Source organism: Onychostoma macrolepis, chromosome 14, assembly GCF_012432095.1.
Source record: "Onychostoma macrolepis isolate SWU-2019 chromosome 14, ASM1243209v1, whole genome shotgun sequence".
Classification (NCBI taxonomy): Eukaryota; Metazoa; Chordata; class Actinopteri; order Cypriniformes; family Cyprinidae; genus Onychostoma; species Onychostoma macrolepis.
In genome coordinates, this window is record NC_081168.1 from 42,489 (window position 1) to 114,577 (window position 72,089).

Here is a 72,089-nt window from a genome sequence, read left to right on the forward strand (position 1 = left end):
ATAGGCTTTATGGACAGATAAGTTGAGAGTGACTCTTGAAGGACCAGCACCACATCCTCTTGTACCACTGTTTGAAGAATTTATCTTCCAGAATCTGACAGTAAGTTTTAGGAGCTCATTTTTATTCTATCTCCTATCCTAAAAAAGTCTGTCTTGCAGAGATTGACTAAAATGAGCTCCTAAAACTTAAGTTAACACTGAGATCAGTTATTCTAGACTAATGTGGCGTTTGTCACTTGAGACCTGTTAGAATAATTTCGGGAAAAGGAGCTAGGTGAGTTTTTGTATTAAACTTTATTTCTTCTCTTGTTAGTTTCAGGTAAGGAGTGAGGGCCACCTATGTATTTTTGTTATTAATTAGGATAGTTTATGTTGGGCGTCGGATACACTGAAGTCTACAGTTTTATTTCTACATTTTCTTTATGGTCGTTATATTAGTTGGGTTGGGGTTTAGTTATTGGGATTTTTTGCTTTTGATTGTTTCTTTGTTTTGGTGTCACTCAGTTTTTTCCTTTCTCCCATAATTTATTTTCTTTAACGATTATTAATATGCACCTCTCAAAATAAATTGAAACTCTTGTTAAACATGTTTGCTCGTTTCCTGGTCATTTCCTTTCATGGTTTGCCCCAGTGACAGTTGTCTCACTTAAATGTTATGAAACATCCCCAAAAATATCAAGCACGTAACATGCACAATCTGACTTTGCTGCAGTTGGAATTGAGTTGTTGTTTCATCTGGCCAGAGGTGAACTGGCCTCCCGACTGAGCCTGGTTTCTCCCAAGGTTTTTTTTCTCCATTCTGTCACCGATGGAGTTTTGGTTCCTTGCCGCTGTTGCCTCTAGCTTGCTTAGCTGGGGACACTTCATTTCCAGCGATATCATTGACTTGATTGCACAGATACTATTTAAACTGAACTGAGCTGGACGATGACATCACTGAATTCAATAATGAAATGCCTTTAACTGAAAATTGTGTTTAATCTTGTCATTTTACATTATTGACACACTATTTTCCAAAATATTGATAATGGAAAGTTGCTTTGACGCAATCTGTATTGTTAAAAGCACTATATAAATAAAGGTGACTTGACTTGACTGTGTGTTGCAATTTTCCTACCTTTTTTCACCACAGCCGTTTTTCTCTGTTTTCCCCAGTCGTGTAGCTGGGAAAAATAATAAAATAAAATTGTTTCTACTGCATGGACAGGCAACCCTATCTTGCCAGCGGTGAATTACCCCTTTAATCCTGCGATCAGAAACAGGGTGGTTTAATAATTTTGTCCTTGTTATACTAAAATGGAATGTTCTTAAAGATCAAACTGATACTTCCAGGATCAATAATTCAGCCATCAATGTACCGATTCCTTTATACAGTAATATATCAAACACATATAATCGTATCGTTCTAACCACCTTCACATGAGCGAGGATCAAGGTTTTCAGGTTTTGAGGGTGAAAGAATACTGCATGTAGGTCGTGGCTACTATGAACCAAAACAACTCTCCAAAAACACGAGCACATCTGGAGGAACCTTTTTAATCATGTTTAAGCATTATGCTACTGCTAATCTCCAAACAACTACAACAAAAACAAACAGAACTTCTGCTCGTCCGTCTCTACACATTCATCTGTCTCATTCAGAACACCTAGAGCGTTTCTGTCAGGAAAAATCACTTGTGCTCACACATACACACTTAAATTACACACACACTGAACATAAGGCAAAATAAATAAATACATGTCAATAAAATCAACAATTGAAATGGATAAACCTCAACATTCAACAGTACATTCAATATTATACAAACATCATAATAGGAAGTAATAAAAATCAGTCAAAAGATTGAACTAACGCTCCTCGTGATTACAGGAGCGGCGTCGAATCAGTCCGAACGGTTTGATTGTACGAGATCAGCTGTCCACAGTCCACAAACCAATCAGAGAGAACTACAAAACGCACAGTGTTGCTTTGTAAAAATGGACAAATGAAAAAGGAAACTTTCTATAGGACGTTGACTTGCAGCGGTGCGGATCTGCTGCTGGTGTTTGTGCTCATTCAGGCAGAGGAGAGTTTGATCTCCATTAAAGGCTGCAAGATGGAGAGAGTGAAGAAGAGACAGTAAGAAGGAGAAGAAAGGGCAGCAAAGGAAGAGGAGGGGATGGTCTTCCAGCATCCGATCGCGCTCGTGCATTCAGCCTGTTCCTCTTATTGGTGGGCATGTCCCGGGGGCGGGGCCTGTCCCGGGGGCGGGGCGGCTCGTCAACTGGGAGAGCATTGCGAGGAGGAGAGAATGAGCTGTAAGCCGGCCAATCATCACTGAACCGCTCGCCAGCTTCAGCTCCGACTCCAGAGCCACTGCCGGCCTCCACGTCACCTAAACACACACACACACACACACACACAGACACAGAGAGAGAGACAGACACACACACAGAGAGACACAGAGACACACAGACACAGAGAGAGACACACACACACACACACAGAGACACACACAGACAGAGAGACAGACACACACACACACACAGAGACACACACACACGTTTATCACAGCTGTCATAGTGGGAACTTTTCATTCTCCTCTGTTTTTTATATTACAGTTTCAATAATATGGGTATATCAAAATACAATCTGACAACAGAAAGACAATCTCATTGCTGTCGCTACTTTAGGAAGATTCCCACAGAAAGACATGTTAAAAGAGATTAGAAAGTTATTACCAACCCAAAAACAGACCTGGGTGAGAATTTAGAGAGAGCAAGTAAGGGAATAATCCACAGGACACTGATCAGCAATTTAGCTAAGCAAAACCCAAACGTGTGTTGTCAATTTCACAGTACAAAAGCTAAAAATGAAAAAGTTTTGCAATCTTTTACAAGCAGAAAAAATTTAACGTAATAGATAATGAGCATTTGACAATTAGCATAATTAACATCCGGATGGCACTTTCAAATCTACACACATACTTGTGGTTGTTTTGGAATTAGCTGGATTTCTGCCTGGATCGGTCACGTGTCATTCTATTTGGACTTTGTTTTCCTTTGACACTGTTTCCGTTCATTGAGTTGATTGTATCGTTCCATTCAGGTGTGTGCCATTAATTAGTCTAGTCTGCTTGTGTATTTAAGTTGCTCGCTTTCTGTTCATTGTTGTCAGGTCTCGTGTTGCAAATGTTTCCTCTATGTGGATTTATTACAGACTGCTTACCTTCATCATCGTGTTCATGTGTATCAAGACAATAGTATGACAGGATCAGTGTCATTCAGTTTTATATATATATATATATATATATATATATATATATATATATATATATATATATATATATATATATATAATGTTGATTAATGTACACTGTCCCTTTTTGTGAAAAAATAAATAAAAATAAATGTAAAAAATGTGAAATGTTCTCTTGGCAACTGACTGAAATTAAAGTTTTTTTTTAAATTAGTAAAATAAATGTTTTGTGCATTCAATTTATGTAAATTATCTAAGATGTCAATAAATAAATAGTAAGCTCTGGCTGATTTTAAATGGGTCACGACATGTATTTTTATTCTTTTTAAATATTTTTCTAATGTTAATAAAAAATATATATATATATATATATATATATATAGGCAAAAAAATATTTTCAGCACTCATTCTTACCTGATTTAATTGCACAAAGACCTTTTATGCATTCAAGGGAAATTTGAACAGCTGAAATAAATATGCTAGAAAACTCCACACATTTACACGTTCATTGTATCATTCATGAGCAAGAGTCTAAACTGCATGTGCACACTTCAGCTGATTGATAACCCTGTCTTAACACATTTGGTTTCAGAACAGACAGACAGCAAGTTAAAAGCACAGAGACACTCACTGTCGATGAGATCGGCATCTCGTCCGTTCTGAGCGTGTCTCAGCCTGTTCACAGCCACTCGCAGCTCCATGATTAGCTGCCGTGTTTTGACGTCTGGCCGGGCGACGTCCACCTCCATCTCTGGATTATTAATCTGATTCACCAAACCATCAGCGGTAACAGACGGCAGGTATCTGAAAAACACAGACACGCACTTAAACCTGACTCACCACACACGCTTCAGCCTTCAGGAGGGTCAGCATTCACACCTGCCGCGCGTCTGTCCGTTCCAGCAGCGGTCCTCATCGGTCACGTCAGCCGCATTGTGTTCATCATTACAGATGGTGTGAGGCAGTGCTACCCAGAATCCCCTCATGGGCCGCAGACGCTCCTGTAGCTCCTCCACCTGATCACAGCCACCCGTCAGTTATCAAAATCAACACAACACTGACAGCCAGAGACACCCAAACTACACATAACATATTCATCAAATCAATATGAATGATTCAGTTGGCCATTAAATGAAAAAAGTACCTTCTGTTGTGATTATAACAAACAAACATCATAAGTATCTTCCACATTATTTATTTATATACACGTCTACATATTTGCTAAAGTAATGCTAGAAATCCGAGGCATTCACTTTTTCTGAATTTGAAGGGCAATGTGGAAAGAAATTTGAGTGTTTCAAACTCAAGCTCCTGGATGAAGCTTTGCTTTGAAACATTTGCTATTTTTGTACATTATTATATTATTATTATTATTAAATACTTTATTAATCTTTCACAGGAAATTATATTGGTACAGCAGCAACCACAATTCAGTCCATGCACACAGACATATTGTCAGTCCTTTGTCGTGTGTCGTGTGTTCCCCTTCTGTCATTCACTTCGCCGTTGTATCGACACTAGGGGTCGCTCTTGGGAGCCCAAACACCTCTGACATCTTTGAGAAAGGCCCAATGAAATTGGGTGTGCAGAATTTGCATAGCTGGCCACACCTGGATATCCGGGTATAAATAGGCTAGCGTAGCATCTGCTCACTCATTCTGTTTTTCGGAGCCGATGCAGCGTCTCTTCGTGAGAAGCAGCACTCATTACCTCTTGATCTCCTCGTCATTGGATCTACGGCACTGGCAGCAGTCTCTCCCTCTTATACACAGATAAGTGTCGTGAGAGTACCCCTGGGTGCTTCAGCGGCGATCTATAAGAGCAAATTTCTTCTAAAAGAGCAATTTCTCTAAAAGAGCTTCACGGGCAGAACTGTGTGTGTCGACAAACATACCTTTCCGTCCGTGTTCTTCTGGTGCGGGTTCATATCTCTCCTAAACAACCGGCGTGAGTGCTGTGTTAAGTGTTGGGTCATGCTCCCACTGAAACAGTGCTTGTAGATGGTTTATGTCCCGCTTGCTTAATCTCTCATTTGGCGCTTGCAAAGAAGATAAGCTGTCTCTCGCAGCATCGGAGTGCGGGCTTGAGCCATCAGAAAATCCTGGGTCTGAGGGTGTTGAACTGGGCCCTTCACAAACTCCCATTCAAAATATTGACCCTCAAACACATGCTAACATGTGTCAGAAACCGAGATTGGTTTGCGGCAATAGACCTGAAGAACACGTACATTCATGTCTTGATCCTTCCGAGGCTCAGGCCGTTCTACGGGTTGCCTTCGAAGGGCGGGCATATAAGTATGAGGTTCCTCCCTTTCGGGCTGTCCCTGTCTCATCGCATCTTTACGAAGATCGCAGAGGCTGCCCTTGCCCCTCTCAGGGAAGTGGGTATTCGCATTCTCAATAACCTCGACGACTGACTGTTCCTGGCTCACTCACAAGAATTGGTTTGTGCACACAGGGACATGATCCTCGACCACCTAGCCCGATTGGGACTTCAGGTCAACTGGGAAAAGAGCAAAACTCTCCCTTGTACAGAGTATCTCTTTTCTCAGAGTGGATTCGGTTACGATGACTGCACGCCTCTCAGGATCGTGCTTAGTCGGTGCTGAAATGCTTGGCGGCTCTCAAGCAGAGAACAGTGGTCCCTCTCAAAAACTTCAGAGGCTCCTGGGGCGTCTGGCGTCCTCAGCCGTGGTCACGCCGCTGGGGCTGATGCATATGACACCACTTCAGCACTGGCTTTGAACCCGTGTTCTGAAATGGGCATGGCGTCAAAGCTCACACCGTGTGAACATCACACCATTGTGTCACCGTACCTTCAGTCCTGGGGAGGACATCTCTCTTCTACAGGCAGGAATGCCCTTAGAACAGGTGTCCAGATGCATTGTTATTACAACAGATGCTTCCAAGATAGGTTGGAGCGCCGTGTGCAACGGGCATGCAGCATCAGGGGTCTGGACAGGCCTCCTCGACTGCATTGGCATATCAATTGCCTCGAGTTGTTGACAGTGCTTTTTCGACCCTTGATCCAAGGCAAACACGTGTTGGTCCGTACGGACAACACAGCGACGGTTGCATACATCAACCACCAGGCTGGTGTTCGCTCCTATTGCATGTCATAACTCGCCCGCCATCTCTTACTTTGGAGCCAGCACAGACCCAGGTCTCTGCATGCCACTCATATCCCAGGCGACCTCAATCGTGTAGCGGATCTCCTCTCGCAACAGGTCTTGCTCAGGGACAAATGGAGGCTTCACCCCCAAACGGTTCAGCTGATTTGGAATTGGTTTGGCCAGGCACAGGTAGACCTGTTGCCTCGTCGGAATCGACCCATTGCCAGTCGTGGTACTCCCTGACCAAGGCTCCCCTCAGCACGGATACACTGGCTCACAGCTGGCCCAGGGGTCTACTCAAGTATGCGTTTCCCCCAGTCAAGTCAAGTCATCTTTATTTATATAGCGCTTTTAACAATACAGATTGTGTCAAAGCACTTAACAGTATCAAATTGGAGGATAGAGTGTCAGTAATGTATATTGATAAGATTAAACACTCAATTTTCATTACTGTGCAATGAAGTGAGCCTCATTGCACAGAAAATGTGCAAAGTCAGGGAGGATGGAGAGCAGCTCCTGCTTGTGGCCCCTCATTGGCCCAACCGGACCTGGTTCTTGGAACTCGTGCTTATGGCATTAACTCCTCCCTGGCAAATCCCCCTGAGGAGGAACCTTCTTTCTCAGGGAAGGGGCACAATTTGGCATCCACGCCCGGATCTCTGGAACCTTTATGTTTGGTCCCTGGATGCGACCAGGAGGAACTCAGACACCTGTCACCAGCAATGGTGAATACCATTACTCAGCCCAGGGCCTCCTCGACGAGGCAGTTGTATGACCGCATTTTCGTAAATTGGTGTTCTTCCCAGGGGATGAACCCTCAGAGATGTGGTATTGGGTCTGTGCTCTCCTTCCTCCAGGGAGGCCTGGACAGGCACCTGTCTGCCTCAACACTTAAGGTGTATGTGGCTGCTGTTGCGGTTAACCATGACATGGTGGAAGGCAAATCGGTGGGGAAGCACGATCTGATTATCAGATTCCTCAGAGGCGCCCGTAGGTTGAACCCTCCGAGGCCACGCCTCATTCCCTCTTGGGATCTCACTATCGCCTTACAGGACTTATAGGAAGATCCGTTTGAGCCCCTTCAGTCAGTTGAGTTCAGTGCCCTCTCTATGAAGACGGCCCTCCTGACTGCACTCATTTCTGTCAAGAGGGTGGGGGATCTCCAAGCCCTCTCCGTTAATGAATCATGCCTGGAGTTCAGGCCGGCAGACTCTCATGTTGTCCTGAGACCTCGGCCTGGATATGTGCCAAGGTTCCCACCACTCCTTTCAGGGACCAGGTGGTAACATTGCAAGCTATTCCCTTTTAAGAAGGGGACCCCGACCTGTCTTTGTTGTGCCCAGTGCGAGCCCTACGCACATACTAGAGCACGCTCACAAAATGGCGGTCACAACAACACCCCGTCATGTCATTGCTGCCATTCATGAGCCAAGTCAAGTCGCCGTTGATCGTCACGAATCATGGCAAGTCACAGCTGATCTTCACAAGCTAAGTCAAGCCACCGTTGATCGTCACGAGTCAAGCCAAGTCAAAGCTGATCTTCACGACTCAAACCAAGTCAAAGCTGATCTTCACAAGCTAAGTCAAGTCACCGTTGATTGTCACGAATCAAGCCAAGTCAAAGCTGATCTTCACGAGTCAAACCAAGTCAAAGCTGATCTTCACAAGCTAAGTCAAGTCACCGTTGATCTTCATGAATCAAGACAAGTCACAGCTGATCTTCACAAGCTAAGTCAAGTCACCGTTGATCGTCACGAATCAAGCCAAGTCACAGCTGATCTTCACAAGCTAAGTCAAGTCACCGTTGATCGTCACGAATCAAGCCAAGTCACAGCTGATCTTCACAAGCTAAGTCAAGTCACCGTTGATCATCACGAATCAAGTCAAGTCACCGTTGATCTTCACGAATCAAGCCAAGTCAAAGCTGATCTTCACAAGCTAAGTCAAGTCACCGTTGATCGTCACGAATCAAGCCAAGTCACAGCTGATCTTCACAAGCTAAGTCAAGTCACCGTTGATCTTCATGAATCAAGCCAAGTCACAGCTGATCTTCACAAGCTAAGTCAAGTCACCGTTGATCGTCACGAATCAAGCCAAGTCACAGCTGATCTTCACAAGCTAAGTCAAGTCACCGTTGATCATCACGAATCAAGTCAAGTCACCGTTGATCTTCACGAATCAAGCCAAGTCAAAGCTGATCTTCAAGAACTAAGTCAAGTCACGGTTGATGTCAGAGAGTCGAGCCAAGTCACAGTTGGTTGTCATCAACCGAGTCACGTCTCAGCTGATAATCCAGAGTCCCTTCACGTCTCAGCTGATCTCCCAAAGTCAAGTCATGTCACGGCTGTCCGTCCAGAGTCACAGCACGTCACGGCTGTCCGTCCAGAGTCACAGCACGTCACGGCTGTCCGTCCAGAGTCACGTCATGTCACGGCTGTCCGTCCAGAGTCACGTCACATCACAGCTGTCCGTCCAGAGTCACGTCACGTCTCAGCTGCCCGTCCAGAGTCACGTCACGTCTCAGCTGACCCCCTAAGGTCAAGTCACGTCTCAGCTGTTCGTCCAGAGTCACAGCAGCACGTCTCAGCTGTTCGTCTAGAGTCACAGCAGCACGTCTCAGCTGTTCGTCCAGAGTCACAGCGTCACGTCTCCGCTGACCTTCCAGAGTCACAGCGTCACGTCTCCGCTGACCTTCCAGAGTCGGGTCACGTCCAGGCTGACACACCCAGATCATCAAGGTCAGTCTTTCATTATCCCAGTCTGATATCCAGTGTGAGGGATTCACCGCTGGTGTCTGCACGCACAGCTGGTATCCCCAAACCCAATCACTCTAGCCCTCCTGTTCCTGAACTAATACAATACAATACAATACAATTTTATTTATATAGCACAGTTTAAAAACAACCAAAGTTGACCAAAGTGCTTTACAACACTATACAGACTATAGGCAGAATTAAATACAGCTATAAAACTCAGATATTCACAGAATATACACAGGCTATAAGAATGTGTGGCACTCCAAACACAAGGACAGAGACAATTTATCATGGAATATCAAACGCCAATGAGAAAAAATAGGTCTTTAATGTGGATTTAAAAACCGACAAGGTTGGAGCAGTTCTGATATGAAAGGGGAGACTATTCCAAAGTTTTGGGCCGACAACAAAAAAGGCACGGTCACCTCTCGTTTTTAGTCTTGTCCTAGGAACATGCAATAGATCAGAATTAGTGGATCTGAGAGATCTCGACAAAGTATGAGGCTGTAACAACTCAGTTAAGTACAATGGGGCCAGATTGTGAAGAGATTTAAAGACAAACAATAGAATTTTAAAATCAATTCTGTACTTTACTGGAAGCCAATGAAGTTAAATTAAAACCGGTGTAATACTATCGTATTTGTGCTTTCCAGTAAGAAGCCGAGCTGCTGCGTTCTGGACTAACTGCAGACGAGAGACACAGGACTGAGAAACACCAATGTACAGAGAATTACAGTAGTCAAGCCTAGATGTAACAAATGCGTGCATTATGATTTCAAACATCCGTGATGATAGAAATGATTTCATTTTGGAGAGAAGCCGGATATGATAAAAACAGGACTTAACAACAGAACTTATCTGCTTATCAAATTTGAGGTTATTGTCAAACCAAACACCCAAGCTTCTGACACAAGTAGTACTGTATGGTGACAGAGAAGTAGTTTCAAGATCATATACAGTGAGGAAAATAAGTATTTGAACACCCTGCTATTTTGCAAGTTCTCCCACTTAGAAATCATGGAGGGGTCTGAAATTGTCATCGTAGGTGCATGTCCACTGTGAGAGACATAATCTAAAAAAATCCAGAAATCACAATGTATGATTTTTAACTATTTATTTGTATGATACAGCTGCAAATAAGTATTTGAACACCTGTCTATCAGCTAGAATTCTGACCCTCAAAGACCTGTTAGTCTGCCTTTAAAATGTCCACCTCCACTCCATTTATTATCCTAAATTAGATGCACCTGTTTGAGGTCGTTAGCTGCATAAAGACACCTGTCCACCCCATACAATCAGTAAGAATCCAACTACTAACATGGCCAAGACCAAAGAGCTGTCCAAAGACACTAGAGACAAAATTGTACACCTCCACAAGGCTGGAAAGGGCTAAGGGAAATTGTCAAGCAGCTTGGTGAAAAAGGTCCACTGTTGGAGCAATCATTAGAAAATGGAAGAAGCTAAACATGACTGTCAATCTCCCTCGGACTGGGGCTCCATGCAAGATCTCACCTCGTGGGGTCTCAATGATCCTAAGAAAGGTGAGAAATCAGCCCAGAACTACACGGGAGGAGCTGGTCAATGACCTGAAAAGAGCTGGGACCACCGTTTCCAAGGTTACTGTTGGTAATACACTAAGACGTCATGGTTTGAAATCATGCATGGCACGGAAGGTTCCCCTGCTTAAACCAGCACATGTCCAGGCCCGACTTAAGTTTGCCAATGACCATTTGGATGATCCAGAGGAGTCATGGGAGAAAGTCATGTGGTCAGATGAGACCAAAATAGAACTTTTTGGTCATAATTCCACTAAACGTGTTTGGAGGAAGAAGAATGATGAGTACCATCCCAAGAACACCATCCCTACTGTGTAGCATCATGCTTTGGGGGTGTTTTTCTGCACATGGGACAGGGCGACTGCACTGTATTAAGGAGAGGATGACCGGTATGTATTGCGAGATTTTGGGGAACAACCTCCTTCCTTCAGTTAGAGCATTGAAGATGGGTCGAGGCTGGGTCTTCCAACATGACAATGACCCGAAGCACACAGCCAGGATAACCAAGGAGTGGCTCTGTAAGAAGCATATCAAGGTTCTGGCGTTGCCTAGCCAGTCTCCAGACCTAAACCCAATAGAGAATCTTTGGAAGGAGCTCAAACTCCGTGTTTCTCAGCGACAGGCCAGAAACCTGACTGATCTAGAGAAGATCTGTGTGGAGGAGTGGGCCAAAATCCCTCCTGCAGTGTGTGCAAACCTGGTGAAAAACTACAGGAAACGTTTGACCTCAGTAATTGCAAACAAAGGCTGCTGTACCAAATATTAACATTGATTTTCTCAGGTGTTCAAATACTTATTTGCAGCTGTATCATACAAATAAATAGTTAAAAAATCATACATTGTGATTTCTGGATTTTTTTTTAGATTATGTCTCTCACAGTGGACATGCACCTCGATGACAATTTCAGACCCCTCCATGATTTCTAAGTGGGAGAACTTGCAAAATAGCAGGGTGTACAAATACTTATTTTCCTCACTGTACACTTTTATCATTGGGACCAAACATGATGAATTCAGTTTTACTCTCATTGAGACAAAAAAAAATTGTTGCAAGCCAAAGTTTCAGTTCTTCCAGGCAATCCAAATTGGGCTTAATGCCATGTTTATTGCCACGCTTTAAGGGGATGTAGATTTGGGTGTCATCTGCATATAGATGGAAAGAGACCCCGTGCTTGTTAAAAATAAGCCCTAAAGGAAGCATATAAAGTGAGAACAATACTGGACCAAGAATCGATCCTTGAGGTACACCAGATTTTAAATGCATCTCAGAGGAGAAATGGTGCCCAATGTTGACGACATATCTCCTATTGGTAAGATATGACCTAAGCCACTGTAATTCCCCTGTCTGAAACGCTTCCCCTGATGGGGATCGCATTTTGGTGTGTTTGGGCTGCATACACCACCACAGAACTCCCAGAGGTGGCGGCGTCCACTATGATGTCTCTAGAGGTGGCGGCTGACGCTGCAGAACCTCCTGAGGTAGTGGCGCTCACTGCTGTGTTCCCTGAAGTGATGGTGCCAGCTGCAGTTTCTCCAGAGGTGACGGTACATGCTGCAGAACCTCCCGATGCGGTGGTGCTCACTTCAGCTCCTCGTATGGTGGTGGCGCCCAGCAATGAACTCTCAGCCTGTTGTGTTGCGGTCGAAGAGACCATTACTGAACTCTCCCTGTGTCCTGTGTTGACCACTGTAGAACCTCCAGAGGTGGCGGCAACCACCGCAGAACCTCCAGAGGTGTCAGCGGTATCTGTCAATGAACTCTCATTCTGTTGTGTTACGGTCGAAGAGACCATTACTGAACACTCCCTGTGTCTACCACTGTAGAACCTCCAGAGGTGTCGGCAACCGCCGCAGAACCTCCAGAGGTGTCAGCGGTATCAGGCTCAAGCCCCGTCTGGTCCGCCCTGGTGGGCTCAAGCCCCGTCTGGTCCGCCCTGGTGGGCTCAAGTCCCGTCTGCTTCGTCCTGGTGGGCTCCGGTCTCGTCTGCCCCATCGGCTCCGCCCTGGTGGGCTCCGGTCTCGTCTGCTCCACCCTGGTGGACTCCAGTCCCGCCGGCTCCGCCCAGGTTTCCTGCTGTGCTGGCTCTACCTCGATCCCAGACCACTTCACTTCCACATGGACCTGGCCCTCCATCCCTCCCCTCCGCTCCACCTCCCTCCTGAATTATAGACTGTGTGGAGCGTCTGGAAGCCGCTCTTTGGGGGTCTCTGTCACGAATCCAGTATATGCACTTCCGTTCGTTCACCACCAGAGGTCACTCGCTCATCATATTGACTTTCACACCACACATCACATGGACTGCATTTCCCATCAGCCATCTCACCAATCACACGCACACAGCTGTCACCAATCACTCATTGCACTAATCACACGCACACCTGATCACACAGCATCACTAATCACACACACTATTTCAACCCTGGACATTCTCTCCCTCGTGGCCGAGTATTGTATGCATTATCGCTGCTCTACAGAGCCCCGATAGTTTTCCTTGCCTTGCCTTGCCTTGCCTCGCCTTTGTTGGATTGTGTTTTCCCCTTCCTGGACTGTCGCTGACGTTTTGGTTTACCTCTCCTGTCTCACCCCTTTGGATACTGTTCGCTGATCGCCGACCCACGCTTGCCTCTGTTTACTCTTTGTCGCGCCCACGTTATACCTGTTTGCCCCTGTTTGACCCTGCCTGTTATTACCATGTCTCTTGCCAATAAAAGTCTGCAAATGGATCCGCACGCCTCTCGTCTCGTCAGCCCTGTTACAGTTACGGAGTCAGTAACAGCACATGAGTGAAACGCAGCGCGGCGGTCCGAGTCCAGCTCCAGCACGAGATCCAGCACCGCTACCGAGGAAACAGGAGACCGGTTGAGTACACTTGAATTGCTTTTAAATGTTTAACTTTTGATTATAAAATGTTTGTTAAATTAGTTTAAATGTTGGCAGTATACATGTTAAAACGGAATAAAATATGCTGTATTAAGAAATGTTCTCATCTGAAATAAAGATCGTAAACAAGTTGTTGTGTATTAATTTTAGTGCTGCAATAAAAAGCCTTAAATCCACCATTGAGAAATGGAAGCTTTTGCCTTTATCTTTAATCGGCCGTGTTAATGCTATAAAGATGGTGGTCCTTCCAAGGTTTTTATATCTCTTTCAGAATCTACCCATTTATCTTACGAAATCATTTTTTAAAAATCTAGATTCTATTATTTTCCCTTTTATTTGGAGTTTTAAGACTCATCGTATCTCTAAGGCACACTTACAAAAATCTAAAGAGATGGGGGGGCTGGCAATGCCAGTTTTTCAACATTATTATTGGGCCGCAAACATAAGGGCTTTGATGTACTGGAGTATTGATTCGCCCAGTTTGAATGGGAATTCAGATTTTCCTACATGGATTCACATGGAATCTCATTCTGTAAACAAGAGCTCTCTCCCTGCCTTATTACTTGCCAGTTTAAACGCCCCTTTAAAGAGCATTTCTAAAAATTTTGTAGTACATAGCTCTTTAAGAATATTGAAACAAATTATGAAATTTCTTGGTATTACACAGCCTTCTCTATACTCCCCCATCTGTAATAATCACAATTTTACACCTGCTCTGAGCGATAGAATCTTTCAATTGTGGAATAATAAGGGTCTTTCTTCATTTAACAAACTATATACTGATGGTCGCTTTGCCTCTTTCGATCACCTTCTAAGTAAATTTGGTCTTTCTCACTCTCATTTTTATCGCTACTTGCAGACTCGGCATTATGTTCAGCAAGCTTTTTCCGATTACAGGATCCAGCAGGAAGAACAGGTTCTATAAACTAGTGCAACAAGCACCGGATACTAGGCATAAGGTTTAGCAATTTGTTTCCCTCTTCTCATCGCAGTTAAACATTTCTTCTGATTATCTTAAGGTAGCATGGGAAAGGGATGCTGGCATCAACTTATCTAGCGACTTCTGGTCTGAAATCCTGCAGAGAATTCATAGCTGCTCTATCAATGCAAGACTTCAATTAATTCAGTTTAAAATTGTACACAGGCTGCACTATTCTAAAGTCAAACTCCACAATATATACCCAGCAGTGTCTCCAGTTTGTGATCGATGTCAGGGCGCAGAGGGAACGTTGTCTCATTCTTTTTGGTTCTGCCCTAAACTTCATAGGTATTGGCAGGATATATTTTCTTGGTACTCTGCGGCATATAACCAGGCTTTCTTGCCTGAAGTGGAATTGGCCATCTTTGGTTACTCTGACACAGTTTCATCTTTGTCTTATTATTTGCAGTTGGCACTAATGTTGGGCATGGTGGTGGCCAAGAGAATCATATTGAGGGAGTGGAAATCCACTGCTCCCCCATGTTTTCAGAGGTGGCTTGCGGAGATGGCCTCTGTCATACACCTTGAGAAATTACGGTTTAATGAATCAAAGTCTCTTATAAAGTTTTCTAAGATCTGGGGTCCCTTCCTCCAACAGCTAAATAACAGTAGTACTTAATTTTTTGTAATTTTTTTTTTTTATATATATATATATATATTTGTGATATAGTGGTTTCCATGCGGATTTCATCTCCCCTTTTGTTTTTTTCCCCTCTGTGTTTTATCTTTCTCCTTTGTAACTATTCTAGGCACTTATGTCATTTGTAATGTAGCCTGCCCTTTTTTATTTTTTATTTTTTATTTTTTTTTTTATTATTATTATAATTATTATTTTTTTTATGTGCTTTGTTTTGTGTTCTTGGTATGTTGTTGTTAAATGTTGTTGTTATAAAACTAATAAAAAGCAATATGAAAAAAAAAAACAAGTTGTCGTGTATTTTACAAAGTTTATGATTACTTTTATAGGTTTTTTTAGAGTGTAAGTTTGATTTGAGTCAAAATGATGTAGTAATTATTATATACTAATAGGTTCACTTTAGAATACTGTTTCAGGTTCTAAGTAATTCCTGTGGAATTATCTGATAATTTTTTATTAATTACTAAAGGGTTCACTATATTCTCACTTTAGAATAGGCCTACTGTTTCAGGTTCGAAATAAGTCCTGCAGAATTATTTGATAATTCTTTATTAATGTCACAGATCAGTCAGGCCCTTCACTCCACCAATCACAGCGTTCCACATCTCCGGAGTTCTAATCACGCACACCTGCACCTGATCACAGCCTCATTATCACTCACTACAAAGGATCCTCACACACTCACTTCACTGTCCGATCTCGTCTTGCAACGTGGACTCAGACATCGCAGTATCCTGAAATCAACGAGCATATCCTTCCAAGAAACTAATTACTTACCTTGTTTGACTTACCTCCTGTATTCTTCCTCATTGTGTCGTCCCCTCTCTGTAGAAGCTCCGTATTTGAAGTGTGTGTGTGCATCCCTGGATTCCCACGTCTCGTCTGCCAGTATCCCTGGAGAAAAGAGAAGCGATCACCAGTGTGTCACGACTACCAGTATTGTTCACCACAAGATATCTACTCACCTCTCAAGATTGCTATACTCACCTGTTGTGCTTCACCTGTGTAAATAAACCACTTGTTATTCACCTCTCACCTTCGTGTCCGAGTCTATCATAACAGAAGATCGGACCGACACCGTCACACAGGATGAGCACGCCGGACCCCTTTCAGGAGCTGGTAGATTCCCTCAAGAAGCTGTTATTGCAACCACCTACACCAACGGCACCACCAGCTCCACCACCACCACCACAACCGAACACCACCATGAGCACTCCTTCACCGATCGTTTTCGCCAGTCCTATAGCCCGACCAGCGCCCTTCTCTGGTTCGGCGGAGGAATGCGCTGGCTTCATTCTCTAATGTACCCTAACAATAAATCTCCATCCCCATGTCTTCACCACAGACCAATCGAAAATTGCATATGTGGTCACCTCTCTCACCGGTCCTGCTCTGAAATGGGCAGAAACAATCCTGAACCAGGTTGGACCCGCCACTCATACCTTTGCCAACTTCATTCATCACTGTCGCCTGGGGATTCAACGGTTGGAGAACAGTTGTATCGACTCCGTCAGGGTCCCAACACCATTCACCAATATGCCTTACAATTCCGAACCCTGGCGGCCGCCAGTGGTTGGAACGAGCCCTCGCTCATCACGGTCTTCAGACAGGGACTCAATCCTCGCCTACGTCTGCATCTCAGTGCGTATGACGATAATTATGGCTTGGAGAAATTTATCCAACTCGCTATCCGTTGTTCAAATCACATACAGTCCTGCCCTCCGGATCCATCTGTTGCCATCGCAAATCCTCCTCTTCCTCGCCGACCAGAGACAGATGACCCTCCAGAACCCATGCAAACAAATTCCACCCGTTTACCACTGACAGAACGGCAACGACGAATCTCCCAAAGATTGTGCCTCTACTGCGGAGATGATGGACACCGAGTGCTTGAGTGCCCCTTACGACCATCACGGCTCTTGGTGAGTTCAGTCCTCACTCACTTGCCTAAACTCAAACCTCTTTCCACACAAGCCCTGCTTATTGCCTGCTCCAATGTGCTTACAGTCACCGTCCTCCTCGACTCTGGCTCCGCGGGGAACTTCATCTCGGGGAAGCTCATCCAGCAGCTCCGCATCCCTACCTCCGACACCCCGAAAAGTTATGAGGCATAATCCATAACTGGTCAATCTCTCACAAGGAATACCATTCATCTCTGCACCGAGCCGTTACAACTTCAGATTGGCCAACTACACAGGGAGACTCTTCAATTGCTGGTTCTGGAGGGTTCAACAGTGGACATCATTTTGGGTCGACCGTGGCTGGTGCAGCACGATCCACATCTGTCTTGGAGGACAGGAGAGGTCCTAAAGTGGGGTGATAAGTGTTTCCCTCAGTTTTTCCCCAACCTGCCTCAACCAGAGCAACGAGAGACACCGCAGATAACTATTGGCACCACCTCCATTGAAAGTCCGCAAGAAAACCTATCCGTCGACATCCCTTCATGTTATTCCCACTTTAGTGACGTCTTCTGTCCGAAGAGGGCTGCCCAGCTACCTCCACACCGGCCATGGGACTGCGCGATCGATCTCGTTCCGGGTGAGCCAGTACCACAAGGAAAGATTTACCCCCTTTCACCACCGGAACAAAAGGCCATGGAGGAGTATATTGCGGAGGCTCTACACCAAGGATACATCGTACCATCTACCTCCCCTGCTGCTTCCAGCTTCTTCTTCGTGGCAAAGAAGGACGGCAGCCTACGCCCTTGCATTGATTACCGGAAACTCAATGAAATCACCGTCAAGTACCAGTATCCCCTTCCCCTTGTCCCAGCAGCCCTAGAACAACTGCGCGGCGCCACCATCTTCACTAAGTTGGACCTCCGCAGCGCTTACAACCTCATCCGCATAAGAAAAGGAGATGAATGGAAGACTGCCTTCATTACCCCTACCGGCCATTACGAATACCGGGTGATGCCGTATGGGCTTGTCAACGCCCCTTCAGTCTTCCAGGGGTTTATGCATGAGGTGCTCCGGAAGTTCCTGAATCGCTTCATGGTAGTATACATAGATGACATCCTCATCTACTCCCGGAGCCTGGCCGACCATCGCCATCACGTTGCGGAGGTCCTTCAGAAACTCCGCCAATACCAACTATATCTCAAAGCCGAAAAATGCACCTTCCACCAATCCTCTGTACACTTCCTCGGTTATATCATAGACCACCGTGGCGTCCGCATGGACAAGGGGAAGGTGGGAGCAGTCACCTCCTAGCCAGTCCCCATCAATATCAAAGAACTCCAAGGATTCCTCGGATTTTCTAATTTCTATCGTCGATTCATCCCCAACTACAGTACCACCACTAGCCCACTCACAGACCTGCTGAAAGGGAAGACCAAGACTCTCACATGGAACCTGTAAGCCCAAAGGGCTTTTGAAGACCTCAAACTAGCCTTCACAAACGCACCACTCCTTACTCACCCAGACCCTGAAGTACCTTTCATTGTGGAAGTGGACGCATCCACCACGGGTGTAGGAGCCGTCCTATCGCAGCAGCAGGGGAAGCCTCCCAGACTCCATCCATGCGCCTACTTCTCCAAAAAGCTCAGCCCAGCGGAAAGGAATTATGATATCAGGAATCGGGAACTATTGGCGGTGAAGCTAGCCCTTGAGGAGTGGAGGCACTGGCTGGAGGGGGCAAAACATCCCTTCCTAGTCCTTACTGATCACAAAAACCTACAGTACATTCGTGAAGCCAAACGACTCAACCCAAGGCAGGCCAGATGGGCTTTATTCTTTACCCGCTTCCATTTCAAGATCTCCTACTGACCCGGAACAAAGAATATCAAAGCAGACGCTTTATCTAGAATCCATACTCCCGAGAACAACAATCCAGAACCTGAAAACATCCTACCCCCAACCATCATCACCAGCCCAATACAGTGGACCTCTCCACCAGTCGCCTCCTCCACACCTCCCGCAAATCCGCCGGGCTGTCCCCCAAACCTCCAGTATGTACCTAGGACCCAACGGACTCCACTAATCCACTCCACCCACACATCACTTGGTACTGGCCACCCAGGGGCCAACGCAACTCTCTCGCTGCTGAGAAATCGCTTCTGGTGGCCCAACATGGCCAGGGACGTCAGAAGGTTTGTGCGAGGCTGCCCGGACTGTGCCATCTCCAAAAGCTCCCGTCATCTACCAGCAGGCAAACTTCACCCATTACCCATACCTCAACGTCCGTGGTCACACCTAGGAGTGGACTTCATAACTGATCTACCGGCATCCAACGGAAACACATGCATATTTGTCATCATTGACCGATTCTCCAAATCCTGTCGCCTCATCCCTCTCACCGGCCTTCCAACTGCTCTTCAAACAGCCGAACTCTTGTTCAACCACGTATTTCGATTATGGCATCCCCGAAGACATTGTATCCGATAGAGGACCCCAATTCATCTCCCGAGTCTGGAAAGCCTTCTTCTTCCTCCTAGGTGTGACCGTCAGTCTCTCATCCGGATACCACCCACAGTCCAATGGGCAGACCAAGCGCAAAATCCAGGAGATAGGGCATTTCGTGAGAACCTTCTGCCATAGCCGCCAGAACTCCTGGAACCAGTACCTAGGCTGGGCCGAGTACGCCCAAAATTCGCTACGACAACAATCCACTGGACTTACCCCCTTTCAGTGCGTACTCGGTTTCCAGCCTCCCCTGTTTCCCTGGTCAGGTGAACCATCCAACGTCCCCGCCATCGATCACTGGTTCCGGGAGAGCGAGAGAGTCTGGGACGCAGCACACCATCAGCTCCAACAGGCAGTGCGCAGACAAAGAGTGACAGCCGACACCCGAAGATCAGACAACCCAAACTACCAACCAGGGGAAAAGGTCTGGCTGTCAACCAGGGACATCAGGCTGCGCCTGCCTTGTAAGAAACTCAGTCCCAGATTCGTTGGCCCCTTCACCATATTGGAAGGTATCAACCCTGTCACCTACAAACTCCAACTACCACCTCACTACAAGATTCACCCTACGTTCCATGTCTCACTACTTAAACCCTTCTCTCCACCTCTCTCCACAGGGCCTGACTTGGATGAAGAGACCCCTCTCCCACAAATCCTAGACGAAGGTGCAGTCTATCAGGTGAAGGAAGTCCTGGAATCCCGGCGTCGTGGTGGAAAGCTAGAATACCTTGTTGACTGGGAGGGCTACGGCCCCGAGGAACGCTCCTGGGTAGCCAGAGATGACATCTTAGACCCAACTCTACTCGAGGAGTTCCATGCAGCACACCCTGATCGCCCAGCACCCCGAGGCAGGGGCAGACCACCACGACGCCGAGGTGGAGAGGGGGGTACTGTCACAGATCAGTCAGGCCCTTCACTCCACCAATCGCAGCGTTCCACATCTCCGGAGTTCTAATCATGCACACCTGCACCTGATCACAGCCTCATTATCACTCACTACAAAGGATCCTCACACACTCACTTCACTGTCCGATCTCGTCTTGCAATGTGGACTCAGACATCGCAGTATCCTGAAATCAACGATCATATCCTTCCAAGAAACGAATTACTTACCTTGTTTGACTTACCTCCTGTATTCTTCCTCATTGTGTCGTCCCCTCTCTGTAGAAGCTCCGTATTTGAAGTGTGTGTGTGCATCCCTGGATTCCCACGTCTCGTCTGCCAGTATCCCTGGAGATACTGTGTGTCACGACTACCAGTATTGTTCACCACAAGATATCTACTCACCTCTCAAGATTGCTATACTCACCTGTTGTGCTTCACCTGTGTAAATAAACCACTTGTTATTCACCTCTCACCTTCGTGTCCGAGTCTATCATAACAATTAATTTCTAATAGGTCACCTGTATTTTCACTTTACCTCAGTCCTTGCCTGATTTCTTACAAAACACACTCACAAAACAATTCACTACACAGGCAAAGCCTCTATAAAATGTATTGCATTTATTAATATTGCATTTTCATACTACTACTACTACTGTTAATAACATATATATGAAAGGGTTACAGCTCAATGTAATTGTGTATGACTGTGCAGTAGTAGTTACTTAGTTATTTTTCTTGAACCTTAACTAGTAGATCATTAATAGTAGTTATTCAGGAGGTATGACAGAATACATTAGTTATTGATTAGCTAACTGTTACTTAACACAATCATAAAATTATATTACATACTGATTAGTTGGGGGGGGGTGCATTATTAATGCAACAAACTTAAAAGTTTAAGTGCATTTTTGTCACATAGAAAAGCACTTGAAAATCATTGATTTTGAGCTAGACTGCTGGAAAGTTACTGTTAATAAATTTGGTTATCATTTCCTCACCTTCATTTCGTTCCAAACCTGAATGACTTACTTTCTTCTGTTGTACACAAAAGAAGATTTTGTAGAATGTTAACAAACCATTTTGGTTACCCTTGATTTCTACTGTATGGACAAGAATTTCTTGAATTTCTCAAATTATGTTCCACAGAAGAAAGAAATTCATACAGGTTTGGAATAACATGATGAGTATATAATGACAATTTTCATTTTTGGGTGACTATCCGTTTAATAACTTCATTATTTGTAAATAATAAACACCTATTTTATGCTCTCTCTCGTTTTCGGTTTCGATCGGCCCACTACTCGAATGGAATGTCCCGGTGTTCCCGATGGCCAGGCGATCGCAGGCCCCCCAGACCTCTGGGCCCTATGCACTCTGTCACTCTTTTCCCCCCACTAGCGACGCCACGGCTTCAGTGTCACATGATCTTCAGAAATCATTCTAATATGCTGATTTATTATGAGTGTTGAAACTGTTATGCTGCTTCATATTGTTTTTTGGAACATGTGATACTTTTTTCTTTGATTCTTTGATGAATACAAAGTTCAAAAGAGTTGCATTTGCTCAGAATATAAATATAAATCAAACTACGTATTCATTTAACACATCCCTCCTGAATAAAAGTATTCATTTCTTTAAAAAAAAAAAAAAGAAAGAAGAAATTACTGACCAAAAACTTTTGAATAGCATTGTATATTGTAACACAAAATTATTTTTTAAATAAATGCTGTTCTTTTTAACTTTTTATTAATCAAAGAATCCTAAAAAAATATCACAGATCCCCCCAAAAAATATGAAGCAGCACAACGTTTTCCAATATTGATTATAAATCAGCATATTAGAATGATTTCTGAAGGATCATGTGACACTGAAGACTGGAGTAATGATGCTGAAAATTCAGCTTTGATCACAGAAATCTATTATATTTTAAAGTACATTAAATTAGAAAACTTGCAATAATATTTCACAAATAATAGTTTTTTTCTGTATTTTTGATCAGTTAGATACAGCCTTGATGAGCAGAAGAAACTTCTTTAAAAAAACATTAAAAATTTTACTGATCCCAAACTTTTGGCAGTGTATATTTGTTTGAAAAATAGGTTTGTTAAATCTCGGGTATTTAAGTCATTTTAAGATAAATAACATTCTGTGCTAACAAATTGGAATGAGGTGGTTGTTTTACAACAAGGTGGACACATTTCTGGTCATAACAGAAGACATGCTGGTGAAGAAGTGACAGGTACAGGAAAAAAGGGAGAGACAGAGATGTTGAGGAAAATGAAGAAAAGGGAAGTGAAGGTGCAGTTCAAGAGAGAACCTTTAATTATTTTCCACAGCCCCAGACTAAAGATTTAGACCTATTTATGCGATTCCATACAAATAATAGGGTTGTCTGTGGTTTCAGAATTTGTTCTGGGTGTATAGGACGGTCTGGATAAGTGTGAGATTTCCCGGCCTGAAGCTGTCTGTCCCAGTCTGGCGCTGCCCCTCACATCTCAGTCTTAGATGGCCATATTGTCATGATGATTTTTATTCAATGCCTTGCAGATTTTCCCAGTGGTGGTGTTTAGTTTGAGGTGCATCTCACCAGTCGGTCCAGGTTTGTTCCCGATGCGGTGGTGGGTTTCTCCTCAGCGCTGTAGGTCCTGAAGGCTCTCTTGCCATCTCTCTCTCTGGGTGAGCGTTTATTTCTGGCTGGAGTTGGCCGAGGGATCCCACAGCCCTGAAAGACCTGAAACCAACACAAGCACACAAAAACGTCACATTAGTTGAATGCATAACCAGTCTCATGGAAAGATAAATACACGTACTGTAGGAATGTTTTAACACACAGTCCAGCTGCATTCAACTTCAGTGCAACTCTGTTCTCAAGCTGGACATGCTTTAGCAAACAGGGCAGCAAATAAGATCGGATAAAAACTGATTTGAAACAGTCACTTTGTCATGTTCAGTGTAGACACACTGTTACTTTTAAATCCAGTTATACTGTATGTTGTTATCCCTTACAGATTGTGATGGCCCACGAGGTGGCCACACATTAGAGAATGGTAATGTGTGCTTACGGGCGTACACATACACGTACCCACACATGTCAGTGTATTTTTATTTCCATATTGATTGAGTTAAATCCGGCTGATAACAAAACCTTTAAATCATATTCTTAATTTTGTATTTCAGATAAGACGCAAATTCTGTTTATCTGTCATCTCAACACTTTATTAAATCACAGTACATGGTAGCTAATTGGAGTGCACACAATTTAGTTTGCTCTTCTGTGTATTTGTTTGTTAATACCGTTTCTTTGAGTTGAGGTTGCCGTGCAGTGGGCACTGTGGAAAGGTGTGGAGGTTCTCAAGCTTTCGGCATTGGGTCCCGGATATCTAAAGGACCGTCGTGCTGCTTCCACCTCTCTTTAGTTCTGCCGGCCGGCACCAACAGACAGATGAAGCAGGGGGAGAACCAATATGGTTTAAATTTAAGACTGCTGGTTTACTTCTTTCTTTAATAGTATTTTGTTTGGTTTTATTTAAGATTCATATTTAATCTTTGTTTCAAGTATTTAAGAAGTTTGTTATTGTACTCTGTAGTTTGTGGTTTCTTGTTTCCCTCCTTTTGTGAGTAATGTGGACTAGTCCAATTGTATAAATGTGGTTTTGTTGTGTCATTTGGCGTGAGTTCAGTTTGGTTAGCACAAGTCTTTGTTTAGTGTTGATTATTTCTTTAATAGGCCTAGTTATTTGATTTGTGAAAAGTTCGTTTATTTCCTTTCAAACGTGAACTTTTTATTTGATTGATTAAAATAATACATTTCTTGAAAACCTATTTTTCTATGCTCCCTTATGCTTTGGCTCGGTCCCTCACACAGATATAGCGGTAAGCGCATTACAAGTAACGCGAGTGAGGTATTCAGATTACCTTTTACAAGTAACTACTAAAGTAACACATTACTTTTAAATTTACAAGAAAACATCTGTGTTATTTTTCAAATAAATAATGCAAGTTACTTTGTTTTCCCGTTTGTAGCTCTCCTGTTGTTACGTGTAGTGGTCCTTAAAGGAGTACGAGGAGGCGACGGTTACAAATATGTTTCTTTAATGAAGACTAGTAGAATACAGGAACGAAATAACATCAACACATAACGTTACGTTAATCACGGACAACCAAAGAGGGAGAACTCAGGACTTTTAAAGGGACCGGAACAAAAGAGCAAACAACATAATCAAACTCAGGTGGGGACAATGAAACGATAATTAACTAATGAAGGCAGGAACCAAACCAAATAAGGAAAACGATGACTAAGACAGGCAGACATGTAACACCTGTCCCACGTTGAGAGAAATGAGGAGTAAATGCAGAGACAGAGACGCATGTTACTGTTTATTCACTTCACTTTTGGTGTGAAAGGTTCTTTACAGTTGCCAAAAATATAACTTGTGAGGTTTTTGTTATTAAAAATAAATAATCAAGCCGAGGTCAGATGAGCAAAAAGTAATGCAAAAGTAGCGTAATGCATTACTTTCCTAAATAAGTAATGCAATTAGTTACTTTTTTATGGAGTAGCACAATATTGTAATTACTTTTAAAAGTAACTTTTCCCAAAACTGGTTACTGCTTTCCTAAAATACCATTACTGGTAATACATGTAGAATTTTAAACTATCGAACTACAAATATTTCTGCAGTTTTCATTTTTGGTTTTAACACTAATTGTGCTCCGTCTTTCTGATGTTCTTTCTGTGAAGTCTGTGAAGTGAAATGAAATACTTGTAAATACTTGTATGTTTTACCTTTGCAGAGATGGTAATACTGTTCTCCTGCATGTGCATGATGCCTTCAGACACCTTCACTGCGATGGAGTCTGCGGCCAACTCAAAATGAAACGGCCCACCAAGTTTCTGCACCACCGCCATCAGAGCATCTGCAGAGTAATCAGATTCACACTGAAAAACGGACATCGTACTTCACATTCACACGAAGGAATTCTGTCATCATCCATTCCTCCTCGCGCCGTTCTGAACCCATAAGACACCGAGAGGAACCCATGAGGTTTCTGTTTTGTGCGCTCTATGTACATGTGTTGATCAATTTTCACATGTGAATAAAAGCCTAAATGAAATATGTTCATCATATAAAGCAATAGTGTTTCTTGATTCATATGGATTAATTTTACCATGTCTTTATGTATGTTTTTGAAGCTTGAAATACTGATTTCACAGACTTTTGATGGATGGACAAAAATGATAGATTATTACAAACTTGTTTGTTGGTGTATATGATATGAATCATGCAAGAAAATCAAGACAGAATAATAGTTTCTGGGTGAATTACATGGTTTTCTTTCTCACCAATGAAATTGTTCCATTCAGAGTCTAAGTCGGCCTGATTGGCAAGGCAGCCCTTCATGACGTTCAGGCACAGTGAATGACAGGGCTTGAGGGAAGGAAGTCCTCGACACAGAGGACAAAACCACTGCCGCATTAATGCTCGAACACACTCGGATCCCACCGTCAGCTAGACAGACACACACACACACACATACTCACACACACACACACACACACACACACACACACACACAGAGAAACAGAGACACACACACACACACACACACACAGAGAGAAACAGAGACAGACAAACAAACACACACACACACACACACACACACAGAGAGAGAGAGAGAGACACACACAGACGAAGAAGAGCCCCATCAGCAAACTCACCAACAGCACGATACATGTCCAAGAGAAGATACAAACATCATCGCAACCAAAAACATTTCTCTATTATGATGGGATGAGCATATTATTTTTAGGACTGCACTGCATCAGTTTCTCTTGATCAGTTTAGAATGATTGGGATTGATATTTTGTGTGTAAATAATAAAAAAATATTTATTATTTGCTTATTATATTATATTGCTTATTATTGCAAGTCAAGTCACACTTTATGTCTGTAGCATTTTATACAATACAGATTGTTTCAAAGCAGCTTCACAGAGATTCACAGGAATTAAAATCAATTATGGAAACTCAAATCAGTTCAAGAATAAATTTTTAACTGCATAGCTCCAAGACTCAGCACCCAAGGACGACTTTCTGGAAAACAGCCAGGGAAGCCAGGACAACACAGCCACCGGAAACACCAGAGCCAGAGCCCATCTCACCAGACACATTATCCCTCTCTCCAGCATCTCCACTTCTAAGCTTCTCACAGAAAATGGAGGAACTGGTGTATGCTGGGACCAAACTCTCCCACTCTTTCGCTGCAAGCCCCCAGATATCAACTATCGGCTGTAGGTGAACCAAAAGCAACTGATAACAGCTCTCAGTGATATGTGTCGTGTCCCCGCTATATTAGCAGCAACATTCACAAATGTTCACAGAGCAAGTGGGAACCCAGTGTGCCTGTAGCCTTCTATATTTCTGTTTTATCACGTGATAGAAAGTCTAAGGCCTTCTCAAGCCGTACGGCTGACCCATCTAATCTGCGGCCTGTAATGCGTCAATCTGAGATTGCTGTAGAGACAAAATGTAATTCCATCAAGTTAGCATTTTTAAACATTCGAAGGGAGTTTTATATGCACCCCCAGTTTTCTCTTCCTCTTCTCTAAAGCAGCACAGCATGGCCTCGCCCCCTTCCTTACATGTTCCCGAGGGCGGGGTTTATCTGAGTTCGTGACGTATCAAACCCTGGAAGTAGTTCGTTGCAGTCCCTTACCAGCCGTTTTTGTAGGCATTAAACCTCCAGAATTTTAAAAGATGATATCTCTGTTCGCAGTGAACTTTCAGGTGCTGCAACTTTGCAGATATTTTTTATGCTCAAACAGCAACATTACACACTAACTAATGTTAAAAAAGTGAAATTGCAATCAACCACCCCAGGTGTTAGCTTTCACTGTTATGCTGATGATACTCAGCTCTATATTTCTTCGCGACCCAATGAAACATACCAATTTGCAAAACTAACAGAATGTATAGTCGATATCAAAAACTGGATGACTAGCAATTTCTTACTGCTAAATTCTGAAAAAAAAGAGGTGTTAATTATTGGACCAAAAACTTTTGCATGTAATAACCTAGATCACTCTCTCATACTTGATGGCTGCTCTGTAAATTCTTTGTCATCAATTAGGAACCTAGGCGTACTGTTTGATAGCAATCTTTCCTTCGAATAAAATGTTTCTAGCATTTGTAAAACTGCATTTTTTCATCTTTAAAATACATCTAAATTATGATGTATGCTCTCAATGTCAAATGCAGAAACATTAATTCATCGTTCATGACCTCGAGGCTAGATTATTGCAATGCTTTATTGGGTGGTAGCTCTGCGCATTTAATAAACAAACTCCAGCTGGTTCAAAATGCAGCAGCTAGAGTTCTTACTAGAACCAGGAAGTATGACCACATTAGCCCGGTTCTGTCAAGTCAAGTCAAGTCACCTTTATTTATTATAGTGTTTTTAACAATACAGATTGTGTAAAAGCAACTTTCCAACATCAGAGTAGGAAAATAGTGTCAATAATGTAAAATGACAATTATGACAATTAAACACTCAATTTTCAGTTAAACGCATTTCATTATTGACTTCAGTGATGTCATCATCCAGCTCAGTTCAGTTTAAATAGTATCTGAGCAATCTTGTAGACGATATCGCTGGAAAATAAGTGTCCCCAACTTAGCAAGCCAGAAGCGACAGCGGCAAGGAACCAAAACTCCATCGGTGACAGAATGGAGAAAAAAACCTTGAGAAACCAGGCTTAGTCGGGGGGCCAGTTCTCCTCTGGCCAGATGAACCAGCAGTTCAATTCCAACTACAGCAAAGTGTAAAGGACTCATCTGGTTCCCGTGGTCTTGTCCCGATGGCTGTCTAGGTGACGAGGTCCTCACTGGGGATCTGTCTCTGGGGTTCATCTAGATGTCCTGATCTCCGCTGACATTCAGGGCTGTAGAGGTCGTCTCTAGGTGCTGATCCACCATCTGATCTGGATACGGACTGGATCGGGTGGCAACGGTGATCTCAGAATAAGAAAGAAACAGACTAATATTAGCGTAGATGCCATTCTTCTCACAATGTAACAAGTACGGGAAGTGTTCCCGGTTCTGGTTGACCTAATTAATGCAGCCTAACAATCCTTTAACGGGTTTGAATATTAGAAGCCTATTACTGTATTATGTGTAAGCCAGGTTAAAGAGATGGGTCTTTAATCTAGATTTAAACTGACAGAGTGTGTCTGCCTCCCGAACAGTGTTAGGTAGATTGTTCCAGAGTTTTGGTGCTAAATAGGAAAAGGTTCTGCCACCCGCAGATGATATTGATATTCTAGTTATTATCAAATGGCCAGAGTTTTGAGAACGTAGTGGACTTGGAGGACTATAATGTGATACGAGCTCGCTCAAGTACTGAGGATCTAAACCATTCAGGGCTTTATAAGTAATTAACAAGATTTTAAAATCTATACGATGTTTAGTAGGGAGCAAGTGCAGTGTTGATAGACCCGGGCTAATGTGGTCATACTTCCTGGTTCTAGTAAGAACTCTAGCTGCTGCACTTTGGGCCATCTGTAGTTTGTTTATTAAGTGTGCAGAACAACCACCCAGTCAACACTGCACTGGCTCCCTATTAAACATCGTATACATTTTAAGATCTTGCTAATTACCTATAAGGCCCTGAATGGTTTGGCACCTCAGTACTTGAGCAAGCTCTTATCACATTATAGTCCTTCACGTCCGCTGCGTTCTCAAAACTGTGGCCATTTGATAATACCTAGAATATCAAAATCAACTGCGTTTTCGTATTTAGCTCCCAAACTCTGGAACAATCTACCTAACACTGTTCGGGAAGCAGACACACTCTGTCAGTTTAAATCTAGATTAAAGTCCCATCTCTTTAACCTGGCTTACACACAATACACTATTGCATTTCTACAATTCAAATCCGTTAAAGGATTGTTAGGCTGCATTAATTAGGTCAACCGGAACCCGGGAACACTTCCCAGAACACCCGATGTACTTGTTACATCGTTAGAAGAATGGCATCTACGCTAATATTAGTCTGTTTCTTTCTTATTCCGTGGTCACCGTAGCCACCCAGATCCAGACTGTATCCAGATCAGATGGTCACTGCAGTCACCCGTATCCAGTCCGTATCCAGATCAGATGGTGGATCTGCACCTAGAGACCTCTACAGCCCTGAACGTCAGCGGAGATCAGGACACTTTGATGAGCCCTAGAGATAGATCCCCAGTGAAGACCTCGTTATCTAGACAAGACAAGACCACAGGAACCAGATGAGTCCTCTGCACAATCTGACTTTGCTGCAGCCTAGATTTAAACTGCTGATTTTGTCTGGCCAGAGGAGAATGATACTATTTCGACACACTATTTCCCCATCCAAATACTGTAAAACTAATGTAAAGCCACCCAGCGTTATATCAAGCTGAAGTAAAGCTGCTTTGACACAATTTGCATTGTTAAAAGCACTATACAAATATTATTATTATTATGAAAACAGTAACATGTGAAACGTAACAGTCCTAGTACTGAGCCTTGAGGTACTCCATACTGCACTTGTGATCAATATGATACCTCTTCATTCACTGCTACGAATTGATGGCAGTCAGATAAGTATGATTTAACCATGCTAAATCACTTCCACTAACGCCAACAAAGTTTTCTAGTCTTTTCAAAAGAATGTTGTGGTCGATAGTGTCGAACACAGCGCCAAGATCCAGTAGCACTAATAGAGAGATACAACCACGGTCAGATGATAAGAGCAGGTCGTTTGTAACTCTAATGAGAGCAGTCTCGGTACTATGATATGGTCTAAATTGAGATGTGTTTTGAATGCAGTGCTTTATTTTGCTAGAGATGTGAGGCATCTTGCATTTTATGTGTGCAATTCTTGGATTCGTGTATAAAGGTTTGAAAAAAAAGAGGCAAAGTTTTGAAAATGTGTGTAAACAGTTGAAAAAACTAAAGATCATATAAATTTATAATAAAATTAAACATTTATTTAAACATTTATAAACATTAACTCTTTCTGTAAAGCTGCTTTTAAACAATATTTATGGGATACAAATAAATATCAAACACAAAAATAATACAAATGTAAAAATTGTTGTCGTGCCAATAAAGCACCTGACAAGTGAGCATGAGACCGATGCTATCAGTCACTTCTGAAACTCGCTAATCAGTTTCTGACTCTGCTTTCACCTGAACATAATCCAATCTGATCCATTGTTAAACCAGTCAAAATCAGAGCAGTTCTCCACTTGAATCACACAAAACCTAATGCCACACCGATCACTCTTGTGTTGTATTGTTGTGACTTTGCTTTTTGCTTTTGTGAGATGCAGGTGTAGCACTGCTCAGATCTTTTGTGATCAGTTATTTGATTTATTAGTTTATTATTAATGCTTAGCACACATATTGAGTCACATGTACGCACCTTTGTTGCCTTGTTCACTATGTCTCTTCCAGCAGCCAAACTCTGAACCAACGACCGTGCTGCAGTCAACGCTCGTGACACCTGCCGATCACAACACAGAGAGATGATGATGACTGCAGTAATGATGAGAAAATATCAAGGATGATAACTATAAGCATAAAGTTTTAATAACTGTTTTAATTATATGAGAATAGAGAGTTCACCTCACAAAAATGATAACGACACAGAGTAACTATTTCTCTGGAATCATTTTCAGAGCATTTTTTTTTTTTTAATTGACTAAAGCTGAATAAAAACATTGCTGCCTTTTATAAAACTGCTTACAGCTGAACTGAACTCGCTTCAAAATTTAATGAAATGATGAACGATAGAAACTTTGACAGCCAATCAGAATCCATTCTGCTTTAAAGAGCTTGATTATTGCAGTGTGATTACAAGAAACAGAGCGTTATTGCTCTTAATGTGGACGCTAATATAGTTATTGTTATAGTTATTAACTTTATTAACTAGTTTTCTTAAAACTAGAGTATCTGTTCTGGTATCTGTTCTGGTATTCACTCATGAAGATGGCGCTGCACTCGGTTTGTTGCTCCTTGGTACTTTTACTGTTTTTGTTTGTTTGTCCTGTCTTAAGCAATGGTTTTTCCGATCAGCTTTACTAGAAACTAACTCTTGGACATAAGAAATAGCACACCAGATAACTTTTTGGCAACGTTTGAACATTCAGACATTTTACTGGACATTTTAGTCGGAGGAGCTGCGTTCCTATACAAGCGCTCCAGGCGAAGCAAGTGAGGGAAGCGGGCTCGTGTGCTCGTGAAATTCCGACAGCATGGTTTTAGGACTCCGCTGCTGAGTATTCATCTGGCGAATCTCCACTCTCTTGCAAATAAATCAGACGAACTACAACTCCTCACCCACACAAACAAGGACTTTTTAAACTCTGCTACACTTTGCTTCACGGTAACCTGGTTGAACGGAGCCATTCCGGACAGCACGCTTCATCTAATGGGCTTCCAGCTGTTCAGAGCGGACCGTGTCACTGAGTCATCGGGGAAAACGAGAGGCGGTGGATTATGTTTTTGTATCAATGAAGGCTGGTGTACAGACGTGACAGTTTTAAAGAAGATGTGCTGCCCAAATTTGGAAGCTCTCTTTATTAACTATAAGCCTTTTTATTCGCCGCAGGAGTTTTCCTCGTTTATTCTGGTGAGTGTGTACAGTTCTCCTGACGCGCGCGTCAGCATGGCTCTAGAACAGTTGGCTGATCAAATCACACACACGGAGCAGCGTTACCCAGACTCTTTCATTATCATTCTCTGTGATTTTAATAAAGCTAATCTCACCCGTGAACTGCCTAAATAAAGACAACACATCACATGCCCCATCAGAGACAGCAATATACTGAATCACTGCTACACTGTTTTAAAGGATGCATTCCACTCTGTCCCCCGTGCAGCGCTGGGACTCTCTGATCAATGTTTGGTTCATCTTCTACCAGCCTACAGGCAGAAACTTAAATCTGCTAAGCCTGTAGTAGGAACTGTAAAGAGATGGACTGTTAAAGCTGAGCAGGATTTACAGGCCTGCTATGAACTTACTGATTGGAGTGTTTTTGAGTCTATAGCTACTGATCTGGATGTGCTCACTGACACCGTGATGTCCTACATCAGTTTCTGTGAGGACATGTGTGTACCCACCAGGACTTATTTAACATTTAACAACGACAAACCTTGGTTCAGTACAAAACTCAAACAGCTTTGCCAGGCCAAAGAGGACACCTACAGGAGTGGGGACAAAGCCTTGTACAAACAGGCCAAATACACACTAAATAGGGAGATAAGAGTGGCAAAAAAACTACTCTGGAAAGTTTAAAAAAAACAGCTCTCAAGCAACGACCCTAAATCAGTGTGGAAAGGTCTGAAAGCCATCACCAGCTACAAGACCCCATCCCCCAGCACTGAGGTCAGTCAACAACTGGCTGAAGACCTGAATGAGTTTTACTGCAGCAAAAGCCTGGTCTGACACCCCACACTCACTCTGACCGTCTCACAGCACTGCCATCAACACCCTCCCCCTCCCTCCCCCTACTGTTTCTCAACCTGTACTCAAGATCAGTGAAGATGATGTAAGCAAAGTCTTCAGGAGACAGAAGATAAGGAAAGCCAAAGGCCCAGACGGTGTCTCTCCAGCCTGCTTCAAAGCCTGTGTTGTCCAGCTATCATACATCTTCACATTGATCTTCAACAGATCACTGGAGCTGTGTGAAGTCCCCTCTTGCTTAAAAAGCTCATCCCTGTACCCAAGAAACCAAAAATCACAGGACTAAATGACTACAGACCTGTTGCTTTAACGTCTGTGGTGATGAAGTCATTTGAGAGGCTTGTATTGGCCCACCTGAAAGACATTACTGGACCCTTGCTAGACCCCCTGCAGTTTGCTTACCGAACAAACAGGTCTGTGGATGATGCAGTCAACATGGGACTGCATTTCATCCTGCAGCATCTGGACAAATCAGGGACTTATGCAAGGATCCTGTTTGTGGACTTCAGCTCTGCTTTCAACTAGGGCTGGGCGATAAAACGATAATGATATGTATCGCGATAGACACGTGATCGATATCAATAAAAAATGTGTTCGATAAAACGTTCGATATTTTTTATTCTTTGTCGGAAGAAAACAGAGGTTGCATTAACAAAGGCACTGCTCTCTGGTAACCTAGCAACGCAGGGAGTGACACGCTAACAGCCAATCATGTAACAGTATCAGTTTGGTTGCGCCATATCGTTGTCTCGTGCTGGTCTGCTGGATTCCTTTTCATAAGCAGAAAATGAGTGCCGCAGCGAGCGAGGAAATTGTAAATAAAAGAGGAAAAGTCAGCTCGCCAGTATGGCAGTTTTTTGGATATTATAAGTCTGACCGTAGTCAGACCAATGTCGTCTGCAAATTATGCAAGACCGTCGTCCCGCCAAGACTGGTAATACCACGAACTTGATGTACCACCTTAGCGCTCACCCTTTGGAGCACAGCCGTATTCAACCAACAACATCTGTAGCTGCAACACCGCACAAGCAGCAGACCACCAACTTCAAATATGATTAGAGTAAGAATAACTTGAAGAGTTACTTTTCATATTTCTGCAGGTTTTATATTTCAAACAATGTTACTGTACTGTATCAGGTTTGTTTTTATATTACAGATGTATCTCAGTTTACCTCAGTTTTATTTATGTTTACAAAACACTGCACATATTTTAAAACACTTTATTCACCAGAAGGTGAACAGCTAGTGAACTTCCTAGCACTAAACTTGGGACAAAATTCTCAGGTTTCTCTGTTTATATTTAACACTTTGCACTATTTTATTACACTTTATTAAACATTTCTTACATTTTCTTTCATTTTGCACCTTAAATGTTAAGAGATAATTGTTAAGTGTTCATTGTGACTTTAGACTTATGTTTACATTTTAATTATTTGTTTTCCATGGTTGTTTACATTTCTGTCTTAATAACTGAGGGGATTATGATCAGAGGAAGGTTAAGTTTAAAATAAAAATGTTTAAATGTAATATATCTTTCTCCTGGTCCTTATTTAAAATATTTCTCCTGGTCCTTATTTATAAATATTTTATGACCCATTATTTTAAATGGGTCATAAAAAATATCAATAATTATCGATATCGACCGATATGAAACACTGATATCGTGATACAGTTTTCAGCCATATCGCCCAGCCCTACTTTCAACACCATCATCCCGGATACCCTTCAGAATAAACTGACACAGCTCTCTGTACCCACCTCTGTCAGTGGATCCCCAGCTTCCTGACAGACAGGCAGCAGCTAGTGAGGCTGGGAGAACTCACATCCAGCTCCTCAGGGGTGTGTGGTCTCCCCACTGCTTTTCTCCCTTTATACAAATGACTGCACCTCTACTGACCCCTCTGTCAAACTCCTGAAGTTTGCAGATGACACTACAGTCATCGGCCTCATTCAGGACGGCGACGAGTCTGCTTACAGACAAGAGGTTGAGCAGCTGGCTGGCTGGTGCAGTCACAACAACTTGGAGCTGAACACGCTCAAAACTGTAGATATGATAGTGGACTTCAGGAGAAACCCCCCTCCTCTCCCCCACTCACCATCATGAACAGCACTGTGACTGCAGTGGAGTCATTCAGGTTCCTGGCAACCACCATCTCCCAGGTCCTGAAGTGGGACACTCAAATTGACTGCATGGTGAAAAATGCTCAGCAGAGGTTGTACTTCCTTTGTCAGCTGAAAAAGTTCAACCTGCCACAGGCGCATATGACGCAGTTTTACTCAGCTGTTATTGAGTCGGTTCTGTGCTCCTCTATAACTGTCTGGTTTGGGTCAGCCAGCAAATCAGATAGAAGACTGTAGCGGACTGTTAGAACAGCAGAAAGGATCATTGGTGTCCACCTGCCCAGCCTTCAGGACTTGGACAACTCCAGAGTGAAGAAACGGACAGGTAACATCATCACAGACCCCTCTCACCCCGGACACAACCTGTTTGCACTTCTCCCTTCAGGCAGACGCAACAGATCTCTGTGCACTAGAAAATTTAGGCATAAAAACAGTTTTCCCCCATGCCATCTCCAGCCTAAACAGCTAACACAGGAATTATTACCGGTGTTCTGTAATTCATGCCTGTAATTCATTCTCCATCTCTAATTATTGCCTCTCTCTCAAGTACTATGTAAATACATATGCATATTTTCTATACAGCTGTATATATAAAATCATCTTGGAGAAAATCAACACCAGTTCAGAGTATGAAAAGACAATGCAGAAAAGCTGAGCGGATGTGGCGGAAGACGAAACTCGAAATTCATTATAGCATCTATAAAGACAGCCTTCATGCTTTCAATGTGGAACTAGCCACAGCTAGACAGACTAGGGCTGCTCGATTATGACAAAAATCATAATCATGATTATTTTGGTTAATATTGTAATCACGATTATTGAACACGATTATCAGTGGGCCATATAACCAAAACTTTTTAAATGCAAGTCTAAAGTATGCAGTTAACAGCCTACTACAGAAATTGAATAATCTAATGTAAAATAAAACAGCATAGTATTCATTGTAAGAAGTAAACTTCCTTTGTTTCTTATTAAAGTTGCAAAAGCCCTTCTGTCAAGAGCACTGAGTGATTTTGCCTTTGTCTTTTGTTGTTTGATTAATATTAAGCACAGGAATATAGCCCGCTGTCACTTTAAGAGCCGCACGGATCCAATTTACTGTTACACACATATTTTCATTCTCAACTGTTTACGTTCATTTATTACATAACCAACGAGGGTTTATGTGAATAATCTCTAAGCGCCACATTTTGACACATTTTTGCATGGATTTGACCGTTTAGGCGCACACCTTGAGCTAAAAGATGACTTTACATGTCTGTGTTCTGTTCCGTCTCTGAGCGCATCACAGAAATCCTCCTTAGGAATGACGCAAGTTCTCTTTCGCGCTTTTAAAAACAAATATATTTGCGAAATAGCGAAAGCATACCGCTGGAATGGGGCGCAATAATCGTTTCATCTCGATTATTGTATTTTCATGATCGTTGGAGGCCGAAATCGAAATCGAAACTGAATTTCGATTAATTGCACAGCCCTAAGACAGACCTTCTTCTCAAACCTTATAAACAGTAACTTAAACGACACTCGCACTCTTTTTGCTACTGTTGAGAGACTGACAAACCCCCCAAGTCAGATTCCCAGTGAAATGCTCTCCGACAGCAAATGCAATGAGTTTGCTTCCTTCTTTTCTGAGAAGATCAATAATATCAGAAAGGAGTTTGGCACATCTAGTTATGCAGAGGTCACACAGATTCGACCGCAATTTCAAAAAGAAGTGACTATGTCTGTTTTTGAATTAATTGATAGCAAAATTTTGGAAGAAATAGTACAGAACCTTAAATCGTCAACCTGCTATCATCACACTCTTCCCACATCTTTTTTCAAAAGTGTGCTTAACTGTTTAGAAGCAGATCTCTTAGAAGTGGTGAACGCCTCACTTCTTTCTGGGACTTTTCCAAACTCCCTGAAAACTGCAGTTGTTAAGCCCCTTCTGAAAAAGCGCAATCTTGATAACACAATGTTGAGCAACTATAGATCAATATAAAATTTTCCTTTTATAGGTAGGATTATTGAAAAGGTAGTTTTTAGTCAGCTGAACGACTACTTAAACTCAAATGGATACCTGGACTATTTTCAGTCTGGTTTCCGAGCGCATCACAGCACAGAGACAGCGCTTATTAAGATAATAAATGATATTTGCTTTAATTCTGGCAAAATATCAGTGCTGGTACTACTAGATCTTAGTGCTGCATTTGACACAGTTGATCATAACATACTTCTAGAGAGACTGGAGAACTGGGTCGGGCTTTCTGGGATGGTACTCAAATGGTTCAGGTCACACTTAGAAGGGAGAGATTATTATGTGAGTATAGGGGAGCATAAGTCTAAGTGGACGTCCATGACATGCGGAGTCCCACAAGGCTCAATTCTTGCACCACTCTTGTTTAGCCTGTATATGCTCCCACTAAGTCAAATAATGAGAAAGAATCAAATTGCCTATCACAGCTATGCTGATGATACCCAGATTTACCTAGCCTTATCTCCAAATGACTACAGCCCCACTGACTCCCTCTGCCAATGCATCAAACAACTAAAAATCAAGTCAAAAATCTTGGGGTGATTCTGGAGACAGACCTTAGTTTCAGTAGTCATATCAAAGCAGTAGCTAAATCAGCATACTATCATCTCAAAAACATTGCAAGAATTAGATGTTTTGTTTCCAGTCAAGACTTGGAGAAACTTGTTCATGCCTTTATCACCAGCAGGGTGGATTATTGTAATGGTCACCATCCAAAGAAGACCATTAGACAGCTGCAGCTCATCCAGAACGCTGCTGCCAGGATTCTGACTAGAACCAGAAAATCTGAGCATATCACAGCAGTCCTCAGGTCCTTACACTGGCTTCCAGTTACATTTAGGATTGATTTTGGTTTCCAGTTACATTTAGGATTGATTTTGGTTTTTGGTTTCTGGCTCTGACATTATTGTGGCTGGATGCTATCGCCCGCCTTCATCTTCTTCAAGTGAAGCATGCACTTTACTTGCAGAATTTCTTCATGATTTGATTATATATGAATTGATTTTTCTTGGCGATTTGACATGGGATTGGTTATTGTCATTCTCCGATTCTTTTAAGGAAGTTTGTGACTCTCTCCGCTTGGTACAGCTGATCAATTCAACAACTCGGATCAATCAAAAGGATTTGGACAAATCAACTTTATTGGACTTAATTTGAACTAACGTTCCTCACAGGTTAGATTAGATTAGATTCAACTTTATTGTCATTACACAAGTACAGGTACAGGGCAACGAAATGCAGTTTAGGTCTAACCAGAAGTGCAATAGCAGCAAGTGCAGGATATACAATGGTTGAATAAGTGCAGGACAAGGATATGTACTGAATATATGTATAAATATATATAGAAAGATGGTTATTACTATAAACAGAATTTACAGGTGAATATGTATAGTGAATAAATATACAGATGGCTATTACTATAAACAGAATTTACAGGTGAATATGTACTATCAATATAATATAATATACAGATGGCTATTACTATAAACAAAGTTTAAAAGTGCAGTGGAAGTGATTGCATATTACAATTAGACGTACGGTGCAAAATGCAAATGTAAACATTTGATAATGTAAATAACAGTCGGCAGTGCAAATGAGCATAATCCAATTTAGGTATGGTAGTGCAAGATACAAAAGTAAACAGTTGTTACTGTAATAAAAATGTACATTCAATAGTGCAAATAAGGCAGATGTGAGGTAGGAGAGAAGAGTTAACAATATATGAGGAAGTGGATCAACGGGGGTTAGAGTTCAGTAAAGAGACAGCTCTGGGGAAGAAACTGTTCTTTAATCTGCTGGTCCTGGTCCAGAGGCACCTGAAACGCCTGCCGGAGGGCAGGCAAGAAAACAGTCTGTGGGCTGGGTGAGAGGAGTCCTTAAGGATGCTGCGAGCTCGATGCAGACAGCGTTTCCTCTGGATGTGTTCGATGGCAGATAGTGGAGTCCCTGTGATGCGCTGGGCAGTTTTCACCACCCGCTGCAGTGCCTTGCGCTCCGCAACAGAGCAGCTCCCATACCATACTGTGACACAGTTGGTCAGGATGCTTTCTATTGCGCAGCGATAGAAGTTCACCAGGATAGCCGAGGAGAGCTGATTCTTCCTCAGTGTCCTCAGAAAGAAGAGGCGCTAGTGAGCCTTCTTGACCAGGCTGGAGGTGTTGGTTTTCCACAACATGTCCGCCGAGATGTGGATCCCCAGGAACTTGAAACTGGAGACACGTTCAACAGCCATTCCATTGATGTGGATGGTGTCGTGTGTGCCTCTTGACTCCTTCCTGAACTCCACGATGAGCTCCTTCGTTTTGGTGGTGTTGAGGAGCAGGTTATTTTCAGTGCACCATGTGGCCAGGTGCTGGATCTCCTCCCTATAGGCAGTCTCATCGTTGTTACTGATGAGGCCAATCACCGTAGTGTCGTCTGCAAACTTGACGATGGAATTAGATCCATACACAGGCTTGCAGTCGGAGGTGAAGAGGGAGTAGAGAAACGAGCTTAGCACACAGCCCTGTGGTACACCAGTGTTAAGTGTGATGGATGTGGAGCAGGTGAATCCTGATCGAACATTCTGGTCAGGAAGTCCAAAATCCAGTTGCACATTGAGGTATTGATGCCCAGGTCTCCAAGTTTGGCTATTAACTTGGTTGGGATGACAGTGTTGAATGCTGAGCTGAAGTCAACAAACAGCATACGTGCATAAGTGTTCTTATTGTCCAGGTGAGTGAGCACAGAGTGCAGTGCCATGGAAACTGCATCCTCTGTGCTCCTATTGCTACGGTAGGCAAACTGGTGTGAGTCCAATGTGGATGGTAGAGAGTCTTTTGGGTGTTCCAGGACCAGCCGCTCAAAGCACTTCATAACGATGGGTGTGAGTGCTACAGGGCGGTAGTCATTAGGGCATCTCGGGCTAGAGTGTTTTGGCACTGGCACAATTGAAGTATTTCATTTAAAGCATGTTGGTACGGCTGCTTGGGCAAGAGACAGATTGAAAATGTCTGTAAAAACCCCAGCGAGCTGCTCCGCACATGCCCTGAGAACACGACCAGGGATGTTGTCTGGTCCAGCAGCCTTGTGCGCGCTGATCCGGCTCAGTGCCTTGCAGACATCTATGGAGGAGAGTATGATTGGTGGGTGGTCAGCTGAGGGATTGAGCTTGGTGGCAGTTTCTCTGTTGTCTCTTTCAAAGCGAGCATAAAAGTAATTTAGCTCGTTCAGGAAGTTGACATCAGTGGCTGCGGGGGTGGAGTGGGTGGGTTTGTAGTCACTGATGGCCTGAATGCCCTGCCACATGCGTCGAGGGTCAGAGTTGGAAAAGTGTCCCTCTATCTTTAGCTTGTAGCAGTGCTTGGCCTTTTTGATGCCCCTCTTCAGGTTTGCTCTGGATGTGCTGTAGGCTTGTGCATCTCCTGATCTGAAGGCAGTGTTGCGTGACTTCAACAGGAGTCGCACTTCCTTGTTCATCCAAGGCTTCTGATTTGGATATGTGGTGATCTGTTTCTGGGTTGTAACACTGTCAATGGTGATATTGATATGATCCAATACAGAGGAGGTGTAGGAGTCAATGTCTGTGTGAGCGCCACTGGTGGCTTGAGAAGCAACCATACTCCAGTCTGTGTGAAGAAACCTTTCCTGGAGTGTGGAATCTGCCCCCGCAGAGCCACACCTTGATGGTCTTCACTGATGGCTTCACACGGTTGATGAGGGGTGCATATTTGGGGGTGAGGAACAAAGAAAGGTGATCTGACTGTCCCAGGTGGGGGAGGGGTGTCGCAACGTAAGCTCCAGCCATGTTTGTGTAAACATGGTCTAAGGTTTTGTTTCCTCTGGTGTGACAGGAAACATGCTGGTGAAACTTGGGTAGCACTGACTTTAAGTTTGAGTGATTAAAGTCACCTGCAACAATAAAAGCCGCTTCCGGGTGATCAGTCTGTTGTTTACTGATGGCTGCGTGAAGTTCTTTCATAGCAAGATGCAATGGTTATTCCATTATTAAAGGGGGTGATCCTGCTGATCCAAATAATTATCGTCCTATTTCTAAATTGCCAGTCTTAGCAAAAGTCATTGAATCACTGATAAACGATCAATTAAAACAATTTTTGTCAGCTAATAATATTCTTCAGGATTATCAGTCAGGGTTCAGAAAGGGACATAGCACCATTACTGCAGCTACATTAGTCTCAAACGATATTATAACTGCTCTAGATAGTAAAAAGTCTTGTGCCGCTTTATTTATTGACCTGTCTAAAGCTTTCGATTCAGTAGATCACAAATTAATGTTACAGAGACTTGGGTATATAGGTCTCAGTGAAGCTGCTTTAAAATGGTTTAAAAATTTTCTCAGAACACACTCAATGTGTGTCTGTTGAAAATTACAACTCACCTTTTCTTCACATAAATACTGGAGTTCCTCAAGGATCCGTTTTAGCCCTTTTGTTATTTTCTATTTATATTAATGATTTAGGTCATGGAATAGATTCAGCTAAAATACATTTGTATGCAGATGATACAATTATTTATACGGCAGCGTTTTCTTTAGAACAAGCTTTACAGCAATTGCAGGATGCTTTTCAAGTTTTGCAGTGCTCGTTGTTAAAGTTAAAATTGATTTTAAACTTAAATAAGACAAAATATATGATTTTTAGTCGTGGTCATACTAAGGTAACAGACCTTATACTTACAACCTTGAATGGTTTATTTATAGAAAGAGTCAGCTCCTATAAATATCTAGGTATTTGGTTGGATGAAAGATTAGCTTTTGATATACATATTGATAAGTTGCTGAAAAAGCTTAGACTAAAATTAGGCTTCTTTTATTGTCTCAAAAACTGTTTCCCTTATAAGGCCCGTAAGAAATTGGTAGAGAGTACATTTTTATCCATAATTGATTATGGTGATCATCTATATATGCATGCAGCTACTTCTTTACTTAGAAAATTAGACTTGGTTATCCTTACATCAAAGGATAAAGTTACATATGTATTTATTCATCATAAAGGCTCTCTTAGGTAAATTACCATCTTATATTTCTAATTTGTTAACGTTACATATCAACAGTCGTTGTACTAGATCAGGTTCTTGTATTCGTTTAACAGTTCCAAGGGTATTGTCAAAATTTGGTAAATGTGTTTTCTCTGCTTATGCTCCTTGAGCCTGGAATGAATTGCAAAATGTAATTAATCTGGATACACTTCCAACATTGAGTACTTTTAAATGTCTTTTGTATAATGTTTTAAAGGATACAGTGGGGCAAAAAAGTATTTAGTCAGCCACCAATTGTGCAAGTTCTCCCACTTAAAAAGATGAGAGAGGCCTGTAATTTTCATCATAGGTATACCTCAACTATGAGAGACAAAATGAGAAAAAAAAAAAAAAGATTTTTAAAGAATTTATTTGCAAATTATGGTGGAAAATAAGTATTTGGTCAATAACACAATTTCATCTCAATACTTTGTTATATACCCTTTGTTGGCAATGACAGAGGTCAAACATTTTCTGTAAGCCTCCGCAAGGTTTTCACACACTGTTGCTGGTATTTTGGCCCATTCCTCCATGCAGATCTCCTCTAGAGCAGTAATGTTTTGGGGCTGTCGCTGGGCAACACGGACTCCAAAGATTTTCGATGGGGTTGAGATCTGGACACTGGCTCGGCCACTCCAGGACCTTGAAATGCTTCTTACGAAGCCACTCCTTCGTTGCCCGGGCGGTGTGTTTGGGATCATTGTCATGCTGAAAGACCCAGCCACGTTTCATCTTCAATGCCCTTGCTGATGGTAGGAGGTTTTCACTCAAAATCTCACGATACATGGCCCCATTCATTCTTTCGTTTACACGGATCAGTCGTCCTGGTCTCTTTGCAGAAAAACAGCCCCAAAGCATGATGTTTCCACCCCCATGCTTCACAGTAGGTATGGTGTTCTTTGGATGCAACTCAGCATTCTTTCTCCTCCAAACACGACAAGTTGAGTTTTTACCAAAAAGTTCTATTTTGGTTTCATCTGACCATATGACATTCTCCCAATCCTCTTCTGGATCATCCAAATGCGCTCTAGCAAACTTCAGATGTGCCCGGACATGTACTGGCTTAAGTAGGGGGACACGTCTGGCACTGCAGGATTTGAGTCCCTGGCGGCGCAGTGTGTTACTGATGGTAGCCTTTGTTACTTTGGTCCCAGCTCTCTGCAGGTCATTCACTAGGTCCCCCCGTGTGGTTCTGGGATTTTTGCTCACAGTTCTTGTGATCATTTTGACCCCACGGGGTGAGATCTTGCGTGGAGCCCCAGATCGAGGGAGATTATCAGTGGTCTTGTATGTCTTCCATTTTCTAATAATTGCTCCCACAGTTGATTTCTTCACACCAAGCTGCTTACCTATTGCAGATTCAGTCTTCCCAGCCTTGTGCAGGTCTACAATTGTGTTTCTGGTGTCCTTTGACAGCTCTTTGGTCTTGGCCATGGTGGAGTTTGGAGTTGGACTGTTTGAGGTTGTGGACAGGTGTCTTTTATACTGATAACGAGTTCAAACAGATGCCATTAATACAGGTAACGAGCGGAGGACAGAGGAGCCTCTTAAAGAAGTTGTTACAGGTCTGTGAGAGCCAGAAATATTGCTTGTTTGTAGGTGACCAAATACTTATTTTACAGAGGAATTTACCAATTAATTCTTTAAAAATCCTACAATGTGATTTTCTGGATTTTTTTTCCTTCTCATTTTGTCTCTCATAGTTGAGGTATACCTATGATGAAAATTACAGGCCTCTCTCATCTTTTTAAGTGGGAGAACTTGCACAACTGGTGGCTGACTAAATACTTTTTTGCCCCACTGTTTTTCATGATCAGACTTTATTTATGAATTGTGATTGTGTAATTTGTGGTACTGTCTTTGTGACTCTTTTCGTATGAAACTTTATGTGCTGCCGTCTTGACCAGGTCTCACTGAAAGAAGAGATAGTAATATCGAAAAAAAAACGAAATAAAATTTTAAAGTACTTTTACTCGTTTATAAATCACTCAATGGCCTAGGACCTAAATACATTGCAGACATGCTCACTAAATATAATCCTAACAGACCACTCAGATCATTAGGCTCGAGTCAGTTAGAAATACCAAGGGTTCACACAAAACAAGGGGAGTCCGCTTTTAACTATTATGCCTCCCGCAGTTGGAACCAGTTTCCAGAAGAGATCAGATGTGCTAAAACATTAGCCACATTTAAAACCAGACTCAAAACTCATCTGTTTAGCTGTGTTATTTACTGAATGAGCACTGTGCTACGTCCGAACTAACTGCACTGTATTTTATGTATAATCATTTTCTATTCTTAACTGTTTTAAATTCATTTTAAATCAATTTTTATATAATTTCCTTGTTTTTATTGTTGTGATTATTATTATTATTTTTTAATTCCTTGTTTTTATTGTTGTGATCATTATTTTTTTTATGAGTATTGTAAAGCACTTTGAATTACCACTGTGTATGAAATGTGCTATATAAATAAACTTGCCTTGCCTATACAGAGTAAATAATGCACAAATCTGTACATAAATCTTCTGTTCCAGATTCATACACATTATTAATTATTGTTAAGTCTTATTTAAATGTTTCTGTTCTCATGACAGATATGTATGTATATATGTATGCATGTATGTACCAAGAGCTTCTTAAAAACCACAACAATTTCCTCGTGTGTTTGCACACACTTGGCGAATAAAGCTGATTCTGATTAATGTCTATATTGGGTATCTGAGAGGTGACTGAGGCTCTGACCCGAGTCAGAATGCAGTAACAGTGTTTACACATTCAGAGAATAAATATGTATTTGTTTTGTAATAATTCATCTGACTCATTATACATGTTAGATTTTATATCATGTGGGTCTCATAAACAACGCTACTCTAACTCTTACATACAGTGCCTTGCAAAAGTATTCATACCCCTTCTTTTTTTTTTTTTTCTCATGTTTTGTTATGTTTCTGCCTTATGTTAAACTGCTTTAATTTTTAATTTTCCACATCAATCTACACTCCATACACCATAATAGTAAAGCAAAAAACAGGTTTTTAACATCTTTGCAAATTTATTAAAAATAAAAAACGTAAATGATTCCATTGCATATTCATACCCTTATCATTGGTTTAAATGGGTCTACGATGTACTTAAGCTTACGATGCTTTTGGGAAACACAGCCCAGGACTCTTTCTAGAGCTGGCCTCCTGGAAAAACTGAGCAATTGATGAAAAAGGGCTTTGGTTAGGGTGGTGACCAAGAACCTGATGGTCACTCTAGTTGAGCTCCGTGATCATATGTGGAGATAGGAGAAACCTACAGAAGGACAAACATCACTGCAAAACTCCACCGATCTGGGCTTTATGATGGTGTGGCCAAACTCAATCCTCTCCTCAGTGAAGACACATGAAAACACACTTGGAATTTGCAAAAAAGCACCTAAAGGACCCTCAGACTGTGAGAAACAGATTCTCTGGTCTGATGAACCTTAATACCAAGCATCATGTTTGAAGGAAAGTTGCTCTGCTCATCACCTGCAGAGTACCAACCCAAAAAGTAAAGTGTGCTGGTAGCAGTCTCATGCTGTGGGGCTGTTTTTCAGCAGCAGGGATTGAGGGACTCATCAGAGTAGAAGAAAAGCTCAATGCACCAAAATATAGAGATAGCCTTAATGAAAACCCAGTCCGGAGCATTCAGAACCGCAGACTGGGCAGAAAGTTCACCTTCCAACAGGACAATGACCCTAAGCACAGCAAGAGTGGCTTATAGACAACTCTGTGAATGTCCTTGAGTGGCCCAGCCACAGCCTGGCCTTGAACCCAATCAAATATTTCTGGAGAAACCTGAAAATGTGCCCCTGCCCCAATCCAACCTGACAGAGCTTGAGAGGTGAACAGGTGAGGTGAAGAATGGCAGATAATTGCCAAATGCTGATGAGCAAAGCTTGTCACATCAAACAAAAAAGACTTGAGGCTGTAAAGGTGCTTCAGCTAAATATTTAGTTAATGGTATGAATACTTATTTCAGTTTTTTATTTTTAACAAATTTACAAAGTTGGGACAATTCTGTTTTTGCTTTGTCAATATGGTGTTTGGAGTGTAGATTGATGTGGGGAAAAAAGTAATTTAAAGCAGTTTAATATAAGGCAGCAACATAAAACGTGAAAAAAATTAAGGGGTATGAATACTTTTGCAAGGCACTGTATGCTTAATGTTTATGATTCTTTTTAGGGTGTGTTGCAGCATTAATTGCTATATATTAAACTCTGACAGTGAATCATGTGCTCTGTGTGAAAGTATTGTTGTGTTTCAGTGATGTGCTGCAGCTGAACCTTGAAGAGAAAAGCGATTGTCTCTGTTTTACCTAGTGGCATATTTGCAGGGGTTGTTTAGGAATATGATGCCAAAGGAACAGTGTGCAGGAGAATCAGCAGCTGCCCAGATGAGAACAAGATGAATTAGATGAAGATGATTTAGACTCACCTACAGCTCTTATGAAAATTGCTTACAAATGAAACTTGAAACTTGAAGTGTGAAACTTCAACGAATGAAACTTGAAGTGTCTCCAAGATACTGTCTTTAAGAAAAGAACATCATGTTCGGATGTTGCTAGAATTTTCTGTGCTGTTAACCCATCAGAACCTGTAGAGATGACGTCAATATGACTATAATTACTAGTGTTTCTGCATTGTAAGTTAGTTGGAGGAAGGCTCCGGAAGTGTGGAGAACTCTGTCTTCAGTAATCTCTCTGTCAGCTGACTGACCTTCAGATTTGACTCCTGGGCTTTATTGAGTATACTGGGCTCTCTTTGGGGTTTAACTGTAATTCGCTTACAAAGTCAACCTGAGATCAGTGAATTTTTTTACTTTCCTGTGTGTAAGAATCTATAGTCTGCCTCGACCCAGCTTCCACTCCACAATATGTTTGATCATGCTCATTTCCCAAAATGACTTAATTATTATAGCGAAGAAGAAAGTCAACAGTTATGTTGTTTATAGACCATTTGGGATGATCACATCCTGAGCAAATGGTGACCAATTGTAGAATGGGACAGGTGTGGGAGACGGAGAACCACCTCAGACAAAGGGGTGTCAGAACTTAATTAACATACAGACTACAGCTGTTACAACAGGAGCAACTTCATTTACATGAAGGGTAGTACACTGAAAATGTATAAAAGGTTTAAAAATAGGATGTTCTGGGTTCATTCCGACTCCGCTGAACCCAAGGTACTACATGTGCTTTGTCACTGCTATGCTATAATAAACATCTTCATCTAGATCTTCAACGTCCTCATCATGTTTTCTTACATGTGTCATCAGAATCTCACAGTATTTCATATTTCAGAATTAGAAGAACAGCACGTGATTTTGTGAATGACAGATTAGAGAATGTGTTTTCATAAACACATCTGCTCTTTTAATAACAAAAATAGATCATGTCGGCGCCGATAGCCTTGTGGGGAGTGTGCAGACATATTGCATTGTTGCGCTACGGGTGTCTCGAGTTCAAATTCCGGCTCGAGGACCTTTCCTGACCCCGTCCCGTCTACACTGTCCTACACTAGTAAAGTTAAAAAAAAAGCCAAAAATAAATCTTTAAAAAAAAAAGAAATAAGAAATTGATAACAAGAAACCCTTGTCTTGGTCATAAAATGAAAAACAGTTACCTGAATGTGCAGTTTATGAGGGACGTCTCCAAATGGCCGCAGCTGTTCGGCGTGTTTGCTGACACACTCCAGATACTCCTCACTGAACTGATACTGAGGGTTAACCAGAGCAAAGACACGCTCCACTAGTCCTGCCCAGAAATCAGAGAGCACCTCGGCCAGATTCACTCTGCCCCCTGCACACACACACACACACACACATCAGTGGGTCATCCAGAATCACACAGGCCTCGCTCCACACACACACACACACACACACAGACCCGTGTAGTAGCGCCGCAGGTCGGTGAACAGCTGCTGGAAGATGTGAGCGTTCTGTGTGTATAGATGACCATACGTCTGCGTGAACATCTGATTCATCGACTTCTCTGCCATATCCATCAGCTCCCGGAAGAACTCTGACACCACAGGGACAGAAGCCAGAGAAAAAGACATTTTCATTTATTCACTAAAAAAACTTCAGGTCTCTATGACCCCAACAAGTGAATTTAAAGCATCTGGAAATGCTGATTTAAGAAGGTAACAGAGATTTTTCCACATTATTGAAAGCAATATCACACATACTGCATACAGTCATGGACAAAAATATCGGCACCCTTGGTAAATATGATCAAAGAAGGTTGTGAAAATTAATCTGCATTGTTAATCCTTTTGATCTTTTATTAAAAAAATTCAAAAAAATCTAACCTTTTATCGGATAATAAGAATTTAAAATTGAGGGAAATATCATTATGAAATAAATGTTTTTCTCTAATACACATTGGCCACAATTAACGGCACCCTTTTATTCAATACTTTTTGAAACCTCCGTTTGCCAGTTTAACAGCTCTAAATGTCCTCCTATAATGCCTGATGAGGTTAGAGACACCTGACAAGAGATCAGAGACCATTCCTTCATCCAGAATCACTCCAGACCCTTTAGATTCACAGCTTCTTCTCTTCAGTTCACTCATGTTCTACAGGGTTCAGGTCAGAGGACTGGAATGGCCAGCAGAAGCTTGGTTTTGTGCTCAGTGACCCATTTTTGTGTTGTTTTTGAGGTTTGTGTTTGGATTATTGTACGGTTGGAAGATCCAAACATGGCCCATTATACGATTTCTAACAGAGTCAGTCACTTATTGATTTTTTATCTGTTGGTATTTGTTAGAATCCATGACGCCATGTGTCTAAACAAGATGTCCAGGACCTCCAGCAGAAATATAGGCCCACAACATCAAAAAGAAACAAAATGGGTCCACAACATACAACATACTGACTATGAGAAACTTTGCAAGTATACGTCAACTTATTATACTAACCCTAAACCTACCCTACTGAGAGTTAGTAGACATACAGTTGACATATGGTTACAAAGTTATTTATAGTTAGTAGAATGTCTAAAGTGTACTATCGAAATAAAGTGTAACCAAAAACACAAAACAGCACATTTTCTATCATGTCTTCTTTAAAAGAAAAATATAAATCCAAATAACAAGATGGACACAGTGCCACATCTGATCATCAACGCAATAACATGATGGATTATTCAAATAAATACCCTAATACAAAATATGTAAATAAATTCAAATATATTCAAATAAAGTTGAAAGAAACAGACAGAAAAGTGACTGTCTTTAAAAAAGTGTTTTTTTTTTCACTCTCAAGCGTTAAAACCATGAGTGTCATTTGTTCTTGAGTTTGTAGGACTCATAAACCTCATGAAGATGTTGTGAAAGATATGATGGACTTCAGAATATATTTTTCCTTTACACAGACCAATGGCATGAAAATGCTTATGTTTTGATATTCGAGGTACAGTTTATATATATATATATATATATATATATATATATATATATATATATATATATATGTGTGTGTGTGTGTGTGTGTAATGCATGGAGAGCTTACAAAGCCATGTATATTATGTATGTTTATCAGGTTTGTCCTGATGCGGGGCCACACTTGTTAATCTTGTAATAGTGAATTACGGCATGCATTTGTGGGAACCTTTATGCTTTATGTGTCAATGAGAGGCGGTCTGAATCAGAAGACTCTCTCACCACACGCTTCATTGCTCAGGACTGTGGTGAGAAATGATAGGTTCTGGAGGAAGGTTGTTTCATGAGTGTCAAGATGTTTACAGTGCAGTCAGTCATTCATGCTCTCAATCAGGTCCTCACCGTCAAACTTGCGGTGTCTCTGGGTGAAGGTGGTGAGCAGGAACTGGCTGGTGTCCTGCACCGCAGACAGGAAGTCAGCTTCGCTCTGGTGCGCGAGTGTGTCCTCCATCAGACTGGAGCAGCAGGTGTAATCACGAGGACACAGACGCAGGTGCTCACCTGCCAATCAAAGCACACACACACACACACACACACACACAGACGGAAATGAATCCGTGGCTGCTATTAAATTCAGAGTTTTCTAATATTACATGTATCTAAATGATCAGAACACAGGGAAATTAAACCAAACAAAAGTCACATTTTCCATTGTAATCCGTTTACACTTTACAACATTATTTATGTGCATCTCATCATTAATTAATTTCCATCATTTCATTCACTTACACCTTATATATATTTTTATACTGAGTATTTCTGTAAGAACTAATAATGTTTGTAAACAAAGACAGGTGGGCTGATAGATCCAGCTTCAGTGAAAGTAGATCACACACACTCGTGTCTTACCGCTGAAGTGTGTGTGTGTGTGTGTCTTACCGCTGATGTGTGTTTGTCTGTCTGTCTGTCTGTGTGTCTTACCACTGATGTGTGTGTTGTGTGTGTCTTACCACTGAAGTGTGTGTGTGTGTGTCTTACCACTGATGTGTGTTTGTTTGTTTGTCTGTCTGTCTGTGTCTTACCACCGATGTGCGTGTTGTGTGTGTCTTACCACTGAAGTGTGTGTGTGTGTGTGTCTTACCACTGAAGTGTGTGTGTGTGTGTGTCTTACCGCTGATGTGTGTTTGTCTGTCTGTCTGTCTGTGTGTCTTACCACTGATGTGTGTGTTGTGTGTGTCTTACCACTGAAGTGTGTGTGTGTGTGTGTCTTACCGCTGATGTGTGTTTGTTTGTTTGTTTGTCTGTCTGTCTGTGTGTGTCTTACCACCGATGTGCGTGTTGTGTGTGTCTTACCGCTGAAGTGTGTGTGTGTGTCTTACCGCTGAAGTGTGTGTGTGTCTTACCGCTGATGTGTGTGTGTGTCTTACCGCTGATGTGTGTGTGTGTGTGTGTGTGTGTGTGTGTGTGTGTGTGTTTTGTGAAAAGTCAGGACATAGATGTGTATAATGACGAGGGTATGGCAGGTATTACAAGGTGAAGGTGGCATCTCAGGACATTGACCCATGTCCCCACTTTTCAAAACGCTTATAAATCACTCAGAATTAAGTTTTTTTCAAAAAAGTTGAAATGCACAGTCTCCTGTAAGGGGTAGGTTTAGGTGTAGGGTTGGTGTAGGTCAATAGCACATACAGTAAGTACAGTATAAAAACCATTACGACTATGGAATGTCCCCACTTTTCACAAAAACGAACATGTGTGTGTGTGTGTGTGTGTGTGTCTTACCGCTGATGTGTGTGTGCGGCGCGGTGTTGAGCCCGTGTTTCTCTCCGTAAACCCGGCGTGACTCTCCGCAGCTCCTCGCTCCGCCCGCGGCGCACCACAGCGCGATCAAACACAGCAACACCTTCATCATCCTCACAAACACCTTCATCATCCTCACAATCACAGAGTCAGTGAAGACACTAAACCCTAAACACTAAATAACATTTATTCAGTTTGACACAAAATAAAGACGAGACTCGAACCTGCTGCGACCGTCTTTGTCCCGGGATGATCGTGCACGCGCGCGCGCGCTCACACAGCCTCCACAGAGAGTGTGTCTGAACAATAGAAACACACACACGCACACACGCACACGCGCACACATTTTCTCTTTGTTGGTTTTTTAACAACACGATTATTTATTCAGCCAGTTCACATCGTAAGATTAAATAATATGCTTTTATTCCCAAAAATCAAGATTGATGAATAACTTCGGATACAAATCATTAAAGCGTTCAGGGGCGTCATAGCGCTGTATAACTGATACACTGGTTTTATTTCATGTCTTTATTTGAAATATTCCCAGATTTGTAAACTCTATCATGAAATATCCTATTCTCGAGCATTTGTAAATGCATTCACTCGTTTAAGCGCCTTTACTGATCGTGTTAGTTGATCTTTAACTGACGATGGGCACCGCTCATTTTCATTTTCCTCTTTATTTAAACTTTAGGATTTAACCAGGCAAGTCATCAAGAACAGGTTCTTATTTTCAATAACAGCCTGACAGGATAATTAATATCCCCTGAAAGACATGCATTATATACAGAAGACACATGAATCATGCAGCTAGCCTAAATCACTCCTGAAAGTGACCTGAACTCGATTAATATTCCGACACGATGTGTATCTGTCTGATGAGGTATCTGCAGGAGCTTTCAAATTCGAAGGACTTTTAAGACCTTTTTTAATAACTGCACAAATAAAATGAAAACCGTGTCAGCGGGGTGCAATGGTGACTTAAACTATTAAACTATATGACTAGTCAGATTGTGTCAAAGCAGCTTTACAGTATTTATTATTATTATTATTTCACAAAAACAAAGTTTGATAAAATGATAAACATCTCATTCCTATCATATTTAAATGATCATATACAGGTGCTGGTCATATAATTAGAATATCATCAAAAAGTTGATTTATTTCACTAATTCCATTCAAAAAGTGAAACTTGTATATTATATTCATTCATTACACACAGACTGATATACTTCAAATGTTAATTTCTTTTAATTTTGATGATTATAACTGACAACTAAGGAAAATCCCAAATTCAGTATCTCAGAAAATTAGAATATTACTTAAGACCAATACAAAGAAAGGATTTTTAGAAATCTTGCCCAACTGAAAAGTATGAAAATGAAAAGTATGAGCATGTACAGCACTCAATACTTAGTTGGGGCTCCTTTTGCCTGAATTACTGCAGCAATGCGGCGTGGCATGGAGTCGATCAGTCTGTGGAACTGCTCAGGTGTTATGAGAGCCCAGGTTGCTCTGATAGTGGCCTTCAGCTCATCTGCATTGTTGGGTCTGGTGTCTCTCATCTTCCTCTTGACAATACCCCATAGATCTTCTATGGGGTTCAGGTCAGGAGAGTTTGCTGGCCAATTAAGAACAGGGATACCATGGTCCTTAAACCAGATACTGGTCCTGTTGGAAAATGAAATCTGCATCTCCATAAAGTTGGTCAGCAGCAGGAAGCATGAAGTGCTCTAAAACTTCCTGGTATACGGCTGCGTTGACCTTGGACCTCAGAAAACACAGTGGACCAACACCAGCAGATGACGTGGCACCCCAAACCATCACTGACTGTGGAAACTTTACACTGGACCTCAAGCAACGTGGATTGTGTGCCTCTCCACTCTTCCTCCAGACTCTGGGACCCTGATTTACAAAGGAAATGCAAAGTTTACTTTCATCAGAGAACATAACTTTGGACCACTCAGCAGCAGTCCAGTCCTTTTTGTCTTTAGCCCAGGCGAGACGCTTCTGATGCTGCCTGTTGTTCAAGAGTGGCTTGACACAAGGAATGCGACAGCTGAAACCCATGTCTTGCATACGTCTGTGCGTAGTGGTTCTTGAAGCACTGACTCCAGCTGCAGTCCACTCTTTGTGAATCTCCCCCACATTTTTGAATGGCTTTTGTTTCACAATCCTCTCCAGGGTGCAGTTATCCCTATTGCTTGTACACTTTTTTCTACCACATATTTTCCTTCCCTTCGCCTCTCTATTAATGTGCTTGGACACAGAGCTCTGTGAACAGCCAGCCTCTTTTGCAATGACCTTTTGTGTCTTGCCCTCCTTGTGCAACGTGTCAATGGTCGTCTTTTGGACATCTGTCAAGTCAGCAGTCTTCCCCATGATTGTGTAGCCTACAGAACTAGACTGAGAGACCATTTAAAGGCCTTTGCAGGTGTTTTGAGTTAATTAGCTGATTAGAGTGTGGCACCAGGTGTCTTCAATATTGAACCTTTTCACAATATTCTAATTTTCTGAGATACTGAATTTGGGATTTTCCTTAGTTGTCAGTTATAATCATCAAAATTAAAAGAAATTAACATTTGAAATATATCAGTCTGTGTGTAATGAATGAATATAATATACAAGTTTCACTTTTTGAATGGAATTAGTGAAATAAATCAACTTTTTGATGATATTCTAATTATATGACCAGCACCTGTATATGTGTTTGCAGGTTCAATTTCAAATGTTCCCACTCTTTCATAAACACCAGATTCAAGGACTTTTTAAGCACCATTTATTTATATCAAGCACCTAATTCACACACCAGCATATTCAGTGTCATGAGAGACCTTGCAGTACTTAACATTTCACTTACACTTAACACTTACATTAAAAATTTCAGAGTAATAATGTTTTGAATGTGTAGGTTTCATAAATTTAGACCATTCTGAGCCATTCAAAGGAATTTAATGAAATCCATTGAATCAGTATCAGTGCTGGTAATATTCAAATACAATTTCTAAAATACCGATAAAATATGCACCAAACTGGGTTTGCTGTAGTTCTTTTACGAGATTTAAATTTGAAAGAATTTCTCAATTTTTACATTAATAAAAAGTGGTTAAATGTTGTAATAACACAGTAAAACCTGTTAACATTAAAAATTTGCACATTCTCTCAATAGAGACGTTACTCATTAATAAATAAACTCAAGTCAAAATTACTTTGTAAATCACTTTTTATTGTAAATCGCATTTTATCTTTGATCTAGTCGAATGCAGCTGCTCGAAACTTCAGTATTTTCTTTAAACATTTTAAACCTTGTACATGTGCAAATCTGCAAAAAAAAAAAAAAAAATAAAAAATAAAAATTATATATATATATATATATATATATATATACTGTATATGAGGAAAATAAATAAAAAATAGGAATTTCTATTTGCTTTTAAACTGTACACGGTTTTCACTAAGCTTTGTTTCCAATTTTTCCAAGTTCTCCGTTTTCTCCTTAGCTCCACGTCACAATAAGTTTTAGGAGCTCATTTTTATTCCAACTCCTGTCCTAAAAAGTCTGTCTTGCAGAGATTGACTAAAATGAGCTCCTAAAACTTTCTGCCAGATTCTGGAAGATAAATTCTTCAGAGAGTGGTACACGAGGATGTGGTGCTGGTCCGTCAAGAGTCACTCACAACTTATCTGTCCATAAAGCCTATAAAACAATCAGTCTTCATGTATTTCACAACACTTCAGCATGTTATTCTTATGAAGTGAGGGTCACTTTTCAGGATTTTTTTACCCAAGCAAACTCTGAGAACCTGACACCTTGTTCTTCTGGAGACTCTGGGAAGGTTGCAGCTCTGTTTCCTGATGGTTTTACACCTAATTCTTCACATTAATTTTGAATTGTTTCGCAGTTAACGCGTCTTTTCTTCTCCACCTGTTTTTTTTCTGACCCCACTGACCCAGAGAGCATTTTGCTGTTCAATGGTCATGCCTTAACTTTGCAATTTCTGTATTGCATTCGTTTTTAATATTTCTCATGGTGTTTTAATAATTTTTGACTTTTAGTCCGAGTTAAATCTCTTTTTTGGCTCAATTCATCCGTAAAAGAAAACCTGCCTTTAATAATTATGCACACCTGAATATAAAGACTTTTTCATTTCCAGCCTTCATGGACAATTATATATCACTTATAAAATTAATAGTAGTTATTAAGATTGATGTGGTTTGGAATTGGTAAAATGTGCTTGGAAAAAAAAATGATCAGAATATCTGTGTATGTTTTTAATGACTCAAATCTTGATTAAATAATTGGATACCTAACTGTAAACAATAGAGGCAGAAGATTATTAAGGTAAGACCTCTAAAAAAAGTATTTTTTTTATTGATATCAACTGAAAACTGCAATATAATCAGTACATCAAGCGGCCTGCTAGCCAAGCTAACATTCCGTGGCAGTTAATTCAGTTGAGAACAAAATGGGCCTATCTAAAGCAGAGGAGCTGGAGATAATATATCCAGCAGAAGTTAAACCTGCCAAAGACAAGAAAAAGATGAAAGAAATGATCCTGAGAGAGAACCCAGAGATACTGTTATCTGACTACAGTGGACCAGAAAACAACAGAGTCCGGTGTAACCTGCTCTTCTTTACTGAACACCCATCATCCTGGCACACCGTCCTCTGCTCCGCCATGACATGTATGAGGAAAGGAGGCATCAGCAAAGGTAGACAACTCACCCTGGAAGGAGACGACACAAAGCTGACTGTGAACCTTTATCACAATGGCACAGTCATGGTCCAGGGACCAGAAACCAGCCTCAATGAATTCCAGAGGAACTTCAGAAATCTTAAAGGGGAGGTTCAGAAAATTAAGAAAGCTCCTGAAGTAAAGAGCCAAGCAGAAGAGGAGGCCGGCACAACCTCAGTTACCATCACTGACCCCAGCTCAAGAACACATGGGCACACCAGCACTCCTGCGTCTCCCAAGATAAAGGCTTTGAGAGATAACATCGCTGAGCTGGAGCAGGACTTCTTCCTGTTTAAAGAGGAAACTAAAAACAACCTTCATCAGCTCCTGAACCTGACCAGCCACCACAGTGTGCAACAACTTCAACAACTCTGCTCTGCTGTAAGACACCTGGAGGAGGACAATCAAGAGCTGCGGCAGGAGCTGAGGAGGGTGAGAGAGGAACTGACCAGAAGAGAACAACATGGCCACACTCTGGAGAGACTGCTGGAGGAGACCAGAACACAGCTACACACAATTCAACAGCAGCAGTGTGTCAGCACACAACCCCACAGCAGCCCCACAACCACAACTCAACACCAGAGGCGTGTCAGATCACAAACACCCAGCACCTCCACAAACTCAGCTCAACAGCAGCGTGTCAGCACACAGTCTCGGAGCTCCTTCACCCCTGCCACCCGTCAGTCTCCTCAAGCCCATCAGAACCTCAGCAGCACTCAGATTCATCCACCGACTACAACATCATCATCATTCACGAGCAACGGCAGAGAACAGGAGAGAAAAGACAACATCGTCATCCTCTGCGACTCCAACGGCCACCATCTTGACCCCAGACGACTGTTTCCGGGGAGATCCGTGAAGAAGTTCTGGTGTCCCACCTCACACTCTGCTTTAAGACTGCTGCAAGAGGGTGCATTGGGTGCCCCGTCACACATTATTATTCACACCGGAACAAACGACCTCAGCACCAGAAGGGTGGACGTCACAAAAGCCCTGACCAACGTGGTGAGAACAGCTAGCAGGATCTACCCCAGAGCCAAAGTCATCATCTCAAGCCCTCTTCCTCGCAGAGATGTGCCACAAAGAGGGAGTTTTGGTTCCTTGCCGCTGTCGCCTCTGGCTTGCTCAGTTGGGGACACTTAATTTCTAGTGATTATCGCCGATTTGATTGCACAGATACTATTTAAACTAAACTGAGCTAGACAATGACATCTCTGAATTCAATAATGAAATGCCTTTAACTGAAAATTGAAAATTGAGTGTTTAATCTTATCATTATACATTACTGACACTCTATCCTCCAATTTGATACTGTTAAGTGCTTTGACACAATCTGTATTGTAAAAGCGCTATATAAATAAAGGTGACTTGACTTGACAAAGGATCATCAACGCCATCAACATGGAGATAGCTAATATCTGTGCCCCAATACTGAATGTCCACATAGCCAACCATCAGCAAATCACACATCAGCATCTCTACGACCATATCCACATCCACCGAGAGGGCATGAGACTGTTTGCAAAAACTATCAAGGCATCGACCCTGAACAGCCCTCAGAAGACACATCCGGACCGGGAGGAGAGAGCTGGGCAGCTTCCCGGCAGCTACGCCGCTGTAGCGGCACGACGAGGTACATCAGACTCCACTGACCTCATCCAGATCAAAAACATGCTGAAAATTATGTGAGATAATCTATTAACTTAAGCACACGATGGGTCTATAGTCAAGAATGATCATTATTTCTTAATGACTTGTTATTTGTTTATTTATTAACTTATTTGTTTTGCTTATTTACTTGTTTATTTTTAAATATAAATATTTGTAAAATGGATCCACTCACTGTATTTCTCTATATTCTCTATATTATCTTTTTAATTGATTAATCTATACATTTATATGATTGTGTCATGAACTCATACATTATTCTGGTAATTACAATAATACTCAATGTCATCGTTTAAAATCACATGTTACAATATTCAAGGGATGCTCTCTTCAGCTTTTGGGGAGAAAATTACTAACTCTGATTTTGTTAATATTGTATATAGTTCAGAGTCGTTTAGACTCCAAATCCTACACCCCTCCAAACTACAGAGAGCTGCGTATCCCCTCAATCAAACAGCCTAATGTTAAAAATGGAAGAGATTCAGGAGGAATCATAGTTTGGTTCAGAGACCATCTGTGGCAGTATATTCAGCCTGTGAAAAAAGGAAAAACACATATTTGGATAAAACTTAAAAAAGAGATTTTGTGTCTAGATGAGGACCTGTACCTATGTTCCACATATATCCCCCCACATGAGTCGCCTTATTATAACGAAGACATCTTCTCAACTCTACAGTCAGAGATCATATACTTTCAGTCTCTAGGCCCAGTGCTGTTAATGGAGGATCTGAACGCTAGAACAGGGAGAGAAGCGGACTACATTAGTTCAGATGGAGATAAATATATTAACAGTTCACATACGTACCAACAAAAACGTTTTACTAAAGCACGACAGAATTATGACAACACAGTAAACAGACACGGAAAACAGGTCCTGCAGCTCTGCAAACGCCTGGGTCTATACATAGTTAACGGCAGAATAAAGGGTGATTCTCTGGGTCGACTCACCTACTGCTCCTGTCTGGACAGCAGCACAGTAGATTACGCCATTACGGATCTAGACCAAAGCAAAATCAACTATTTCACAGTGATGCCACAGCTACCGTTATCAGACCACAGCCACATAGTCCTCAGTCTGAACACCTCAGTGAATCTTTCTGATTATTTCAGTCAGACGAAAGAAGTCCGTCAAGGCTGCAGCCTCAGCCCGACTCTATTTAATATCTATATTAATGAACTGGCATCAGCACTTGATAAGTCCTCTGGTCCTGGTCTGACCCTCGAGGGCAGAGAAATCAAATGCCTCCTGTATGCAGACGATCTTCTGCTCTTGTCTCCTCATGAAGAGGGGCTGCACCAAAGCCTCTCCATTCTGGAAAAGTACAGTAACGATTGGGCCTTACCGATAAACATGGAGAAGTCAAAAATCATGATCTTTCAGAAAAAGCCTCGTCTTGCTGACAAAAAATATGAGTTCACAATCGGTGGAACAATTCTTAATCATGTCACCTGTTATACTGTAATTATTCGGGTCTGACGATCTCAATACGATGCTCAATACTGCAATCAAAGATCTGACGGATGAGGCACGCAGGGCTTTTTACAGTATAAGACGACCCCTGTTCAAATTCAACCCACCCATTAAACTGTGGCTGAAAATCTTTGATAGCATCATCAAACCCATTCTCCTCTATGGCTGTGAAATCTGGGGCCCCAAATTTAAACTAAATTATGAATCGAAAACAAAAACCCTGTTGAAATTTTCCACCTTGAATTCTGCAAAAACATCTTGGGAATTCACAGAAACACCCCGAATCTCGGCTGCAGGGCAGAACTGGGCAGATTCCCTCTGCTCTCTGAGATCCAGAAGAGAGCAGCGAAGTTCTGGATCCATCTTTCAGACGCGCCGAGATAGCTGCCACCACAGAGCTTTCACTTATCGGCAGAAACACCCAGAGACTGAGCCCTTTCACTATTTAGTGGAAAAACATCAACTCAATTCAACAATTCACTGAGAGAGTGTGTGTGTGTGTGTGTGTGTGTGTGTGTGTGAGTGAACACAGTCTGTGTGTGTAGACGGGCCGATACAAGCAGAGCTGGAGAGCCAGAGAGCTCCGACTGTGTTCTCACTGCACTGAGAGAGAGTGAGTGTGTGTGTGTGTCAAATCAAAATCAAAAATCAAATCAAATCTCTTTATTGTCACACATCATGTACACAAGTGTACCAATGGTGAAATTCTTAGGTGCAGACTCTGTGCCATGGCAGTACAAGCAACAAGATATAAAAAAAAATAATAATTTTTTACAATATACATAGACAAGAATATACAACAATATACACACTTTACACAATATACACATTTGCACAGTATACAATAAACAATATACAGTTGTACACAATATACATTATACATACATATTTCTATAATATACACATAGTATATTATATATATACACATAGTAAGTACACGTGTTCTTAAGAGACTTAAAGATGTATGTATAGCTTTTATATTTGACTTATTGCTTTATATTGACTTACAGTGATGTGTACTGTTAGTGTTTTGACTATGAAGTGCAGTGCAGTAGTTAGTGCGGAAGAGAGGATGGAGCTGCATCTGTTCCAAGCTGTACAGTGCAAGACATGCTACAGTCCTGTCAGAGTCAGTGTGACTGGTGTGTAGATGGAATCCAGTGTGAGGGGTAGGGGTAGGTGGGTGAGTGTCGTTTGCTATCTGGAGTTCAGCAGTCTGATGGCCTGCGGAAGAAGCTGTCTCGCGTTCTGCTGGTTCGGGTCCTGATGCTGCGGTACCGTCTGCCTGATGGTAGCAGCGAGAAGAGTTCATGGCGCGGGTGGCAGGAGTCTCTGATGATCTTCCGTGCTTTCCTTACACATCGTTGGGTGTAGATGTCCTGGAGGAGGAAGCTCACCTCTGATGATGTGCTGGGCCGTCTGAACTATTCTCTGCAGGGCTTTCCGGTTGAGAGCGGTGCAGTTCCGTACCAGGTGGTGATGCAGCCAGTCAGGATGCTCTCCACGGTGCAACTGTAGAACTGTCTGAGGATTTTTGAGCTCAGACCAAATTTCTTCAGTCGCCTGAGGAAGAAGAGACGCTGGTGGGCCTTCTTCACTACTGATTGTGTATGAGTAGTCCAGGTGAGGTCCTCGGTGATGTTTACGCCCAGGAACTTGAAGCTGCTGACCCGTTCCACTGGAGTCCCGTCGATGGTGATGGGGGGGTGCTCACTGGTCTGCCTCCTGAAATCCACCACCAGCTCCTTGGTCTTACTGATGTTCAGAGAGAGGTTGTTGTTGTGGCACCAGTTAGCCAGGGTGTGCACCTCTTCTCTGTAGGCTGATTCATCATCGTCGGTGATCAGACCTATCACCGTTGTGTCGTCCGCAAATTTGACGATGACGTTGGAGCTGTGCATGGCAACACAGTCATGCGTGTACAGGGAGTACAGGAGAGGGCTGAGAACGCAGCCCTGAGGGGCTCCAGTGTTGAGGGTCAGCGTGGAGGAGGTGTTGCTGCCTACTCTGACCACCTGCTGTCTGTCTGTCAGGAAGTCCAGGATCCAGCTGCGCAGAGAATTGTTCAGACCTAAATCCCGGAGTTTCACTACAAGCTTAGAGGGCACTATGGTATTAAACGCTGAGCTGTAGTCAACAAACAACATTCTCACATATGTGCTCCTCTTGTCAAGATGGGAAAGGGCAGTGTGCAGGGTGAAGGCAATTGCATCATCAGTGGAGCGGTTATTGCGGTAGGCGAACTGCAGTGGGTCGAGTGATGCTGGCAATACAGAGCTGATGTGATCTCTGATAAGCTTCTCAAAGCACTTACTGATGATGGGAGTCAGAGCAACAGGGCGCCAGTCATTCAAGCAAGAAGCTTTGGGTGTCTTTTGTATTGGCACAATGGTGGATGTTTTGAAACATTGTGGAACAACAGATAAAGAGAGGGAGAGGTTAAAAATGTCTGTAAAGACTCCAGCTAGTTGGTGAGCGCATGTTTTAAGGACACGGCCGGGAATGCCGTCTGGACCTGTGGCTGCGGATATTCACGCGCGGAGCGATCGGGTAACATCCGTTACAGACACGGAGAGTGGATGAGCCTCAGCAGTCTCGGCCGCGGGAGCACTCTGTGTGTGGGAGGAGCCGCTGACTTGAGCGGCGTGAAGGCGTTGAGCTCGTCAGGAAGTGAGGTAGAGGTGTTTGTAGCAGGGTGTTTGCGATCCTTGTAGTCCGTGATGTTGTGGAGTCCTTGCCACATGTCTCTGTAGTTGGAAGTGGTGAACTGTGCTTCAATTTTTTCCTTGTATTGGCATTTTGCGGTCTTGATGGTTTTGCGGAGGCGTAGCTGGCTTGTTTATAATCATCCGCATTACGGAATTAAAGGCAGAGCTTCGGCGTTGAGAGCCGCGAACCTCGCCGTTAATCCACAGTTTCTGATTCGGGTAGGTTCTGATTGTTTTGGTCGGTACAACATCTTCTATGCACTTCCTTATGAAGCACGTGACAGTGTCTGTGTAAACATCGATGTCGTCATCGGATGCAGCCCGGAACATATCCCAGTCGACGTAATCAAAACAGTCCTGTAACATAGAGTCCGATTGGTCCGACCAAAGCTGAATCGTCCTGAGGGTGGGTGTTTCCGTTTCAACTTCTGCCTGTACGCAGGCAGGAGCAGAACCAAGAGTGATCTGATTTGCCCAGAGGTGGGCGGGGAGGGACTTGTAGGCATTCGGAAGGGGAGTAACAGTGGTCTAGAGTCCGTTCTCCACGTGTGTTGCATGATATGTGCTGGAAGAATTTTGGTGCGATCCTCCTAAGATCGGCTTTGTTGAAATCGGTTATAATAAATGCAGCGTCAGGGTGCACAGTCTCCTGTCTGCATAAATGCCCGTACAGTTCCTTGAGTGCTACATCTGTGTCGGCTTGAGGGGGGATGTAAACAGCTGTAATGATGACCGCTGTAAATTCCCTCGGTAACCAAAATGGCCGGCACAGAAGCGTGAGGTATTCCAGGTCAGGAGAACAAAGAGATTGTATAGGATGTGCGTTCTTCCGATCACACCAAGAATTGTTGATCATGAAGCATACACCTCCTCCTTTGCTTTTCCCTGAGAGATCCGGTATTCTATCCGCGCGATGCACGGAGAAACCCGTGGGTTCGATGGCAAAGTCTGGTACCTCTCGAGACATCCAGGTTTCTGTTAGGCAAATAATGGAGCAATCCCTGATCTCACGCTGGAAAGAAATCCGTGCTCTCAGTTCACAGAGTTTATTGTCCAGGGACTGGACATTAGCTAGTAGGATACTTGGTAGCGGTGGTCGGTCTGCTCTGTGTCTTAATCTGACGAGAACGCCGGCTCTCTTTCCTCTCCTCCGGCTCCGTTTTCGACGTCGCGGTCGGGCGGCCCAAACAAAGGGCTCCGCAGTGTTGTTTGTAAACAATGGGTCGGTGTTGAAGAATTTAAAGTCCGGTTTGCGGTGAGTAACTGTAGAACCGATTTCCAGAAGTGTTTGTCTGTTGTAAACAATTAGGCAGACAACATCCAGAACAAGAAACATCCAAATTACGTACAAAACAAACAAAAAGCTGCCAGTTTGGCTCGGAGCTTGCAACACAGCTGCCATACTCGGCGCCATCTTGATTTGAACACAGTCTGTGTGTGTGTGTGTGTGTGTGTGTGTGAGTGTGAGTGAGTGAACACAGTCTGTGTGTGTAGACGGGCCGACACAAGCAGAGCTGGAGAGCCAGAGAGCTCCGACTGTGTTCTCACTGCACTGAGAGAGAGTGTGTGTGTGTGTGTGTGTGAGTGAGTGAACACAGTCTGTGTGTGTAGACGGGCCGACACAAGCAGAGCTGGAGAGCCAGAGAGCTCCGACTGTGTTCTCACTGCACTGAGAGAGAGAGTGTGAGTGTGTGTGTGTGTGTGTGTGTGTGTGTGAGTGAGTGAGTGAGTGAGTGAGTGAGTGAGTGTGAGTGAGTGTGTGTGTGAGTGAGTGAACACAGTCTGTGTGTGGAGACGGGCCGACACCAGCAGAGCTGGAGAGCCAGAGAGCTCCGACTGTGTTCTCACTGCACTGAGAGAGTGTGTGTGTGTGTGTGTGTGTGTGTGTGTGTGTGTGTGTGTGTGTGAGAGTGTGTGAGAGAGAGAGAGAGAGACAGAGAGTGTTCCGTTGAGCAGCAGCAGCAACAAAATGAGCTCCTGATTATTTTACTTTTTATGTTGTTTTAAAATAAGAGAGACATTCAGTTCTGACAAATTTAAAACAAAAAAGACTTCCTACAACGTATATTACCCACAAGAGGAGTTTAAATCAACCAAGAAAAACAGCAGAAGACAACTCACTGAGAGCAACCCAAAGGGCCACACAACTGTCACAGAGAGAAGACCTCTCAAACTGAGACCCTTCCAGACCAAGGCCTGTATGAAGCTATCCACAGACTAAAACCTCAGAGAAACTAAGGAGGATATCAAACAGCAACGAGTAAGGAATAAAGGAAGAGCCACAGAAAGTAAGGAAGGAACTTTTGAATCAATATTTAAGCTACTTCAAGAGGAATATTTTTTTGAAAAGCAATATTCACTTCAGGAGGAATATTTTTGATGTTTTTTTTTTTATACGACAGTCTCAATGAGGATGGTCATTTTGGTCTTGTTTTACTGTTTATGCACAGATTTTGACCAATATTTTAATATTGTGGACATTTTGATCAATATTTGTATATAGTTCACAGAAGAACTCTCAAAAACAAACAAAGAGACAGTTTTTTCAGTTATTTGTTTACATTCTAAAACCAGTGATGGACACTGCAGCATGCAAGCCGCGCCCCTTTGTGTACCATCAGAGGAGCTCTGAACACTCTAAACAGCTCCACAGGCAGAAACAGATCAAGGACCATCCTGAAACACTGTTTGCTGACTACGACCGCAGTTCAATGACCAACCTGCTCTTCTACACTGAAAACAGCTCCTTATGGCATACTGCTTTCTGCCAACACTTTACCTTCACCACAAAAAGAGGCATCTGCAAAGGCAGACAGATCCTGATATTTGAAGATGCTGAAGGAAATGAGGAATCAAGAATTTTATCTCTGAACTTATACCACAACGGCACTGTCATGATCCAAGGCTCGGAGCCTGCCCTCCAAGCATTTACAGCTGACTTTATACAAATTAAACAGCAGGCACGTCTTAATACAAGTCTCATACAAGGTCATACAGATATAAATGCAACCTCTTCTCCTGTAAAAGACATCCAAAAGAAGAAAACAACTGCAACAGCCTTAATTCAATCTCCCATGTCAAAAATGAAAGAGAAATTTTCACTCCTGGAAATAGATGTGGTGGAACTAAAAGAATTAATAATGTCCCAGCTAAAAGACAACAACGACTTGGAGCAGCTCACAAAGGACATGATGAATTTAAAACAAGAGACTGAATACCTGCTGAGAAACAAAGAACAGATGTCAAAGGAACTTCACCAAGCTAGAGAAGAGCTGAAGGAACTCAAATCAACTTTCAGAAGACAAGTAGCTGAAATTAAAACAGAAATGCATGAAGAACTGTTTGTGTTGAAATCAGAACTTCGAAAGAAAGATGAACTTATAAATGACATGAAGGAACAACTTCTTCATGTTTCAACTTCCAAAGGATCTCACGCTAAACACCTGACCTGTCTCTCCACTGACAATCACCAATCACCCGCAGTGGACGATCCTCACTCTTCATCAGATCCACTGACCAACGTCCACAGCACTGCTCCAGATAACCCCACTGAAACAGAAGCTCTTATTCTCATCGACTCCAATGGAAAATACATAAATGAGAAACTCTTGTTTCCAAAAATGAAAGCACAAAAAATGTGGTGCCCAAATACAAGCAGGGCTCTTCTTGTCTGAAAGTCTGAAAGAAACTTACAAGCACATCGTAGTCCACAAAGGGACAAACGACTTACGAGCAGCGAAGGGTAACGTGGTTCCTATGCTCAGAGAGGTGGCCATCAGATCCTCAGAACGCTTCCCAGAAGCTAAAATAACCTTGTCCACGTTACTGCCACGCAGTGATGTGCCTATTCACGTGATCCATGGAAACAATGTAGAACTTTCCAGAACCTGTGCATTCATTCCCAATGTTCACCTGGCTTACCATAAAGACATTCGGCCCCATCATATGTATGACTACATACACCTCAACAAGAAAGGAGTACAACTTTTCGCAAGAGTGCTGAAAAGCACGGCATTTGGTAAAACAGAAAACAGCAGAAACCTACACAGCAAGAGCAGCTCCCAACCACAAAGAAACGTCCATCCTACTCCAAGAACCAGACAGGACTCGACCCCTGGCGCGCCATCACAGAGCTATGCCGCAGCAGCCCAACAACCACAGAACCCTGCAGCCGCCGAACTCAATCAGATAAGACACCTGCTCAACATCATCTGCTCCAAACTTGTCAAGTAATGTACAAGAGTAATACACACACACACTTAATGACTCTGTCAATATCAATGTGGAATATTCAAGGCTTGAATTCAACAGCCTTTGGACTAAAGAGTTCAAACACAGACTTCCAGAAGAGCATCAACAAGATGGATATTATAATTCTACAGGAGACATGGAGCAGGGCAGACGCAATCACCCACTGCCCACCCAACTACAGAGAAATCATCCTACCATCACAAAAACTCACCACAGTCCGACAGGGAAGAGACTCAGGAGGACAAATAATCTGGTACAAATCAAAATTCCACAACCACATCAACACAGTAAAGCAAGGCAAATACTACACCTGGCTTAAAATCCACAAGGAACTGCTCCCATCCAGAAAAGATATATTCCTATGTGCCATATACATCCCGCCATCAGAGTCCCCCTACTACAGCGAAGACATGTTCTCCACTTTAGAGGAAGAGACAAGCCACTTCCAGGCCCAGGGAGACGTGCTCATCTGCGGGGACCTGAACGCTAGAACAGGACTACAGCCCGACTTCACCGATGCACGAGGGAGCAAATATATCAACAACAAACTGACTGCTTTTAATAACACATTCTCCCATATCCACAGAAATAACCATGATAATATAGTAAATAAGAATGGAAAAGTCCTCCTGCAGCTCTGTCGAAGCCTGGGTCTGAATATCATCAATGGTAGGTTACAGATGGGCTGAAAACAGCGCTGAAGAATATCAGAAAGCACTTAGCAGCCAAAAAATACATGCACTGATAGATAACTTTCTAATTAACACCTATACTCACACTAATGAAGGGGTCAATCTTGCTGTCAGAGATATAAATTACATATTTGAAAAATCAGCAAAACAATCCAAATTGAAAACAAAAAATTGAAAAAATCAAATACCCAAAAATGACAAAAATTGGTTTGATCAGGACTGCCAAACTATTCGCAAAAAACTGAGAAGGTTGTCAAATCAGAAACACAAAGATCCAAATGATGTAGAAATCCGCCTTCTTTACAGTGAAACACTAAAACAATACAAACATACACTCAGAACCAAAAAAACACAATACACCCAAAAACAACTGACAATAATCGAGAAGTCAGTGAACACAAACCAATTCTGGGAAAATTGGAACAATCTAAAAAAAACTGATCATGAAAAATTAGCAATCCAAAATGGAGAAATATGGGAAAGTCATTTCCAAACATTGTTTAATAAAGTACAAACAGACACAAACTGTAAGCAAATTCAAACAATCAACCAATTGGAAAAAATAGAATTAACAATCAAAGATAACCAAAACCCATTAGATTTCCCAATAATTGATAAAGAACTTAAAGAAAAATTAAAACCTCCAACACAAAAAGCATCTGGACCTGATGGGATATTAAATGAAATGATAAAACACACAAGCAGTAAATTCCAGTTGGCCATTCTAAAACTATTCAATGTGGTTCTGAGTGTAGGTTACTTCCTGACGTCTGGAGTCAAGGCTTGATAACACCAGTCTTTAAAACGGAGATAAATTTGATCCTAACAACTACAGAGGCATCTGTGTGAGCAGCAACCTGGGAAAGTTATTCTGTAGCATAATAAACGCCGACTATTAGACTTCATCATCACACACAATGTACTGAGCAGAAGTCAAATCGGATTTTACCAAATTACCGTACATCTGATCACATCTATACATTACATACTCTAATTGAAAAACATGTTAACCAAGATAAAGGTCAAATATATGCATGCTTTATCGACTTCAAAAAAGCTTTTGACTCAATTTGGCACCAAGGACTATTTTACAAAACTATTGAAAGTGGCATAGGAGGTAAAACCTATGACCTTATTAAATCAATGTACACTGAAAGTAAATGTGGCATAAAAATCAGCACCAAACGTACGAGGTATCTTTCCCAGGAGCGTGGAGTGAGACAGGGCTGCTGCTTAAGCCCAACATTATTCAACATTTACATCAATGACCTGGCGCTCCGTCTGGAGCGATCTGCAGCCGCTGGCCTCGCTCTACACGACTCACAGATCAGATGCCTGCTGTATGCGGATGATCTGGTTCTGCTGTCTCCCACTCAACACGGTTTACAGCAGAACCTGGACCTGCTAGAGCAATACTGCCAGACCTATTTCAAAAAAGATCCAGATCCCAGGGAACACAACACACATTTACATTAGGCACTAACCAGATAACACACACATTACACTACAACTACCTGGGTTTGAAAATCACATCCACTGGAAACTTTAACCATGCTGTGACAGAACTGAGAGATAAAGCACACAGGGCCTTCTACGCCATAAAACGGCAATGTCCTATAGAAATCCCTATTAGAATCTGGCTGAAAATATTAGAATCAGTAATTGAGCCCATTGCCCTCTATGGCAGTGAAGTGTGGGGTCCACTGACCAATCCACATCAAGATCTCACCAAATGGGAAAAACATCCAATTGAGACCCTGCATGCAGAACTCTGTAAAACTATATTACACGTGCACCGGCACACAACAAATAACGCATGCAGGGCAGAATTAGGCAAATATCCTCTAATCATAAAGACACAAAAAAGGGCAATTAAATTCTGGAAACATCTGAAACTCAGTGACCCCCATCATATCATATATTTATAAAGCCCTGCAATACCAAGAGACGAGCAAAGAGAGCAAGCCCTTACCTCAGCTGATCCAGAGCTTCAGTCCTGATGCTTCACTAACATCTGCTGATGCTCTGAATCACATCAGAATCAATCAGATCACTGCACAAATCAAACAGAGTTACATCACTCACTGGCAAACACAAACACAACAGCAGAGTAAGATGCAATGCTATTCGGCCCTAAAGAGAGAGTACAGTATGGCAGAGTATCTGTACACAGTGTCAGATCAGAAACTCAGAAGCACGCTGACCAGATACAGACTCAGCGGACACAAGCTGATGATAGAGACGAGACACAGAAAAACATGGCTGCTCCCGGAGCAGAGATTGTGTTCACACTGTGATCTGAATCAGATGGAAACAGAGCTGCACTTCCTAATGCTCCAAATACACCGACATACGGACAGAGTTCTCTGATAAAATACAGCAGATCCATCCGACATTTAACACGCTCTCAGACCAGGAGAAGATGCCGTATCTGTGAGGAGAACACAAGAACTGCTGTGTGTTTGCTGCTTAATATGTGTCTGTCTGTCACCACAGAAGAGAAAACACTCAGTCTGCCCTGATCTGAAGTTTCCAGCACATCTAGATTATATTAAACCATATTACTCTGCTATATTACTTAGATGTACATTTTGCTTCTGTAAATTTGTCTAATCTCTTCTAGTTTATATACTTACATACATTAGAAATTCATTTTGCATTACATGCTTAATACTTTTTATATATTATTATTACTATTATTCTTTTTCTTTCTTTGTTAATACATATATGCACTATTTGTAAGCAGCCCAGCTGCAATTGCTTTGGCAATACAAATGTATAGTTTTTGTCATGCCAATAAAGCACCCCTTGAATTGAATTGAGTGAAAGAGAAAGAGAGAGTGAAAGAGAAAGAAAGAGAGTGAAAGAGAAAGAAAGAGAGAGTGAAAGAGAAAGAGAGAGTGAAAGAGAAAGAAAGAGAGAGTGAAAGAGAAAGAGAGTTGTTTTATTGACCCCATGAAACCACTGACAATCACACTGTGGAACATTCAGGGCATTAACTCATCCAATCTGGGATGTAAAACCAAATCCCTGGATTTTAAGAAGAGTGTTTTAGACATAGACATAATAATACTACAGGAAACGTGGCGCAGAACTGATGAGGTCACTCTTTGTCCTCCAGGATATCATGAAATATCCATATCATCCCAAAAACATGCAAAAATTACACGCGGGAGAGATTCAAGGGGTACAATCATTTGGTACAAGCTTGAAATTGCTAAATACATCCAAATAATTAAAGAAGAAGAATCTCATATCTGGCTCAAAATTGATAATCAACTCAATCAAACTACGAAAGATATATTCTTATGTGCTCTTTATATCCCTCGCTCTGAATCTCCCTACTATAATGAAAACATCTTCGAGACCCTCCACAGTCAAATCAACCGCTTCCAGGCCCAGGGATGTGTGCTGGTGTGCGGGGATCTCAATGCCAGAGCAGGATCCCTACCGGACTACACCACACACAGTGGCAATAATCATATTTTTGGACAGAGCTTTCAACAAAACATTGTCAGTTTTCCAAGGAATAACTCAGATTCCCAAATAAATAAAAATGGGAAGCTTCTGATGGAGCTCTGTCGAAGCCTCAGTCTGTACCTCATCAATGGCAGGGTGAAGGGGATTCTCAGGAAGATACACCTACGGTTCATTTCATGGTTGCTCAACAGTTGATTACATGATCACAGATCTAGATCCATTCTCTTTCAGAGCATTCACGGTCAAACCTCTAACACCTCTATCAGATCACAGTCAAATAACTGTGTATTTAAAAAGGAAAGAAAATACTAACATACACCCACAACCCAGTAAGCTGTACAATATTAGAAAAAATTACAGATGGGTCCAAAACAGCACCGAAAAATACCTGACTGCAACTGACCACCCCCAAGTGTGTTTACTTCTGGATAACTTTATAGAGAACATTTATCCTCATAATGAATATGGCGTAAATCTGGCTGTAAAAAACATAAATGACATATTTGATCATTTGGCAACAATATCTAATCTTAAAACCACTAAGAAAACTCATGAGCAAAAACAAGAGAACGAAAAATGGTTTGATTCAGATTGTAAAAGAATAAGGAAAAATTTAAGACAGCTTGCAAATCAAAAACACAGACAACCAGACCATTCAGATTTACGGCTTTATTATTATGAAGAGCTTAAAAAATATAAAAATACACTCAGAAAGAAGAAAGAACAGTACATCCAAAATCAACTCAAAACAACTGAAGAATCTGTCCATTCAAACAGTTTCTGGACAACTGCAATCTTCTAAATAAAAAGACCCATGAAGAAATAACTATACAAAATGGAAACACCTGGAAAAATCACTTTGAACAACTTTATGGCAAAATAAACATGAGTACAGAACAAGCACAGATATATGAAAAATTAAAGCATATAGAATACATAATTGGCGAATACCAAAATCCACTAGATGACCCGATCACAGAAAAAGAGCTGATGGAGAAAACACAGGCCCTGCCAACAAAACAGGCAAGTGGACCAGACAGCATCCTAAATGAAATGCTTAAAAATACAAATCATAAACTCCGACTGGCCATAATGAAGCTGTTCAACTTGGTTCTGAGTGTTGGTCATTTCCCTGAAACCTGGAGCCGAGGACTCATAACGCCCGTATTCAAGAGCGGAGACAAATCAGACCCAAACAACTACAGAGGCATCTGTGTGAGCCGTAATCTGGGAAGCTGTTCTGCAAAATCATCAACACAAGACTCGTACACTTCCTCACAGAGCACAGTGTCCTCATCAGAAGTCAAATTGGATTCTTACCAAATTATAGAACAACAGACCACATCTTCACACCCTGATCGACAAATATATTAACCAAAACAAAACCAAAATATTTGCTTGCTTTGTAGATTTCCAAAAGGCCTTTGATTCAATTTGGCATGAAGGTCTGCGGTCAAAACTTCTAGAATCAGGTATTGGGGGTAAAACATACAATATTATAAAAACAATGTATTCAAACAATCAATGCGCAATTAAAATTGGAAATAAACGAGCAGAATTCTTCACTCAAGGGCGGGGTGTGAGGCAGGGCTGCCCGCTATCACCGACCCTCTTCAATATTTACATTGATGAATCGGCAAAACTCCTGGAACAATCCGCAGCGCCTGGCCTCACGCTACACGACTCCAACATTAAGCTCTTGCTGTTTGCAGATGATCTGGTTCTGCTGTCTCCAACAGAAGAGGGTCTACAGCAGAACCTAGACATCCTGCACAAGTTCTG

The 72,089-nt window shown here is 42.1% G+C and overlaps 1 protein-coding gene across 2 annotated transcripts; it reads right to left on the reverse strand.

Annotated features, from left to right (window-relative positions):
• Positions 1-1,520: 1,520 nt before the first annotated feature.
• gpc2 (glypican 2) lies at positions 1,521-51,660 on the reverse strand. 2 transcript variants are annotated; one of them, XM_058798322.1, is made up of 12 exons: positions 51,526-51,641; positions 51,284-51,425; positions 49,904-50,062; positions 48,005-48,139; positions 47,742-47,917; positions 30,893-30,973; positions 25,792-25,957; positions 25,234-25,364; positions 23,035-23,178; positions 4,118-4,254; positions 3,870-4,042; positions 1,521-2,375 (listed from the first exon to the last, which is right to left on the reverse strand). In XM_058798322.1, the coding sequence occupies exons 2-12, from the start codon at positions 51,411-51,413 to the stop codon at positions 2,083-2,085; spliced, it is 1,725 nt and encodes a 574-aa protein (XP_058654305.1). In that variant the 5' UTR covers positions 51,414-51,425; positions 51,526-51,641; the 3' UTR covers positions 1,521-2,082. The 2 variants fall into 2 exon arrangements, with proteins under 2 accessions (XP_058654305.1, XP_058654304.1); XM_058798321.1 differs by having other exon boundaries at positions 51,284-51,660.
• Between the last annotated feature and the right edge of the window lie 20,429 nt (positions 51,661-72,089).

Bases quoted from the DNA above. Each gene is read 5' to 3' on its own strand.
- gpc2 (XM_058798321.1), bottom strand. From the start codon at position 51,434: ATGATGAAGGTGTTTGTGAGGATGATGAAGGTGTTGCTGTGTTTGATC. The intron at 23,179-25,233 runs GTAAAACATACA...TGTTGGTTTCAG, and splicing joins GTATTACCATCTCTGCAAAG to GTCTTTCAGGGCTGTGGGAT. The intron at 4,255-23,034 runs GTGAGATGCACC...GGCTGTGATCAG, and splicing joins GAACAAACCTGGACCGACTG to GTGGAGGAGCTACAGGAGCG.